Source organism: Vicia villosa, unplaced genomic scaffold (genome assembly GCF_029867415.1).
Source record: "Vicia villosa cultivar HV-30 ecotype Madison, WI unplaced genomic scaffold, Vvil1.0 ctg.000927F_1_1, whole genome shotgun sequence".
NCBI classification, from domain to species: Eukaryota; Viridiplantae; Streptophyta; class Magnoliopsida; order Fabales; family Fabaceae; genus Vicia; species Vicia villosa.
Window position 1 is genome coordinate 124,697 of NW_026705417.1, and position 72,089 is coordinate 196,785.

At 37.3% G+C, this 72,089-nt stretch overlaps 1 pseudogene; it reads right to left on the bottom strand.

Moving 5' to 3' along the window:
- Positions 1 to 29,216: 29,216 nt before the first annotated feature.
- Positions 29,217 to 53,384, bottom strand: LOC131632318 (uncharacterized; annotated as a pseudogene).
- Positions 53,385 to 72,089: the final 18,705 nt, after the last annotated feature.

A 72,089-nucleotide genomic window follows, 5' to 3' on the forward strand; every position in this document is an offset into this window, starting at 1 on the left:
ATGCTTTAGAAGGTCGAGGATCCTCCGGTTTAAGTGCTATGGATTTGTGCCTAGTGCCTGATATCAAGATTCCCGCTAAATTCAAAGTCCCCAGTTTTGAGAAATACAAGGGTACCACTTGTTTGATGAGTCACATCAAGGCATTTTGCAACAAGATGGCTCTGTATGCAAAAAATGATAAGCTTCTAATGCACTTCTTTCAGGATAGCCTAAGTGGGGCATCCCTTGAGTGGTATACACAACTTGAACGAACCTATGTCCGCACATGGGATGAACTAGCAGAGGCTTTTCTCAAGCATTACAAGTACAACAGTGACATGGCTCCTACTAGACTACAACTCCAAAGTTTAACTTAGAAGGTTGATGAGTCTTTTAAAGAGTATGCACAAAGATGGAGAGAATTAGCTGCTAGGGTCCAACCTCCCCTTTTGGAACGAGAGCTTGTAGACATGTTCATGAATACTTTGAAAGATCCTTATTTGAATGTGATGGTTGGATGTGCTTCCTCCGAATTCTCAAATCTGGTTGTCGTATGAGAAAGAATTGAAAACTCCTTAAGGGTTGGTAAGATTCAGGATATTGCTAATGTGTCCGAATTCACAGAAGAAGAGAAAAGTTAAACAAATGCAGTTTCTGAGATTGTAGAAGAGGAAGTCCCTGTTTATCCTCAAGTTCAAGTTTCTAACTATCAGATGGTCCTAGTTTCTCCTAGCCATTATATTCCTCAAAACTTTGCCACCACTATCAATCAACAACCCCAGATGGTCCAACAACAACCGATTTAGTATTTGCCACAAAAGCAATGTGTTCCACATCAACAAGGCCATCTGAATCAGTGCTCGCCTATAAGTAATTTGGGATGAAGAAATGCTCCTTTGGACCAGATTCCTATGACATACAGTAAACTTCTTCCATATCTACTTCAAAGCTTGTTGGTGACTCCCAAATCTCTGAAGTCTCCAACACAGCCGTTTCCACTTGGGTATGACCCTAATGTGCAATGTGGGTATCAGGCTGGATCAGCAGGGCACTCAACTAAGGACTGCAACGCTTTCAAAGCCAAAGTACAACAGTTGATTGACGAGAGGCATATAACCCTTCAAGGAGGAAACATGTGGGTGAATGGAATTCTTTTGCCCGAGTGAAAGCTCAGATTTCAGAATGTCTCCAAAATCAACAAATTCCCTATTTAAACTCGTTGGTAGGTTAATAATAAAAGCACCACAAACTCTTGTGCAACTTCGTTGGAATCTTTTTCCAGGTGGTAATCAAGAGTGATCTGTGGAAGCATCTCTCATTCTCAAGGTTCTCGTGCTCAGTTGTATCCAAGAGGGCGGCGTTTCAGTTGGTGTTTTGGTCTTTCCTCACAACAGATAGCTTTTTTAAGTTTGATGGCCATGCAAGGATCCTCCATGTTTGATGGTGAATACTTCTCCAACATCTATGCTTGGGGCTCCCGATTGAGGGATAAGCAAGACGTACTCTTATCTTGAGCATTGCATCGCTCGCATTGCTCGAATCCCTAAAAGTAAGACAAAAATTTACAACTCTTGGGTGACTTCGTTGGAGTTTTCTTTTGAAGTGATCTAAAGTGTTTGGAAGGAACTGCAGAAAGTATTCAATATTAACAAGTCCAGACGGTGTCAAGCCTCCTCAATTGTGGCAACCATCAATTCATTTTTTCATTTTCATTCGTAATTTTCCATGTTTTGTTAAATGTTTCTTCCATGTAAAATTTGTTTGTTTTTAATAAAAATAAAAATGCACTGCATATGCTAGTTTCGAATCAATCCATTCATGTTCACTCATATCTTTCTGTCTATCAATATCAAACTCTTGACTAAAGCAAAAAAAAACATCAAAAGGAGAATGATGAAAAAAAATAATAAAAACGCAAAATCTCTAACTGTGTGCTTTTGAATAAAAACCCGCTGAGGATATACATGCATTGTTTCAAATCCCCAAACACCGGAGATATAAGGGATATAGACCCTCGTTAACCCCTTTGAGCCTTGAAGTATGAGTTTCTTTTCTATTCAAAAAAAACCCTCACATCTAACCCAGGGGTAGGTGTGGTGTCGTTTTTTTACCTCCCCGTCTCACTTGGGAGGACGGCACGCTAGACCCTTCACGAGAAATTTGGAAGGAGAATGCGCCCGGGGCGGGATGAATTTTGTTTTAGTTCTTCCTACGATATCACACGAACTTTTTAATTATCCTACGAGTAGGAAAGGGGAAAAAGATCTTAAATAAACCCTAAGAGTTTGCTAAGTGTGGGGATTCACCTAGACTAGAAATTCTAGAGTCCGGGAGGTCATTTTTAGATATGGAAGAGTTTAAGCACCCTACATATCCGTAGTACTCTACGGGAACCTTCTCTGTGTCTATGTGTTTGTGTTTGTTGCTTATGATTGGGAAAGTTTCTCCTTTGTGTTAGGAGAAGGAATTGAATTGATTTTAAAGAAAGATAGACAGACAGACTATTTTGGGTATTTTATTAGCTCGCTGAGATTCCTTGTGAACCTCATGCCTACATATCCCTAATGGAAGTTAGAGCTTTTTGTAGTTCGGAGAACTAATTAGGGATTTTATTGATTTTTAGTGCCTTGCTTGAAGCTCAAGGTTGAAGCTTGAATTAAATCTCTGTTTACAGTAAAGAGATATGAAATCATCTTTACAAAGAGGTATTTCTACTATTCCACCACAAACATTTTTTTAAATGACAGAAAAGCTAAATTTGTTTCATTAAGAGAGGGAGCCTACTTGGTTGATCAAGTATGACAGCCAACATGCCTCTTGAATGACAGATTCTCAACCAAATTAGGGAAAGTTGTACAAGTCTGGGATGTAGCCAGAGCATGCCTTTCACGAGTCCTAAATTGGAGAATGTTTGAAATGATTGTTTGTTTGAAATGATTATTTGTTTGTGGTGAGATAGGAGAGATACCTACCTATAAAGATGAGCTATGTCTATCTATTGTTCGAAAGATTTGATTTTTAGCTGGCTTGTATGAGGCCCAAGCTTGAGGCTTTTGATTGATTTATTGTTTTATTGACCCTGAGAGATAACTCTACTGGGGATGGACTTAAACTAAGGAGTTTCTGTGTTATGTACAAAGCCCAGAATTGAGGCTGACTCTAGCTGGAGAGCATTTATTTGATGGATTTTATTTGGTGTTCTGTACAAAGCCCAGAATTGTGGCTGACTCTTAACTGGGGAAGTCATTATTTCATGCCTTGTATGAGGCCCAAGGTTGAGGCTGACACTGACCAAGGATAAACAAATATGGATCCTAGATTATGCTAAAGGGAAATTATGGAAGATAAGGGTGACAGAGACTGTCCATGCCTCTCATTCCAAAAGGTGTACTCAATGTGAGATTGAGACATTCTTAGCTTGTCTAAAGTCTTGTTTGAAGAAATGAAGAAACTCACCAGGATAGGCTAAAAGGTGACTAAAGACCTGTTTCTATGTTTATAAGAAACCTGATGGGTCCTTGTATACAAGCTCAAGAGTAAGCTGGGAATGCTTTTAAGAAGCCTGTGGGTCCTTGTACAAAGCCCAAGAGGAGGCTAATCGAGGGTCCTTGTTATAGCACAAAAGAAAGCTATGTAGTTTTGAACTTATTTTGGCTCTAAGCAAAAGGGTAAGAGGTTTCACCGAGAATAATTCCTCTTGGGTGGATGTGTCCTAGTTTGGGTTCTAAGGCTTTTTCAAGATGTTTCACCGGGAATAATTCATCTTGAGGATTTAAACTACAGATCTCTAATTAGGAAGGAGCCTTCACCGGGAAGATATTCTCAATCCTAGGCCATATTCCTATAATATATATAGTTTAACTGTCCTAAGGTTGTACACTCAGACGTAGTTCTAAACAATATATAAATAGTTTATATTTGACAGTAATTTAAATAAAGACTGTAAAATGAAAGCTGTAAAGCCTAACATGGATGGAGTGGAGGCCTTTGAAGATGTATGTACAAAGCCTTACCAACAATTTTGTTGTTTAATGATAACAGTTAAATATTTATAATAAACAGTTAAAGGTTTTTTGAAAAACAGAAGAAGTGAAAATGGACAAAGGTCACATAGGTATCTGAAGAGTTTCACCGGGAATAATGCCCTTCAAATACCAGAAGAAGATTTTGAAAACAGACAGAAGATTTTGTAAATACAGTTTTTGAAAACAAACTATGAAAAGAACAAGATGATGGGACTTACACTCTATTAGAGGCCTAATACTTTATAGTATTGGTTGAATGTGATGAAAACAGTTGTTTGAAAAGAATTAATTGAATATTAAAAGAAAGAAAAAAGGGATGGGACTTACACTCTATTAGAGGCCCAGAGAAATTATTTTCTGTTTATAAGAAATAGATGAAAGTGATTTGCAATTGAAATGATTACTGTTATGAAAACTATTGATTATCTGTAAAAATAAAAGGGGGTTGGGACTTACACTCTATTAGAGGCCCAAAAGAAATTATTTTCTGTTTATGAAAAACAGTTGAAGGATGATTGAAATGATACAAGGTTTTGTTGTCGGAAAACCTGGATCGTCCGTTTGATCGGAGATTGAAAACAGTTTTTGAAAATTGACAAATGTCAACTTAATTAGGGTAAAGACAAGGTCTATACCTAATTAAGACCTAAATGATTAGGGTTTTATCACAAAAATATTTACAAGAGATTAGGATTTGAAAATCAAGTGAATTTTTTTTTTAAGGTATTAAAATATACTTAAAATATGTGATTTTAAACCTAATTAAAACATACTAAAATAATATATTTTTTATGATTTTTTTGGTATATCCTCAAAATAGATATATTAAATGAGAAGTTTGTGAAAAATGAAGTAAAAATGATTTACTTTGATAGGTGAATTAATTATATGAAGTTGTGAAGAAAATAAAGGAAATTAGTGGTAAAAAAAATAGGTTTGTCTCCATCATGGCTTGAACCCACGCCCTTATGGTCACACGTTCAAAATAATACCACTAGGCCAAGCCCCAGTTGGTGACTATAACACGCGCGTAGTTGGTTTTGTTTCAAAATGAGTTAGAAATGTTTGAAAAAATAAAAGAATCAAAAATTCTGGGGCGAGGGGGATTCGAACCCCATACTTGAGGCATGAGGAAACTAAGAGCGCATGCGAGGCCTCTAGGGAAAATGATGAATTCGTTTATAAAACGCATACCATTCAAAATAAAATAAACCTAGCCCATAGATTTGAATTTTGCGCGCCACAACCATGGTCGTCTTCTTCCTCAAGCTCTCAAATTTTGAATTTGTGAAGTTGCTCGTTTCTTAACCAAACAAGGTGATGTAAACATGGATTTCACTCTAAATTTCTTCACGAACTCAAATATGTAATGTAACTAACATAAGCTATACTTAACTATAACTAACGAATTATATAAAAGACACGAAGAACCCTAAAAATTGAAAAATGAAATTAAATGGCTATACTGTAAGATAAATAAATGGTGATAGAGGGTTTTCAATCCTCTGATGATGCTGAATGAAATGGTGTTGAGATATATCAAGAAGAGTACTAAAATATGAGTGTCAGAGTATGAAAAAATACCTTTGAAAATGGAGGTCGATGGCTATGTTGGAGAACTTCTGGATATGGCTGAATGATCCTAAAAGCTTCTTGGGGACTCAGTGATGCTAACTCAATGCTTATTGTAACTTGACTGCTTCAGAATTGCTCTTCTCGACAAGTTCTCCTACTTAAATGAAATCTTGGACTTTTGTGATGAATCAAGTTCTTCTCCTTAAATGAGTGATGTAAATGGATTACATTGAGGTGATAGAAGTTCTTGAGCCATGTTTTGAGTTTTGGATCCATGTCCTAATTAAAAGTCAACTATCTTGGTGAATTAGGTCAAAAACCCTAATTGTCGACCAGATGAGATTGATGAATGTGGATCTTGAATTGAAGTGTAATGCCTTATGGATATTGTTATATGGATCATTTGAAGCCTTTGAATGATGCCTTGGGGATTTCTAGGGTTTCCTAAATGTGGTCCCTGATTTTAGTCCTTGATGGGCTCAAATCCCTAGATTGGTGAACTAAGCAAACCTGGGTCCAGATGATTGGTGTCTAATCAATCATAGGTGAATCAAATGAAGCTTTTGAGTCCTATGATTGTATTAGAGACTAATCCTTCCATTGATTGATCCTTTGCTTGAGCTCTTTTGTCCTTGAACATCCCCGATTAAGTACCAGATGAATAAGTGACTGCTTTGAGCATTTGTTTTAATCTGATGAAAAGTCTGGAGGTGTGACATCTCAGGGGGGGGGGTCAAAATTAGGGTATGACAGATGCCCTTATTTAAGTTTCTTTCATTTGGAGGGAGAAAGATTGACATCTTGATTTCTCCTGAGTGAAAGAGACTTAAATATCAAAGAATGCTCAAATTTTGGGCGTCCTTGAGATGTTGCATTGATGATGAAATCCTTGTGCATGACTTGATCCCGTTGTCGCACTCTGTGGGGAATGAGGAGACAAAACTCCTATAGAAATTTTATGTGAATTATGGTGAATGGATGGCAACGTAGAATGCGAGATCCATCTTCTTTGACTAAGTGTTGATACTTAGAAAAAGGTAAGCAACCTTCCCTCGTTTCGGATGTCCGTATCTCGAAACTGGTCTTAGTTGTGATAACCTCCCCACGATCCGGATGTCTACTCGCGGAACTGGTCTCAGTTATAATGATGTAAACAACCTCCCCTCATTTTGGATGTCTGTATCTCGAAACTGGTCTCAGTTGTGATAACCTCCCCTCGATCCGGATGTCTAATCGCGGAACTGGTCTCAGTTATAATGATGTAAACAACCTCCCATCGTTTCGGATGTCTGTATCTCGAAACTGGTCTCATTTGTGATAACCTCCCCTCGACCTGGATGTCTAATAACAGAATTGGTCTCAGTTATAATGATGTAAACAACCTCCCCTTGTTTCGGATGTCTGTATCTCGAAACTGGTCTCAGTTGTAATTTGGACAATATCTCGGATAAAGAAAAAATTTCCAAAGGTTTGTTCCCTCATCAAATCTCTCATTAGTACTTGTTGGAGAGATGTCCTTTGATGATAACTAAGAAACTTCATCATGCTTTCTCTCAACCCGGCACCTCTGAAGGAATATCATACGATCTTGCGTCCTTTTGAGGGGCTAATAACTTCGCTTAAAAGTGGATGAACTGTCTTCCGAAGGAGGACCATCATTGGTGAATCCGCTGGGGGGATAACAAATTGTTTTCTGGGATGAAAACTGTCGTTCATCAACTTGTACTGAGGAATCTGAACTATCTTCTTGACGAAGACTGTCATTCACTGACTCCGCTGGGGATTTGTTAAAACAATTTCCAGGAAGAAAACCGTCATTTGTCGATTCTACCAGGGAATCGGAACTATTTGGAGAAGAACCCCGCTCGCCGATTTTGTGAGGAATTCCTACGCGAAATAAACTATCTTATTTGAAGAAGATTGCCGAGTGTCGCTCTGCAGGAGAACCTCAGTTGGAGAATTCCAAAAGTGAAAAAACTAAATTATTTGAAGAAGATATCTATCGTCGACTTTGCTTGTGAGTGAACAAACTATCTCTTTGAGGGAGATTACCAGTTGTTCACTTGCTGGGGATTATCGTAGACTATGTTAACTATGCAATTATGATGCGCGAAGTATGCATGAATATGATGATTGTAAAGTGAATGTGAATAGAATCGTCGCGGATGTGAAATCCTGGGATGCGACTTGAATCTTTGTTGATCAGAAGATGTCTTCTTCTTGCAGTTTGTACTCCGTTGAGGATAACTGGCTACCAGTTGCCCGCTGTTTGACATGAATTGGAGTGACGATCCATCATCGGGAGATGTTCACAAAGCAATCTCATGGGGAAAATTGTTCCCGGAGTCTCAACCGTTCTTGGAGCAACTGTTTGCATTCTTCCTATTGTATGTAAACCGTAGAAAGAAATTTCACCTTTATTTTGCAAGTAAATTCATTTTATTTTATGAAAACATTTGTTTCAAGAAAAAATGACTATTTAAACTCAAAACGCATTTTAAGAAACGGAATAAGACTTGATTGCAAAGAAAAGGTACAAGGCTCGAATTATTATTTATGGAATGGTAATCAGCCAAATGCTTGATCCCATGGAGTGTTTACAAAGTTGGAAATTGGTAATTTTCGGGAAAAGGGCTACGATGAAACGTGACGACCGTTATCTTTCCCTTCCACTCTGAACTGCGTTGTATTCGTGCTTCGTAGAAGATGACCTACTGAGGATGAATACTTTGCCTGAATCGCCCTTTCGGGTTTTCGATTCACCGAGACGCTCTTTTTTTCCTAAGTTGCTCTTTGCGAGTTTTCAACTTAGCAAGCCGTTCTTTTGTTTATTTAGGCGAAGTATTTCTTGACTGCGTCGACGTTCACAGGACGGGTGAATTCTTCTCCATCCATAGTCGTGAGTATTAAGGCTCCTCCTGAGAAAGATCTCTTGACCACGTATGGGCCGTCATAATTGGGAGTCCATTCCCCCTAGAATCTGTGAGAAAAGATTGAATCTTTTTGAGTACAAGGTTGCCTTCTTTGATTGTGCGAGGTCCAACCTTTTTGTCGAAAGCTTTCTTCATTCTTTGTTTATATAGCTGTCCGTGGCATAAAGCTGTCATGCGCTTTTCATCGATTAAGTTCAACTCATCGAATCTGCTTTGACACCACTCGGTTTCTGTTAATTTTGCCTCCATCAAGACTCTTATTGATGGGATCTCAACCTCTATGGGTAGGACTGCCTCCATGCCATATACAAGGGAGAAAGGAGTTGCTCCAGTCGAAGTACATACCGATGTACGGTAACCATGAAGAGCAAATGGGAGCATTTCATGCCAATCTTTGTAAGTGATGACCATCTTTTGAATGATTTTCTTGATGTTTTTGTTAGCCGCTTCTACAGCTCCATTCATCTTTGATCTGTAAGGAGATGAGTTGTGATGCTCAATCTTGAATTCTTCACAAAGCTCCTTCATCATTTTGTTATTCAAATTTGACCCATTGTCAGTGATTATCCTGCTAGGAACGTCGTAGTGACAGATGATGTGCTTCTTGATAAACCTGACGACAACTTGTCTTGTGACATTTGCATATGAAGCTGCTTCAACCCACTTGGTGAAATAGTCTATGGCTACCAAGATGAAGCGATGTCCGTTGGACGCTTTTGGCTCGATCATTCCAATCATGTCGATTCCCCACATGGAGAAAGGCCAAGGGGAAGAGAGTATGTTGAGAAGAGATGGTGGCACATGAATTCTATCGGCGTAGATCTGACATTTGTGACACCTCTTTGCATACTGGTAGCAATCTGACTCCATCGCCATCCAATAATATCCTGCTCTCAATATTTTTCTTGTCATGGTGTGTCCGTTGGTGTGAGTACCAAAGGAACCTTAATGTATTTCTCTCATGAGTGTTTCTGCTTCTTTTCTGTCAACACATCTGAGTAGAACCATGTCGAAGTTTCTCTTGTACAGAACATCTTCATTCAGGAAGAATCTGCCAGCTAACTTTCTCAAAGTCTTTCTATCTTTCTTTGATGTCCCAAGAGGGTACTCTTGCCTTTGAAGAAAGTTTTTGATGTCATGATACCACGGTTTGTCGTCGATGATTGCTTCTACAGTGAAAACATGAGCGGGCCTATCCAGGCGCATAACATCAATCCAAGGAATGTCATTCCAATGATTTATCCTAATCATGGAAGAGAGTGTGGCTAATGCATCAGCCAAGTTGTTTTCTTCGCGAGGAGTGTGATGAAAATATACTTTGTCGAAGAATGGTAACAACCTTCTCGCGTAATCTTTGTAAGGGATTAGCCCAGGTTGGCGTGTTTTCCATTCTCCTTTGATTTGATTAATGACCAAAGCAGAATCTCTGTATACATCCAAGTGTTTGATTCTTAGATCCACGGCTTCTTCGAGACCCATGATGCAAGCTTCATATTCGGCCTCATTGTTTGTGCATTTGAAAGCTAATTTGGCGGTAAATGGAATATGGGTACCTTGAGGTGTAACAATGATTTCCCCAATTCCTCGTCCATAAGCATTGACAGCTGCGTCGAAGATTAAGCCCCGTTGGGATCCTATCTCAGGTCCTTTGTCTGGTAGTGGCTCGTCGTAATCTTTCATCGTGACGTACATTACGTCCTTGTCCGGAAAGTCAAAACTGGTTGATTCATGACCATTGAGTGGATGGTGAGCCAGGTGCTCAGCTAGGATGCTTCCTTTCACGGCTTTTTGTGCGTGATACTCAATGTCATATTCTGATAACAGCATCTGCCAACGGGCAATTCTCCCGGTTAAGGCATGCTTCTCAAAGATGTACTTGATTGGATCCATATGGGAGATCAACCAAGTAGTATATCGAATCATGTACTGGCGAAGACGCTTGGCAGCCCAGGCCAAAGCACAACAGGTTTTCTCGAGCACGAAGTAGCGGGATTCACAGTCAGTGAATTTCTTGCTCAGGTAGTAGATGGCTTGCTGCTTTCTTCTCGTCTCGTCTTGCTGTCCAAGGACACAACCCATGGAAAATCTTCTAAGACGGTTAAGTACATTATCAAAGGTCTTCCTTCCACTGGAGGAGACATGATGGGTGGTTCGAGCAGATATTCTTTAATGCTGTCGAACGCTTTCTGACAATCGTCTGTCCAGACGCAACTTTGATTTTTCCGTTGAAGTTTGAAAATTGGAGCAGAAGTTGCAGTCATGAGATATATGAATCTCGAGATGTAATTCAGATGTCCAAGAAATCCTCTAACTTGTTTCTCGGTTCTGGGTGAAGGCATTTCTTGAATTGCCTTGACTTTGTCTGGATCCACATCAATTCCTCGTTTGCTGACGATGAAGCCAAGGAGTTTTCCTGAGTAGACGCCAAAGGTACACTTGTTGGGATTCAGGCGAAGCTGAAACTTCCGTAAGCGTTGAAATAACTTTATCAGATTCTGTATATGATCTTCCTCATTTTCTGACTTGGCAATCATGTCATCCACATAGACTTCCACTTCCTTATGCATCATGTCGTGGAAAAGTGTAGTCATGGCTCTTTGATATGTTGCCCCTACATTCTTTAGTCCAAAATGCATAACGCGGTAGCTGAACGTGCCCCAGGGGGTGATGAAAGTTGTTTTCTCCATGTTTTCAGGTGCCATCTTGATTTGGTTGTATACTGAAAATCCGTCCATGAATGAGAAGACTTTAGACTTTGCTGTACCGTCAACCAACATGTCAATATGTGGTGAAGGAAAGTCATCATTAGGGCTAGCTTTGTTCAAATCTCTGTAGTCGACGCGGACTTTTCCGTCTTTCTTAGGAACGGGAAAATTGTTAGCTAACCACTGAGGGTATTCTGAAGTGACGAGGAAACTAGCGTTGATTTGCTTTTGAACCTCCTCTTTAATTTTCATGGCCATTTCTGTATGAGTTCTCCTCAATTTCTGCTTTACCGGAGGGCATTCTGGTTTTAATGGCAGATGATGCTCCACTATACTGGTATCCGATCCTGGCATATCTTGATAAGACCAAGCAAAGACATCTGAGAATTCTCTGAGCAATTGTATCAAACTCTCTCAAATCTCTGAACTGAGCGAAGCTCCAATCTTAACCTCTTTTCTGTTTCCATCGGAACCAAGGTTAATGATCTCTAGAGGCTCATTGTATGGCTGAATGGCCTCTTCCCTTTGTTGAAGTAATCGTGAAATTTCCTTAGATATTTCTTTGTCTTCTTCTGCCTCTGCCTCGAATACAAGAAACCCAAAGATTAGAGAAGTCATACGATAGCACGTTTCAACAGGGTGTTTTATGATTAATCTGCATATGTGTGATACGTTTTTATTTAGACAACGAGGGAAGACTCGGTGTATGCAGTTAATAATTTTTTGATGTTTTTTAGGATTACCAATTTCCGACAAAAAAGAAAAGGAAAAACTAACGAAGGAACAAAATGACATTTTTATTTATTGACAGTCATTTCTTGAAACAAAGATCCTATAAAACAAAACTCTATTGCTTTGGGCGAAGCAAAGAGGGACATTTTCCTAAGAAATTGTAAAATGCAAAGCCCTATGAAACATCTCTTCACCATGGGCTATGGTGAGAAGATAGAATAACGGTGAAAGTTCCTACTTAGGAGTGCGAACAACAGTTGAAACTTCAACAGCCGTCCAATAGTGGCGAACCCCATTGTGCACTAGGTAATCTGGCACCTTAGGCTTGAGTTGGCCTGTGGTAGGTCTTTATTTACCAACCACTGTCTTTGCAACACTCAGACAATCTTCTTCTACTTCAGCAGACTGAGCGGTATGAGCATACCCATTTCCAAGTGGAGTATGTCGGAATTTCTTTTGAGGAAACTTCCAATCTTCTGAATGGAGAGACTCGTTGTCGGAGACCATTTCGAGATCATCCTCTTCTATATTGAGAGACTTGGGGATATAATCATCAATGATGACTTCACCAGTTGATGATGACGAATAGCAAGGGTTATATATCTCTTTTGGCTGAGTAAGGTACTCGTAATCAATGTTCCATCCAGTTGGAACAATGTCTTCAAGAGAGATTTTTGAACTTTTAGGAGCGGAGTATTTCACCATGTAGTCGAATTTTCCGCTTGGTTCTCCTAGTGTATTCCAAGTCTCTTCGGGGATAGGAGGAACTTCCTCTGATGAACCATGACTTCTGGTGGTGAAGTTGTTAGTAACTTAATCACTTCTTGGTTGAGTCTTAACTTCAGATTCTTTAGTCGGATAACAGCAAGGTGAATCTGACTCTGATAGGGATATGTATCCTGCATCGAGAAGGTAGGACATACATTCCACTTCAAATTTCTCATTGGTGTTTTCCGTACCGATGGTATTGACTGTTTGTTGAATTGGTTGAAGAAAACCTCTGCTACGGAAAGTTTCTTGAATTGGAAGAACTACCTCAATTCCTGGAATAACTTTTGATGATGTTGGAAAGAAACCAACCCCTGTTCTGTTCTTATTGTTGGTAGGAATCTCAATATTCCCCCAACCACTGGTAGTGCCATCCTTTACAACTTGGATTGCATCCTTGTAGGAAGAGATAGACGCTGCTTTCTTCTTTCCTTTATCCTTATCCAAGGAAAGTGCTTGGAATTTAGTTCCAGCAACTTCTATTGGTTTTATGTCGGAGAATGATGACAGCTTACTGACGATCAAAGCTCGTTCTCCTTATAGGGTTACCAATTTGTCATTTCTTATGAACTTTAGTTTCTGATGAAGTGTGGAAGTAATTGCCCCAGCTTCATGAATCCATGGGCGACCTAGCAAACAACTGTATTGTGCCGGGATATCCATAACTTAGAAAGTGATTTTAAACGTCTGAGGTCCAATAATTATGGGAAGATCTACTTCTCCAAAAACTGACTTCCTTGATCCATCAAATGCTTTGATGATGACGTGACTGTCCCTTAGCGGGTAATCTTTGAAGGATAATCTTGACAATGTTGATTTCGGCATGACGTTGAGAGAGGATCCATTGTCTATTAGGACTCCTGTGAGTACATCATTCATGCAGCCAACTGAGATGTGAAGTGGAGGGTTATGGTCCACTCTTTCTTCAGGAAGATCTTCGTCACAGAAACTCAAGTTAGTTCCTGCGGAGATGTTGGCAATGATGTTGTTGAATTGTCCTACAGTAACACTTGGTTCTATAAAAGCTTGTTCCGAAACTTTTTGTAGAGCTTCCCTATGAGCTTCAGAACTCAATAGTAGGGAAAGAACAGATATCCTAGACGGAGTATGTAGCAGCTAATCTACAATGTTGTATTCACTTCTCTAGATTAATTTCAAGATATCATCATTTTCTTTTGCTTGAGTAGCATTGGTCGGATGTTTGTCTTGCCTATGTGGTGCTTCTTCCGAAAGCTTTTCCACATTTTCTGTTGTTCTGTTGAACACTCGTCCACTTCTAGTGACTCGACTAACATCGGCGATGTTGACAACAGATGGTAATGGTATTTCCTTACCATTTTCAATGAATGTAGCATTGTACTTGTATGGTATAGCCTTGCTGGACTCATACGGTATAGGACCTGGTAAGTAGATGACTAATGGAGAAATTGATGTCTTCCCGCTGTCATACATGACTTGCACAGGTTCAACTTGATTAATTTGAGGAGATACGGTAAAGACTTCATCATCTTCTCTGTTGGCAAGAACTGTAATGGTATATTCATCCATTAGTTTCTGAATGTCGTTACGAACACGCAGACATCCTCGTGAATTTCTTCGTCAAATTCTGCATCTACTGTAAGGATGGAAATCCGTTCCAAAGTAGGCAAGTCCATTCAAAGTTTTATGGAACCTGACTACCGATCCTTCGAGATCTTCAATTTTGTAGATTTTGTATTCTCCTGGACATCCTTAGACCATGTTAACTTCGTACTCAGTTTTGACTTGGATATGTTGAGTCCATCCTAAGTCCATTTGTTCTTGTAATGCAGCTTGAACTACAGCACATCCTTGTTTTTCTTTGGACAAATTTCACATATGAAGTAGTTGTGAGGTGGTACATGGTCGTATCCAGCTTGTCTAGCATGCATCTTAACAAGATTTTCCCCTATCTAAAGGATGTCATAAAGTTGAATGACGTTGGGGTGCTGATCTATCAAATTCACTGAAGCTTCTTTATGCTGCGGCAAAGGATTTTCCTGGACATTGGGATTAGTATCTTTGAAGGATAGCATTCCTCTCTTCACTAATCTTTAGACGTCGATCTTGAAATTGAGACATCTCTCAATGTTGCGACCTGGTGTGTAACACCCCTTTTATACCCCAAAATAAATAAGCATATAATCAGAGAATAAGCATTCATATAATTCAAAAGGGTGTCACATCGACGTTTTCAAAAACTAAAAGCTTTTAAAAATCGACAGCATTTATCTACAATATACGATACACCTGGTCATTTCAAATAACACCTAAACATTTAATTACAATTCACACAGAATATGCATTCATAGCGGAAAATACTAAAATACTCATGTATTCATAAAATGATTCATGTTCTATACCATGATCATATCTCAAAATATCTTAACATAAAACAAACCATAATCATAATATTCATAGTATTTGACTTAAAGCCTCTCAAGCAACAAGTAGCCAAATAACAAGTTCTCAAGTTATAAACATAATACATAACCAATTAGGAACATGAGTTCAACACGACTAGTCTACCCAGTGTTACATGACCACAGCATCGACTCACTACCTAATCTCCAACAAACACGGAAGAATCTCCGGCTAGATCACGCATAAGCTACTAAACTCAATAACCTGCATGTCGCCAAACGAGGGCAACATTAAAACATAAGGGTGAGAATACGAATCATTATGAAGAAAGTATAATAAGGTACAATGGTTAAATCAGCTATTCAAGTAATTAATCACATATTCACAAGTATACAACAAGTATCAACAAGTAATTAATCACATATTCACAAGTATATCAACAATTCAAGTATATAACAAGTATAAAGAGTATAATACTTCAATTCCAATATTATATTCTCAATTGCGCACACAACCATATTTATCACATATTCACACATTTAATCAAATATGTATTCAAACATCATCAACTTTCCGCATAATTCAATTATCAAGCTCATACACATATCACAACTACATCAACTTCACATATTCAATTATTGCATAATTCAAATGTGACTCAATGCAAGGTATGTGACGCTATGCATGTGGTACCGTAATGTGAACTCAACATTTCACCGCTTTCCGATTCAATATCTAGAATCCAAGCCACGCTTCCGATCCGGACAAGATCAAAGCCACCATATATGTTTCCAATCAAGGATCAACGTATTCTATGTCTATTACCATTCAAGGATCACCGTCTATTACCATGTGAACCCACAGTTTCGCCGCTTCCACAATAAAGCCGACTATGCCATGAATGAATGTACAATTACCAACCAACTACGCAATTAAGATTATCTCATCAATCTTAACTTACTGCATACCAACAATAATATATCTCTATGAATTATATATCACATTGAACACAACATTCACAACACATTAATACCAAACCACATAATAGAAACAATATTCAATTACGGTTCACAAAATACAATTAACACTAGTAAATCATACCATCTCCTGTTAATTCATATTGTCAACAAAATATAAGAATACACTTCCAAACCAAGTATCAATTCATTAGTATTTGACCAAGAATACAATTACAGTTAAATTCTCAAGATACCGTATTTTACCGACCAAACCGAATAATTGATCTAATTCCAAATTTATTCCAATCAATTAAACTCATTGAAATTAATTCAACTATTAACTAAATCAACTAATTAATAATAATATTACATTAGTTCCAAGTTTCTAATATATTTTCTATTCTAAAACTAATATTTAATATAAAAGATATTTAAATCTATACTATTTCAGTCGGCTCGTAAATATCACATTTTCAAAAAAATAACACCACTATGTTAATTTACTAATTAAACTTAGCTACCACGTAAATTTTCATCAAATTCCGGATAACTAATTATACCACTTAATTCCGCTATTCGGTCAAACGGAACTGTTTGAATTACATACAGTACCTACTTTCTATGTTTTTTTTTTTCATTTGTGCTACAGTATTCTGCAAACTTCTCTTACATTTCAATTATTTGAATAATTCTCCTAGTATTTATTGCTTGAAAATTGTTAATAACTCATCCATGATCAAGGTGCTTTAAAATTCATTTTCTATAGAACTATAAGCAAGACTATTTAATATATTGTGACATAGCAGATTGCATAATTTCAATTGAAATTAATTTCTCTCAGTAAACATAACAGCAACGCGGATGCTTAATACACAGCCACCATTGGGTATAGTTTACATCATAAAAGATTACACCAAACTACTAACAAATGAGGCGTTAAATACACTGTTAGAACAAGATTTGTTCTGATCAATATTCTTAGTTTTGATGATAACAATGTATATGAATTTTGTATGAGATAATGTGGTACTCTAATACTATGCAATTTTCATTACAGAAATTATATAAAGAGTATGCACAAAATCAGCACAAGAAGCACTGACTCAGAAGGTTCAACATGCGACATCAGAACATGGTCTAGCAAGACATCAGAAGATGGTCAAGCAGAATCAGAACATGGTCTATGGAAGCATCAGAAGAACTTGAGATCAGAAGCAGAAGCACTGAAGTTCTCATGGTATCACGCTTACAAGCACTTCAAGGTCAGAAGACAAGAAGATGCTCTGCACCAAGCTGTTTGACTTTGATGATATTCAAACGTTGTTTACACAAACATCAGATCAGAAGCAAGTACTAGAAGGCAGGCTACGCTGACTGACAAAAGGAACGTTAGAAGTTATTAAAGGCAATGCCAGTAGACACAGCGAAAGCAAGGCTCGAGGTAGTTGACAAAAGAGTGAAACATTAAATGCAATGCTGTACGGATTACGCAAAGCATTAAATGCTCCCAACGGTCATCTTCTCAAAAGCCTATATATTGAAGTTTTGATGAGAAGCTGAATATAACACTTGCGCAAATATACAGAAACGCTGTCAAATTCAAAAAGCTCTCAAACTTCATCATCAACCTCACTACATTGCTGTTGTAATACTTTAGTGAGATTAAGCTTAAACTTAAGAGAAAATCACAGTTGTGATAATAGCTTTATAAGAAGCATTGTAACTCTTAAAAGAATTGTTTTACATTAAGTTGTAAGAACTAGAGTGATCAGGTTGTTGATCAGTATACTCTAGAAAGTCTTAGAGGGTATCTAAGCAGTTTGTTCCTAGAGTGATCAGGTTGTGATCAGTATAATCTAGAAGACTTTGAAGTTGTCTAAGTGGAAAACCATTGTAATCTTGTGCGATTAGTGGATTAAATCCTCAGGTAAGGTAAATCACTCCAAGGGGATGGACTGGAGTAGTTTAGTTAACAACGAACCAGGATAAAAATCATTGTGCAAATTGTTTTTATCTTACAAGTTTTAAAGCTACACTTATTTAAACCCCCCCTTTCTAAGTGTTTTTCTATCCTTCATACGCAACCAATAATTTGTATTCCATGAATCCCAGTCATTCTAGCTCAATAACAGATACTTGTACTATATCACAGAAAAATAAACATCCAAACAGGATCATATATTTTTTCCAAATAAAATTCCAATTTCAACATAATAAAAACCTAATCATGTTAATCTACCCATTGACCCATTCATACTAACCCATAATAATAAGGATTCTCCCCCTTACCTCTTGATTTCTCCTCCAAAACCCTAGTTCCTCTTCTTGTTCCTCTCCTCCACTTCAATTCTTCAAAACAAGCAAAATGAAATAATGATTCTCCTACTCCTCATTTCCCTTCTTACTATTCTTATTTATTATATTAGGCTTAAAATGAATAACACCTCCTAATTGCTTATAACTCCAACAAATAGGCCCAATTAATACTAACTCTCTAATAACTTAATTAACTCAATTAAACACAATTGCACACAAGTTTAATTATTATATATACATATACATATATATATATATATATATATATATATATATATATATATATATATATATATATATATATATATCAATTAACACACCAATTAATTAAATAAATAATAAAATAAATACTGCTAACATCCTCTAATAACTCAATGTCTCATATTTCCGGTCAAATCTTAGTTACTCGGAAAATTCCCAAAATGCTAAATATTAACTCATTAATATTTCTAATACTAAAAAATATTAAAACATTCAATTAAATATCGATCCGCTATCCCGAACTAATACCGACTAAATCGTCCCATAAAGCGAAAATTTCAATAAACATCACAAATGACTCAATTAAGAAAATAATTATTTTTTTCCGGGCGTTACAACTCTCCCCCACTTAAAAGATTTTCGGCCTCGAAAATTACCTTAAACAAATAACTCCAGATACGATTCCTTCATCTTATCCTCGAGTTCCCATGTGATATTGCACTCGGTGACTCCACCCCATATCACTTTCACCAAAGTAATCTCTTTACCACGAAGTTTCTTAACTTTCCAATCCTCGATCCTCATAGGTGATGTTTCAACCGTTAAATTGTCTCTTACTTGAACATCGTCTAACTGAACAACATGAGACGGATCTGCAATGTACCTCCTCAACTGAGACACATGGAACACGTCATAACGATTAGAAAGAGACGGTGGCAATGCAATCCGATATGCCACTTCACCAATCCTTTCCGAAATCTGATAAGGACCAATGAAACGTGGCGTAAACTTACGCGACTTCAAGGCTCTATCAACACCCGTCATAGGCGTAACTCGAAGAAACACGTGATCATCCTTCTCAAACTCAAGAGTCTTCATCTTCTCTTGAATCATCTTAATCTTATCCGTAGTCTCTTGAATCAATTCAGGTCCAACCACAGCACTCTCTCCCGATTCGTACCAACACAAGGGAGTTCTACACCTCCTACCATAAAGAGCCTCAAAAGGTGCCATTCTAATACTCGAATGGAAACTGTTGTTATAAGTAAACTCGATCAAAGGCAAGAAACTATCCCAATTTCCTCCTTGTTCCAAAACACAAGACCTTAAAAGATCTTCAAGCGACTGAATAGTCCTCTCTGTTTGACCATCGGTTTGAGGATGATACGCCGAACTTAAACGCAACTTCGTACCCAAAGAACTTTGTAAACCTCAGATCTCTATCCGAAACAATGCTCGACGGAATACCATGCAAACACACAATCTTCTCGATGTACAACTTAGCAAGCCTCTCCATCGTATAATCCATCCTCATCGGAATAAAATGAGCACATTTCGTCAACCTATCCACAACGACCCAAATTGCCTCACAATTACTCGATGTTCTCGGCAAACCCGAAATAAAATCCATAGAGATACTATCCCACTTCCACTCGGGAATAGATAACGGTTGCATCAAACCAGACGGTTTTCGATGTTCAATCTTTGACTTTTGACAGGTCAAACATGAATACACAAATTCCGCTATGTCCTTCTTCATACCTTGCCACCAAAACATTTTCCTCAAATCTTGATACATTTTAGTAGCACCAGGATGAATACTCAAACTACTTCTATGTCCTTCATCAAGAATCCTTCTTTTCAAGTCCACAACATCAGGAACACAAACTCTATCACGATACCTCATGATACCATTCTCATCAATTCGAAAGTCACCACCTTTTCCTTGATTAATCAATGTAAATCGATCAACCAAACCCAAATCAAATTTCTGTCCTTCTCGAATCTCATCCAAAATACCACTAGTAAGCTTCAAGATACCAAGCTTCACACCACTAGAAGTCTCTTCACATAAGAAACTAAAGTCTCTAAATTGTTCCAACAATTCAAACTCTCGAACCATCAACATAGACATGTGCAATGACTTCCTACTCAATGCATCGGCTACAACATTCGTTTTACCAGGATGATAGTTTAAACCAAAATCATAGTCCTTCAAGAACTCCAACCATCTCCTTTGCCTCATATTCAACTCTTTCTGATCGAACAAGTACTTCAAGCTCTTGTGATCACTAAACACATCAAATCTCAATCCAAACAAATAATGCCTCCAAAGCTTCAAAACAAACACAACGGCGGCCAACTCTAAATCATGCGTCGGATAATTCCTCTCATGAACTTTAAGTTGCCTATAAGCATAAGCTACCACTTGTCCTTTTTGCATTAGAACACCTCCCAAACCCAACAATGAAGCATCACAATACACAACAAAAGGTTTTAAAGGATCTGGCAATATCAAAATAGGAGCAGAAGTCAATCTTCTCTTAAGCTCTTGAAAATTCTCTTCACACTGTGAAGTCCAAATGAAAGCTTGACCCTTCCTAGTCAACTGCGTCAGTGGTAACGACAACTTAGAAAAACCCTCAATGAACTTGTAATAACCAGCCAAACCAAGAAAACTTCTAATCTCTGAAACAGATTCGGAGCCTCCCATTGAGATACAGCTTCAACCTTAACGGGATCAACCAAAATACCACCACTAGAAATCACATGTCCAAGAAAGCTCACTTCCTTCAACCAAAACTCACACTTAGAAAGCTTAGCAAACAACTGCGTCTCTTTCAACACAGACAACACGATCCTCAAATGCTCAGCATGCTCTTATTCATTCTTAGACTACACCAGAATATCATCAATGAACACAACAACAAACTTGTCTAAGTACTCATGAAAAATTCTATTCATATATTCCATAAACACACCAGGCGCATTAGTCACACCAAATGGCATAACTGAATACTCATAATGACCATACCTCGTCCGAAAAACAGTCTTCTGAATATCCTCCGCCTTCATACGAATCTGATGATACCCAGACCTCAAATCAATCTTGCTAAACACACAAGCTCCAACTAATTGATCCATCAAATCATCATTTCTCAGAAGTGGATATCGATACTTAATCGTCACTTTGTTCAATTGTCTATAATCAACACATAATCTTATAGAACCTTCTTTCTTCTTGACCAATAGAACAGGTGCACCCCACGGAGATACACTAGGACGAATAAATCTCTTCTCAAGCAAATCTTCAAGTTGACTCTTCAACTCTTTCAACTCAGAAGCAGACATTCTATAGGGAGCCATCGATATACGACTAGTTCCAGGAACTAAATCAATCGAAAACTCAACCTCTCGTTCCGGTGGTAAATCACTTATATCTTTAGGAAATACCTCCACAAATTCACAGACTATTGGAAATTCCTCAATGGTTCTCTTCTCGTGCACATCTAAGGTTGCCAACAACATAAACAACTCAGCCCCATCTTGCACTGATTCATCGACTTGCTTAGCAGACAAAAACAAATCTTCTTTAACACAATTCTCATGAAAGATGACCGTCTTATCAAAACAGTTGATATTCACATGATTAAATTCCAACCAATTCATACCCAAGATCACATCAAGTTGTTCTAAAGGAAGACAAACTAAATCAATCCCAAAATCTCTACCAAAGATACTCAATGGACAATTCAGACATAGATAAGAAGTAGAAACAAAACCCATAGCAGGTTTATCAATAACCATACTTCTACGCATATCAGATAATACAAGATTCAATCTCTTAGCACAATCCAAAGAAATGAAAGAATGTGTTGCACCGGTATCAATAATGGCAATCAAAGGTGTACCATTAATAAAGCACGTACCTTGGATTAGCCTATCATCCGTAGTGGCCTCCGCACCAGACAATGCAAACACTTTTCCCTTCGGCTGTTCCTTCTTTGGTTTGTCACATTTGGTACTAATGTGACCTTTCTCTCCACAGTTGAAACAAGTCACATTCGAACCAGTCCTACAATTGATTGCTTTGTGACCACTCTTGCCACACTTGACACATGTCACAGGATCCTTACCACAATCAATAGCCCGATGACCTTCAACACCACATCTGAAGCACTTAAGTGGAGTAGAAGATCCTCCCCCACTTGGCTTCTATCCAAAACCAGCTTGTTTCCTCTTGTCATCATACGGTTTCCCACGATCTTGATTTTTCCCTTTCAAACTCTTGCAGAAAGAAGCACTCTCCCTACTATCCTCATCATAAATCCGACTCTTGTTAACCAATTCAGTAAAACGGGTAATCTGTTGGTAACCAATAGCCTTCTTGATGTCATGTCTCAAGCCATTCACAAACTTCAAGCATTTAGATCTCTCAGCATTAGCAGTATTGTAGTGGGGACAATACTTTATAAGCTCCTGAAATTTAGCAGCATAAACAGCAACAGTACCATTTCCTTGCTTCAACTCAAGGAATTCCACCTCTTTCTTCCCACGACAATCTTCCGGAAAATAGTTCTCCAAGAAGACATCAGGAAAAATATCCCAAGTAACCTCAATGCCATCTTCTTCAAACCTCTGCAGAGTGTTGTTCCACCAATCTTCAGCTTCCTTCTCCAACATATGAGTACCAAACTGCACTTTCTGAGCATCAGTACAGTTCATGACTCTGAAGATCTTCTCAATCGCCTTCAGCCAAGCTTGAGCTTTATCAGGTTCGTGCTCACCCTCAAAGACAGGAGGATTGTTCCTCTGGAATCTCCCCAAAGCACGGTACTCATCATCATCTCCATTCTGGTTACCAGCATTCGCTTGAGGAATATGACCAATGGAGCCAACCAACATCCTCAACACCTTAGCAATGGCATCATCATTCCTGCCTGTAACCATCGTCCTACGACAAACAAACAACCAGACAAATAGTATCGATCGTGTCAGATACACAAATCGAATACAACAGGATTAGAAAACATTAACGACTATTGACCAACTAGTCGACCATGCTTTGATACCACTAATGTAACACCTCTTATATACCCCAAAATAAATAAGCATATACTTAGAGAATAAGCATGCATATAATTCAAAAGGGCGTCACATCGACGTTTTCAGAAACTAAAAGCTTTTAAAAATCGACAACATTTATCTACAATATATGATACACCTGGTCATTTCAAATAACACCTAAACATTTAATTACAATTCACAAAGAATATGCATTCATAGAGGAAAATACTAAAATACTCATGTATTCATAAAATGATTCATGTCGCATACCATGATCATATCTCAAAATATCTTAACATAAAACAAACCATAATCATAATATTCATAGTATTTGACTTAAAGCCTCTCAAGCAACAAGTAGCCAAATAACAAGTTCTTAAGTTATAAACATAATACAAAACCAATTAGGAACATGAGTTCAACACGACTAGTCTACCCAGTGTTACATGACCAGAGCATCGACTCACTACCTAATATCTAACAAACACGGAAGAATCTCCGGCTAGATCATGCACAAGCTACTAAACTTCAGAACCTGCATGTCGCCAAACGAGGGCAACATTAAAACATAAGGGTGAGAATACGAATCATTATGAAGAAATTATAATAAGGTACAATGGTTAAATCAACAATTCAAGTAATTAATCACACTATGTGTAACCATGTAGATAATAATAATCGATCTATATTTCACATGTTATCAAGTATACAACAAGTATAAAGAGTATAATATTTCAATTCCAGTATTATATTCTCAATTGCGCACACAACCATAATTATCACATATTCACACATTTAATCAAATATGTATTCAAACATCACTCATTTAGATTATCAAGCTCATACACATATCACAACTACATCAACTTCACATATTCAATTATCGCATAATTCTAATGTGACTCAATGCAAGATATGTGACGCTATGCATGTGGTGCCGCAATGTGAACCCAACGTTTCACCGCTTTCTGATTCAATATCTAGAATCAAAGCCACTCTTCCGATCCGGACAAGATCAAAGCCACCGCGTATGTTTCCAATTAAGGATCAACGTATTCTACGTCTATTTCAATTCAATGATCACCGTCTATTACCATGTGAATCCACAGTTTCACCGCTTCCACCATAAAGGCGACTATGCCATGAATGAATGTACAATTACCAACCAACTACGCAATTAAGATTATCTCATCAATCTTAACTTACCGCACACCAACAATAATTCATCTCTATGAATTATATATCACACTGTACACAACATTCACAACACATTAATACCAAACCACATAATAGAAACAATATTCAATTACGGTTCACAAAATACAATTAACACTAGTAAATCATACCATCTCCTGTTAATTGATATTGTCAACAAAATATAAGAATACACTTCCAAACCAAGTATCAATTCATTATTATTTGACCAAGAATACAATTACAGTTAAATTCTCAAGATACAGTATTTTACCGACAAAACCGAATAATTGATCTAATTCCAAATTTATTCCAATCAATTAAACTCATTGAAATTAATTCAACTATTAATTAAATCAACTAATTAATAATTATATTACATTAGTTCCAAGTTTCAAATATATTTTCTAGGCTTAAATGCACTTTTGGTCCCTGTAAGTTAGCGAGTTTTTGATTTTCGTCCTTGTAAGTTATTTTTTTTGGTTTGAATCCCTATATCTTACTTTTTGCTTGAGGTTTAGTCCCTAAAGCCAAAATCCGCAGGAAAATCTGCAAGTTACCTGCGGATTTTCCTATGAAATTTCCTGCGGATTTTGATTTTAGAGACTAAAACGAAAGTGAAAGTGAAATATAGGGACTGAAACCAAAAAAAATAATTTACAGGGACAAAAATCAAAAAATCGCTAACTTACAGGGACGAAAAGTGCATTTAAGCCTATTTTCTATTCTAAAACCAATATTTAATATAAAAGATATTTAAATCTATACTATTTCGGTCGGTTCGTAAATATCACATTTTCAAAAAAATAACACCACTATGTTAATCTACTAATTAAACTTAGCTACTACGTAAATTTTCATCAAATTCCGGATAACTAATTATACCGCTTAATTCCGCTATTCGGTCAAACGGGACTGTTTGAATTACATACGGTACCTATTTTCTATGTTTTTTTTTTCATTTGTGCTACAGTATTCTGCAAACTACTCTCACATTTCCATTATTTGAATAGTTCTCCTTGTATTTATTGCTTGAAAATTGTTAATAACTCATCCATGATCAACGTGCTTTAAAATTCATTTTCTATAGAACTGTAAGCAAGACTTATTTAATATATTGTGACATAGCAGATTGCATAATTTCAATTGAAATTAATTTCTCTCAGTAAACATAACAGCAACGCGGATGGTTAATACACAGCCGCCATTGGGTATAGTTTACATCATAAAAGATTACACCAAACTACCAACAAAGGAGGCGTTAAATACACAACCAATAATTTGTATTCCATGAATCCCAATCATTCTAGCTCAATAACAGATACTAGTACTATATCACAGAAATATAAACATCCAAACAGGATCATATATTTTTTCCAAATTAAATTCCAATTTCAACATAATAAAAACCTAATCATGTTAATCTACCCATTGACCCAATCATACTAACCCATAATAATAAGGATTCTCCCCCTTACCTCTTGATTTCTCCTCCAAAACCCTAGTTCCTCTTCTTGTTCCTCTCCTCCACTTCAATTCTTCAAAACCAGCAGAACGAAATAATGATTCCCTACTCCTCATTTCCCTTCTTACTATTCTTATTTGTTATATTGGGCTTAAAATGAATAACACCCCCTAATTGCTTATAACTCCAACAAATAGGCCCAATTAATACTAACTCTCTAATAACTTAATTAACTCAATTAAACACAATTGCACACAAGTTTAATTATTATTATTATTATTATATATATATATATATATATATATATATATATATATATATCAATTAACACATCAATTAATTAAATAAATAATAAAATAAATACTTCTAACATCCTCTAATAACTCAATGTCTCATATTTCCGGTCAAATCTTAGTTACTCGAAAAATTTCCAAAATGCTAAATATTAACTCATTAATATTTCTAATACTAAAAATATTAAAACTTTCAATTAAATATCGATCCACTATCCCGAACTAATACCGACTAAATCGTCCCAAAAAGCGAAAATTTCAATAAACATCACAAATGACTCATTTAAGAAAATAATTATTTTTTTTCGGGCGTTACATGGTGCCCCCTGATGGTAGGGACAAGATTGGTCAGCCTTGAACCATTGTGATGATTCATTCGCAGGATTTGGAGGGCTCTTTGTCTGAATGAGTCCTTTTGCCAATAGTGTTGGAAATAATTCAGCACAAGGCATTGGCACGGGGTCAAAGGAAGGATACCTTTGTGCCCGATTGATGTTGAAATTTGGAGGTCGAACCTGCTGCTGAGGTTGTTGCGACCTTTGTTGAAATGGTTGTTGCGAAACCTGAGGTTGATAAGCTAGCGCTGAGTTAACAACCAGAGTTATTGCTGTAACCTGTGGTTAGAACCTCTTTCTGGTTTTGTGCAAGACATTGCTGACATCTTGATCCTTTTTCTTCTAGAAAGAACTTCCATACTTTCTTGGACCAACAGAAGATTCTGGTTCTTTGTTCCAACGTCCTTCTCGAACTGCTTCTTCTAAACGTACGCCCATGTTTACCATCTCGGTAAAGTCAGTAGGTGCACTTGCAACCATTCGTCCGTAGTAAAATGGACTCAAAGTCTTGAGATAGATTTTTGTCATTTCTTTCTCTTCAAGTGGTGGAGAAATTTGAGCAGAAACTTCACGCCATCTCTGAGCGTATTCCTTGAAGCTTTCTCTATCCTTTTGAGTCATGGCCTGGAGTTGATCTCTGTCGGGAGCCATATCCAGATTGTACTTATACTGTTTGACGAAGGCCTCTCTGAGGTCTCGAAAAGTACGAATCTCTAAACTGTCCAAGTTCATGTACCATTTGAGTGCAGCACCAGTCAGGCTGTCTAGAAAGTAATGAATGAGCAATTGTTGATTATCAGTCTGAGTTGACATTCTTCAAGCGTACATCACAAGGTGACTTTGTGGGCATGAATTCCCTTTGTACTTCTCGAACTCTGGTACTTTGAATTTGTGAGAAATCTTAACATTTGGAACCAGACAGAGGTCTGCAGCGTTCTTTCCAAATAGATCTTGTCCCCGGAGAGTCTTGAGTTCCTTCTGCATTTGAAGAAACTGTTCTTGGAACTCGTCCAATCTTTCATACACGCCAGCATCCTCACTTGGAGCGTGATGATATACTTGTCCACCTAGTGGAGGAAAAGTATGTACAAATGGTCGTGGAGAAGCCATGACAGCAGATCTTGGAATCTCAGCATTCTGTTGTGTGAAACCCATTGCTGTTGCTCTTGGAACTTCAATTTCCAAAGGTCTGTAACCCTCCGGGGGACGCATATCCATGGTGACTCTTGGAACTTCAGAAACTGGGGGTATGTACCCTTCTGGAGTAAAGTTATACGGCATGCCCCAAGGTCGGTCGGGCGGCATGGTATACTGAGGAATAGGAGTAGAAACAATCTCGGAAACCACAGTCCTTTGTGGTTCTTCTGGCGTTGGTTGATTCTGCACAACCACCAGGGCTTCTACCATACTATTGAGCCTTTCAACATCATCTTTGAGAGTATTAACCTCTTCTCTGAGTTCTCCATTCTCTTGTTCTAAGTCTTCCATTCTTTTCTTGCGACTTGAACGAGTGTTGCATGAATGAGACAGCTTGAGTGTCTTTGTTCACCTCCTTCTCCGCCTCTCTTTCTGGAGAAAGGAAAGTGACTACTAGATCCACGACAATTCTCGTGTCAGTACGTACAACTAAAGCGATGCATGATGTGCAATTAAGTTAATATTTTTCAAGGAAACACCATAATTACGTTATGAAACATCAAACTTTTTATTGATTAAGCAAAAACGCCATTTTTTACACACTTTGAAAATGGAAATACAGAGAAACAGAGAGAAAGGACTCTTAAAACTTTGACTAAGAGCCGACTTCACGTTCTAACATTTTCTAATGTTTCTTGAGCTGAGCATTCTCTGACGTGAGCTGATTGATGATCCAGGAAGCAGGAGGGATATGATGAGAAAGTGACGATTGTGTCACTTGTCGATCGAGCACTTCAAGTAACTCATCCTTCCTTCTTAGGATGTTCTGAATCTCAACATTTTCTATTTTGACGATTCGATATTCGTTTTTCCAAGCATTCCTTTTTGGCATACCTTGTTTAATGCCGCTTGTAATTTCTCAACATCGGTGGAGAAAAGGAATATTGGTTCCCTTAGGGTCCGTTTGGTTCAACGGAGGGGAGGGGAGGGTAGGGGAGGGAATTTAATAGAGGGGAGGGGAATGGAGGGGAGGGGAGGGGAGGGAATTCAACTAAATATATGTTTGGTTCAAAGAAGGGAGGGGAGGGGTTTTTAACAACATATATGTTTGGTTCACAAGGGGAGGGAGGGATTTTAAAATTAAATTACCTTTTTAACCTTACAAATATTTTCATTTGTACTTGGTAAAATTAATTCTAAATAAAAATAATTATAGAGTCAGAGGCACCAAATAAAAACTTGTTCATATTATAAACCACACAAATTTAAACAAAATATCCAAAAACATATTAAGTTGTAAACAAAATATTCAGAAACATTAAATTGTAAAGAAAATATTCATAAAAGTCATAAAACTATTATAAAGTGATCAATCAGATGATCCAAAGACCATTTGCATTATCACTGCTTTGCGGGCTTCAGGTGGACACTGGAGAATCATCCTAAGTTTGTCAGCATCTTTCATGATAGTGCAATATATTTGCGGCAATGACTTTGCATCACATCCACACTCCTTTATTAAATTCCATGTTTCTTCCCCTGAAATTGGAGGCAATTCATATTTCTGACGCTCTCTCATTATTTCATTTCCTTCTCGTATTGCAGCATTTCCTTCGGTTAGTGCATTTGCAACCAAGACAATTGATTCTTGGAGTTCAGTAATATCGTTGTTTGTATCTTTGTTTTTTACCACTTTCATTTTCTTCCTTTTACTCCCACTTAAAGGATCTGGTGATTGTGTTTCAGGTACAGAAAAATCGTAACCAACATCAAAGCTTTCCAAATTCACCTCATTTCGGGCAACATGGTCATCAATATCTTGAATAGTTTCGACAAAGTCTTCATTGGTGACCGATGACTTTTGTTTTCTTGTCTCTTTTAAAGTTCCAGATTCCTCTCCATCCGCTCGGTTAGGTCCATAAAGTATCACCATCTTCTCATAATTTGGAAGTGGTACATTTCTCAAATTTGATGCTTTTGATTTTGACTGAAAAAGTATGATAAATAAAAGATATAAGATTAATGAAAGTTATACAATTATTGATTAATAAAAGTTATACAATTATTGATTAAAAAAAGTTCATACAAAAGTTACCTCAATTAGAGCATCCCAAACTTCTGACTCGGCATCCCATAATTGTGTAGTTGAATTCCAAGAAAATCCGCTCATACTGCCTTTAAAAATGTCATAATATTCAGTAAAGTTTTTTTTCAAAGTTTTCCAACGGTTTTTTATCTTCAGCTTGTCAATTTTGTTCCCAAATAATGCACGGAGTTCAGCTGCAATGTTTTCATATGCTGATGTAGTGAATGTACCGTTGACTTTATTCCCCTTTTCATATTCATGCATAAAAGCATCAACAAGAGCATCATCCATGGCTCTATTCCAAGTTAAAGTTCCAGGATTACCATTATTAATTGGTAATTGCTTATTCGATGCCATAAACTATGAAAATGAACAATTATAACACAACAAAGTTAATAAATGTAATTAAAAAAAGTTCCAATAACATAATAAACATCATAATAAATTTGGTACCAGTTCATCAAGGAACAACAAACATAAAAATAATATTATAAAATATAAGTCAGACTCTCTAAGCTAAATTATTATTTTGATAATTTAACCACATCTGATGTGCTACACTATCTTTTATAACCCCACCCATAGCAAGCTCATCTCTGTCACTTCTTGAACCTTGATGATTGTCATGCGATACATTTTGATTTGCAAGTTCAGCATCTACTTCTGCTATAAGGTCTTCATCCGGGTCTATACTCATCAGATAACTGTGAAGAATGCAACATGCAAAAATGATTAATTTTTGAGCTTTGACTCCATAATTTGGCTCTGTTGAATTAGATAAAATCTCAAATCTTTTTTTCAATACACCAAAGGCTCTTTCAATTGCATTGCGTAAAGACGAATGTCGAAGATTAAATAACTCTTTAGAATTTTGGGGTGGATTTCTAGCAGAATATTCTTTCAGGTGATACCAAACTCCTCTATAAGGCTTAATTAAGCCACTTGTCAACATGAATCCAGCATCGACAAGATAATATTTTCCTATAGTAAAGGTAAATAATAAATGTGACAGTTTAAAATATAATATAAACAACTATAAGTCTAGGTTATTCTTGTATTACCTTGAGGAATTTTAAGTTTATCTTCACGTGTTAATGCATTCTTTATTATTCTAGAGTCAGAGGCAGACCCTTCCCATCCCGCGAGCACATAAGTAAACTTTAAATCAAAAGTACATGCTGCTAAAACATTTTGTGCCGGATAGTCTTTCCTACCGCGATATCTAGGGGCATCTTTTGCAGATACTTTGACACGTATATGTGTTCCATCAATTGCACCAACACAATCCTAATACAATATAATTTTTTTATCAATAAAATCTATGAATACTATAAAGTTTAGTATTTTTATGTAGGGAGTATAATTTATTAATAATAAATATTACCTTAAAATACGGGTAGAATCTATAACTACTAGAAATTTCATGAGGGGCCGTTGAGCCATCGGGTTGGACAAGAAATTTGTCTTCTAATTCAAGAATAGCTCTCAAAACTTGATGAAGATAACGACTAATAGTCTCGCCAGAACGACGAAACCAAAAGTTGACTTCACGATTTTTTGCATTATGTGTTAGTATGTAAATTGATTTTGCAACTTGCTCTTCCACACTTGACCATCGAGTAGCTTTTAATCCCCCTTCTCTTTGTAAGATATCACATAAGGTCATAAAAGTTTGGGGACCCATTCTTAATATATTTCTACTAGTTTCACTGTTACTAATTCGGTACATAATTTCTTCACGTACCCTTTCTCTCTCAGAGCTCATACTATAACACAATTTTCTTTTACGAGATAATCGAACATAATAGTAAACAACAGCACACATTAGTTGAACTATAACTCTTCGACGCAAATCAAACCATTTGTTAATACGAATTCTCTGATCTTGATGATCCATCTAACTCAATAAAATAATTTCTATAATAAAAAATAGATAAAATAATATTAGAATGTTAAAAAAAAATTATATTGAAAAAAAAAACTATTTATTATATTAATATTAGAAAGTTAAAAAAAATTCATATATATAATTTGTTACTATTTATTTTATTAATATATAAATTTCTTTTCATTATACAAAACGTGTATATAAATTTCTTTGCTACTGTTTTTCTTTGCTACTGTTTTTTATATATAGCAAACTTGTATATCAATTTCTTTGCTACTGTTTTTTATATATAGCAAACGTGTATACCTTTCTATGCTTTGGATTTCGCTACTTTCGATGCCTTTTACCATAGTCTATGCTTTCGGTACTTTTGATACACCTTACGCAGGTGTCTTCGTTACTTTGCTACTATTTTTTATACCATACAGTTCTTATAATTAAAATAGGTTGAATCCTATTTTATTCGCCGTAAAATTATAGATTTGATATACAAATTTGAATAGCATATAGGTACAAATATAACATCCTAACAAACAATATCGATTACACACGTAATAAAAATATAAAATCAAAAAGAACAATTCAATGAAAGAAAAAAATCACCTGAGAAAAACAAGGTACAGATACCAGCCACAAAATAGAAGACAAATGCAACGTGAAACAAAAACCTAATCTTTAATAATTTAGTAAGGACAATCTTGGAAATAAAAAAATATTTGAGGATAAATTAGGGAACATAATAAAATTTTAATAAATAAATCTTCCCTCCCCTCCAAATCCCTCCAATTTGGAGGGGAGCAAAAAGTGAGTTTAGGAGGGATTTTGCTCCCCTCCCCTCCCCTCCCCTCCCCTCCCCTCATAAAAAGTGAACCAAACAAATATAGTTACAAATATTACCTCCCCTCCCCTCCCCTCCCCTCCCCTCCATCTACCTCCAACCAAACAGACCATTAGGGGAATAGGTTCTTGATGTTTATATGGCATCCTGAGCTTGAATGCTCTGACGCGTACCCATTGAAGGTAAGGATCCACGGAGATGCAAAGATGTTTTCCTAACGATCTTCTCCCTTTTGTGTGAACAAGACGCCAGGCTTGGACAATTTCCTTCTTCATCATGTTGCCACGATCGTCGATGTTCTTGAAGAATAGACCCTCCAATTGAATACTACTTGGTATATTTTTCATGGGATAGTCGTATTAACGACGAGCAAAAGCTGGATTATAACTGATTCCTCCCTTAGTTCCAATAAGGGGTACGTTGGGATAACTTCCACAACTGAAGATTATCTTGGTTTCGTCGTTGTCAGGACTACGCCACTAAATGTCCATATGAGTGAGGGACATGATTTTATGTGACCAGTAAAGGCCATCCCTCATGTTCCAGAAAGTGCTAGACTTCGGCAGGTGCGAGACGAACCATTAATATAACAACGGTACGCATCATGTGATTAATCCTCCTCGCTGCAGGTTTCTTGAATGCGGAGAGTGATAAGCATCCGCAAGTAAGGTTGGAACTGGATTTCCAATTAAGAAGATCTTAATTACGTTGATGTCGACGAAGTCGTTAATGTTAGGGAACAAGAACAATCCGTAGAGCCAGGGCGGGATGAATTTTGTTTCAGTTCTTCCTACGATATCACACGAACTTTTTATTTATCCTACGAGTAGGAAAGGGGAAAAAGATCTCAAATAAACCCTAAGAGTTTGCTAAGTGTGGGGATTCACCCTAAGAGTTTCTTGAATGCAGAGAGTGATAAGCATCCGCAAGTAAGGTTGGAACTGGATTTCCAATTAAGAAGATCTTAATTACGTTGATGTCGACGAAGTCGTTAATGTTAGGGAACAAGAACAATTCGTAGAGCCGGGGCGGGATGAATTTTGTTTCAGTTCTTCCTACGATATCACACGAACTTTTTAATTATCCTACGACTAGAAATTCTGGAGTCCGGGAGGTCGGATATACATAGGGAAGAGTTTAAGCACCCTACATATCTGTAGTACTCTATGGAAACCTTCTTTGTGTCTATGTGTTTGTGTTTGTTGCTTATGATTGGGAAAGTTTCTCCTTTGTGTTAGGAGAAGGAATTGAATTGATTTTAAAGAAAGACAGACAGACAGACTATTTTGGGTATTTTATTAGCTCGCTGAGATTCCTTGTGAACCTCATGCCTACATATCCCTAATGAAAGTCAGAGCTTTTTGTAGTTCGGAAAACTAATTAGGGATTTTAATGATTTTTGGTGCCTTGCTTGATCTCAAGGTTGAAGCTTGAATTAAATCTCTGTTTACAGTAAAGAGACATGAAATCATCTTTACAAAGAGGTATTTCTACTATTCCACCACAAACATTTTTTTAAGTGACAGAAAAGCTAAATTTGTTTCATAAAGAGAGGGAGCCTACTTGGTTGATCAAGTATGACATCCAACATGCCTCTTGAATGAAAGATTCTCAACCAAATTAGGGAAAGTTGTACAAGTCTGGGATGTAGCCAGAGCATGCCTTTCACGAGTCCTAAATGGGAGAATGTTTGAAATGATTGTTTGTTTGAAATGATTATTTGTTTGTGGTGAGATAAGAGAAATACCTTCCCATGAAGATGAGCTATGTCTATCTATTGTTTGAAAGATTTGATTTTTAGCTGGCTTGTATGAGGCCCATGGTTGAGGCTTTTGATTGATTTATTGTTTTATTGACCTTGAGAGATAACTCTACTGGGGATGGACTTAAACTAAGGAGTTTTTATGTTCTGTACAAAGCCCAGAATTGAGGCTGACTCTAGCTGGAGAGCATTTATTTGATGGATTTTATTTGGTGTTCTGTACAAAGCCCAGAATTGAGGATGACTCTACCTGGAGAGCATTTATTTGATGGATTTTATTTGGTGTTCTGTACAAAGCCCATAATTGTGGTTGACTCTTAACTGGGGAAGTCATTATTTTATGCCTTGCATGAGGCACAAGGTTGAGGCTGACACTGACCAAGGATAAACAAATATGGATCCTAGATTCTGCTAATGGGAAATTATGGAAGATAAGGGTGACAGAGATTGTCCATGTATCTCATTCCAAAAGGTGTATTCAATGTTAGATTGAGACATTCTTAGCTTGTCTAAAGTCTGGTTTGAAGAAATGAAGAAACTCACCAGGATAGGCTAAAAGGTGACTAAAGACCTATTCCTATGTTTATAAGAAACCTGATGGGTCCCTGTATACAAGCTCAAGAGTAAGCTAGGAATGTTTTTAAGAAGCCTGTGGGTCCTGGTACAAAGCCCAAGAGGAGGCTAATCGAGGGTCCTTGTTATAGCACAAGAGAGAGCTATGTAGTTTTGAACTTATTTTGGCTCTAAGCAAAAGGGTAAGAGGTTTCACCGGGAATAATTCCTCTTGGGTGGATGTGTCCAAGTTTGGGTTCTAAGGCTTTTTCAAGATGTTTCACCGGGAATAATTCATCTTGAGGGTTTGAACTACAGATCTCTAATTAGGAATGAGCCTTCACCGGGAAGACATTCTCAATCCTAGGCCATAGTCCTATAATATATATAGTTTAGCTGTCCTAAGGTTGTACACTCAGACGTAGTTCTAAACAATATATAAACAGTTTATATTTGACAGTAATTTAAATAAAGACTATAAAATGAAAGCTATAACGCCTAACCTGGATGGAGTGGAGGCCTTTGAAGATGTATGTACAAAGCCTTACCAGCAATTTTGTTGTTTAATGATAACAGTTGAATATTTATGATAAACATTTAAAGGTTTTTTGAAAAAGAGAAGAAGTGAAGATGGACAAAGGTCACATAGGTATCTGAAGAGTTTCACCGGGAATAATGCCCTTCAAATACCAGAAGAATATTTTGAAAACAAAAAGAAGATTTTGTAAATACAGTTTTTGAAAACAAACTATGAAAAGAACAAGATGCTGGGACTTACACTCTATTAGAGGCCCAATACTTTATAGTACTGGTTGACTGTGATGAAAACAGTTGTTTGAAAAGAATTAATTGAATATTAAAAGAAAGAAAAAAGGGATGGGACTTACACTCTATTAGAGGCCTAGAGAAATGATTTTCTGTTTATAAGAAATAGATGAAAATGATTTGCAATTGAAATGATTGCTGTTGTGAAAACAATTGATTATCTGTAAAAATAAAAGGGGGTTGGGACTTACACTCTATTAGAGGCCCAAAAGAAATGATTTTCTGTTTATGAAAAACAGTTGAAGGATGATTGAAATGATACAAGGTTTTGTTGTCGGAAAACCTGGATCGTCCGTTTGATCGGAGATTGAAAACAGTTTTTGAAAATTGACAAATGTCAACTTAATTAGGGTAAAGACAAAGTCTATACCTAATTAAGACCTAAATGATTAGGGTTTTATCAGAAAAATATTTACAAGAGGTTAGGATTTGAAAATCAAGTGAAATTTATATTTTTTAAGGTATTAAAATATACTTAAAATATGTGATTTTAAACCTAATTAAAACATACTAAAATAATATATTTTTTATGATTTTTTTTGTATATCCTTAAAGTAGATATATTAAATGAGAAGTGTGTGAAAAATGAAGTAAAAATGATTTAATTTGATAGGTGAATTAATTATATGAAGTTGTGAAGAAAATAAAGGAAATTAGTGGAAAAAAAAATAGGTTTGTCTCCACCATGGCTTGAACCCACGCCCTTATGGTCACACGTTCAAAATAATACCACTGGGCCAAGCCCCAGTTAGTGACTATAACACGCGCGTAGCTGGTTTTGTTTCAAAATGAGTTAGAAATGTTTGAAAAAATAAAAGAATCAAAAAGTCTGGGGCGAGGGGGATTCAAACCCTAGACTTGAGGCATGAGGAGACTAAGAGCGCATGTGAGGCCACTAGGGCAAACAATGAATTCGTTTATAAAACACTTACCATTCAAAATAAAATAAACCTGGCCCATATATTTGAATTTTGCGCGCCACAACCATGGTCGTCTTCTTCCTCAAGCTCTCAAATTTTGAATTTGTGAACTTGCTCGTTTCTCAACCAAACAGGGTGATGTAAACATGGATTTCACTCTAAATTTCCTCACGTACTCAAATATGTAACTAACATAAGCTATAATTAACTATAACTAACGAATTATATAAAAGACATGAAGAACCCTAAAAATTGAAAAATAAAATTAAATGGCTATACTGTAAGATAAATAAATGGTGATAGAGGGTTTTCAATCCTCTGATGATGCTGAATGAAATGGTGTTGAGATATATCAAGAAGAGTACTTAAATATGAGTGTTAGAGTCTGAAAAAATACCTCTAAAAATGGAGGTCGATGGCTATGTTGGAGAACTTCTGGCTATGGCTGAATGATCTTAAAAGCTTATTGGGGACTCAGTGATGCTAACTGAATGCTTATTGTAACTTGAATGCTTTAGAATTGCCCTTCTTGATACCTTCTATTTGAGCTTCAAATGAACATGGAGGTTGGTGATTCTGTGGTTACAGATGTGTTGCAGGCATCTGAATAGCTTCACTACACCTCTAGGAACATGTTGATGTGCTTAGACTTGTTTGACACCTTCTGAATTCTCCTACAGACCTCCAATTGCTTAAGCTTCAAAGTGAGAGTGACTATGGTGTTTCTCCACTTACAGAATTGATCCAGGTGCTTGGATCACCTCTAACGAACCTCCTTGAGATGTTAGAATCCTTACTTTCAAAAGAAGAGCTCTAGTTTGAAGAATTCGATTCTTCTTGCCAAAGAACTTTTGAAAACCATAAGCATGAGGGAGAGAAGGAGAAAGAAAGAATTGGAGTTGCTTTGGTGTCATTAATATGAAGGATGGCACTTGTATTTATAGGCAAAGAGTTCTGTACAGATTGAGGGAGTGAGCTTGCTTAATAAGAGAGTTTTAGTTTCTTGGCCATGAAGAAATTCAAAGAATCTCCAAAATGCAATGATGGCCAAACCGAGTTAGCTCCTTATCCATTGATTCTATCTGATCTTGGGGAACAGTTCTGATATGTCAAGGCTTTCTATTGGCTTAGGAGAAGATTCCAATTGATGAATCATTACTTACCATAAATTCTCAAAAGTAATGATTACATAATCACATGTTCTTGCTTTTGGGAATCTTCTTCAATTCTTATGCCATGGTGAAAATGAATGCATGGTAGGTTTTAAGATGTGTTATGGGTCGTGTAGCATCCATTAGTGAGGCCATATGCACAAAATTGCAAAGTTTCAAATTGTACATGACCTATAATTTTACCTTATGAGGCCTACTTTGACCAAGCATAACTCCCAGCTCAAAATGAATTTGGAGAAGGTTGAGCATAATTTGGAAAGCCCTTAATATGTACTTCAATTCATTAGTTAGGAGTTTTTTCTAAAATCATTTGGGAAAATTGTGTAAAACAGGCCCAAAGTTTGAAGAAAACTATGTCAAAATACTTAGAAATTTTTCTATGTTTTTATGACCTAAAACTTCAAAATTCCCAAATCTCTTAAATGATTGATTTCTTGAAAAAAGTTGCTTTGTAAGATGTTGTTTTATTTTGCAAGATCTACAACTTTCATGTTGGGAGTTTTTTGAGTGTGTAAGCAAAATTTTGAGTTCCCAAAATACCCTTAAAAACCTTAATTCTTGACTTTTTGATCCATGGTGAATTTTCTTGAATTTCTTTTGCCAAATGACTTTAATAATGATATATTGATGATATTGATCTTTAAAAGTCATGGTTTGACTAAAAATCCCAAAAGTCAAAGGTAATCTTGTACAGTTGACTTTTTCCAAATGAAGTGAAGTCTTGGACTTTTGTGATGAATCAAGTTCTCCTCCTTAAACGAGTGATGTAAATGGATTACATTGAGGTGATAGAAGTTCTTGAGCCATGTTTTGAGTTTTGGATCCATGTCCTGATTAAAAGTCAACTATCTTGGTGAATTAGGTCAAAAACCCTAATTGTCGACCAGATGAGATTGATGAATGTGGATCTTGAATTGAAGTGTAATGCCTTATGGATATTGTTATATGGATCACTTGAAGATGATTGAAGCCTTTGAATGATGCCCTGGGGCTTTCTAGGGTTTCCCAAATATGGTCCCTGATTTTGTCCTTGATGGGCTCAAATCCCTAGATTGGTGAACTAAGCAAACCTGGGTCCAGATGATTGGTGTCTAATCAATCATAGGTGAATAAAATAAAGCTTTTGAGTCCTATGATTGTATTAGAGACTAATCCTTCTATTGATTGATCCTTTTCCTGAGCTCTTTTGTCCTTAAACATCCCCGATTAAGTACCAGATGAATAAGTGACTGCTCTGAGCATTTGTTTTAATCTTATGAAAAGTCTGGAGGTGTGACATCTCAGGGGGGGGGGGTAAAAATTAGGGTATGACAGCAGGGTAGCATTCAATTAATCTGATCGAGCATTCAAAATGCATCAGGAACGCGCATCTGAGGATACAACAATGGTTATCCTTCAAAAGGTTGAGAAAAATCAATACCACAATGGTAATCCCTCATCAATGAAAGAATGTGGCAGTCACAATGACCTCCAACAAATAAGAGATTCGGGATCACACGACTTGTCAAGAAAAAGTGATTAAAAAAAAGAGCCCGCTAAGTCAATAATAAGTGACTTAGGCTAAAATTAGGGCATCCCGCTGGACTTCAAAATAGAATTCAAAAAGAATTTGTCCAGGCAAAAGTTAGGGAAACAAAAAAGGAAAAGCAAAGCAGAAGCGAAAAACAAGGATTACAAAAAATAAAAATCCTCATCGAAAGAACAAAGTCGTGTGATAGCAAACCAAAAATGAAAGGTAAAGTGACTGCCATGACCAGAAGACCTCATTGATTCCTCAATCATCTCAAACTCCTCTTGAAGGATGGACGCTCATATCAGGTTAAGTTGAACTTAGGACTGGAGAACATCACGAAGAATGGGAGGTTTAGGTTAGACTTTGAGCCTTAAATTCTTTCTTTTTAAAACCGTGAACCAGACCACGTTACAACCCTTAAAATACCTAATTGAATCAGGGTTTATTTCGAAAGCATGCTATAACAAGTTGCGTAATACTGACTCCCAGATGTTTGCATACCATTTGTGTTGAAATTGATATGACAAATAATTCAAACAGTGAATGTCACAACTTTGTTTCAACAACTTTGATCTTGAAGCTAGCATATGCATTTCATTAGGATTATCATCTTCAAAAAAAATATCTTTTACTTGTGAACAAACACTTAACATCCAGGAAGATCAAACAACGAACAATTGCAGAAAAAGTTGATCGATTCCATGAGCCATTCACTTCAAAGGCTGATCACTCCAAGGGGCAAGTTGTGTGAAGACTCTGTCAACTGAGGCATCCATTCACCGTTAATCAATCTGGGGCAATCAAGTCGAGGAATCTCTCTTGGGTTCAACCAATCTGGGGCAGTTACGTCGAGATTCGACAAATCTCTCCAAGGATCCCCTGGGACAAATTCCTTCGTAGTTCACGAAGCTTGGGGCACAATCTTCTGTGTTTTATTGTCCTCTCCCCAATCATAGGAGTTTATTTCTCTTGGAAATTTGGTCTCTCCCCAAGCACATGAGTTTATTTCTCCTAGGAGATGTTCCACTTCCCCAACCTGGGCTCCTTATCTGAATTTCTCATCCTCAACATGGTGAATTGAGGAAATCTCCTCAAGCTCACAATCCCCAAGCATTTCAAGGTGTAGGGAAAGTCAGACAAAGTCACTTCCTCCCCAACGAAGCTACATTTCAACCCTCGGTGCAGTTGCCAATGATCTTTGGTACTATAGGGTTTCCAACACCGATCCGTATTGGCATCTTAAGACAACAAGCAACGGACCCCAATGATCCTGCTTCTCTATCACCAACGCCTTTATTTGGCACTTTCCATATAGTATTCACTGCATATAGCATTATATCCTCAAAAGCGTAGCATTTCCATCAAGGTGGAGCATTACGCCATTGAAAAATTCAAGCATGCATCAATGCATAAGCCAACATGCATGTGCACAGAAGGCACAAAGTAATATATATCCCCCAGAAGAAGTCTCATCTTCTCTCTCTAATGTGGATCAGATACAATGTTTTTCTTCGTCAAAATCGTTGTCTCCGAGGTTATTTCCCATGTGCTGCTTGCAAATTAGAGTGTGAATGAGGGTGGGCATTTAACCCATCTCATTTTTCAATCGTTTGAATAACCATACTAGGTGTGTGGCAATTCAAACGATTGCCACTCTTGACGAGTTACACCCCGCCTTTTGGCCTGAGGGATTAATGTAATTCTTATGCTTCGCAAGCATCGATATCTCTGTGATTCTTCAATGTTTACTGATGTCTTTTGGTCGATTCTAGTCGTCACTAGTCTCCGTGGTCATTTTCCCTCATGTGGATGACCTTTTCGGATCCAACCCCCGTGTTGTGAATCCTTTTCCTTCTGACCTTCAAATCATTTCAAAACCCAGTTCCCGTCCTGGTAATCACTTCAAAACCCAGTTCCCGTCCTGGTAATCATTTTCCAAATCCAGTTCCCATCCTGGTAATCATTCTTCAAAAGCCCAATTCCCACCTTGGCAAACCTTTTTCCAAAGCCCAATTCCCGCCTAGGCAAACCTTTTTTCAAAGCTCAATTCTCGCCTTGGCAAACCTTTTTTCAAAGCCTAATTCCCGCCTTGGCAAACCTTTTTTCAATGTCTAGTCCCCGCCCAGGCAAATCCTTTCCATCATTTTCAATCCTCGCCTGATGGTGAAGTCAGTTCCCGCCTGAAAACTACCATTCATCCATAATTTCTTACTGTAAAACCAATTTCCAATCCCCAGCAAGTCATTATCCTCTGTTTATGGGTCGTAGGTCTGTTAATCTTACCCTTAGTTTCGAGTCATTCACCCTAGATTTGAGTCATGAGTCTGTTATACTCATCCTGGATTTGAGTCGTGAGTCTGTTATACTCGCCCCATATTTGAATCATGAGTTCGTTATTCTCACCCTAGTTTCGAGTCATTTATCCTTGTTTTCAATATTTTGGGTCGGTAGATCCTATCTTTCCATCAAACTCGTACTTTCCAATCACGGTTTCATACAACAATCATTTCCATTGAGAACCTTGTATTGGCACCGCCGCTACGTTACGAGCCATCCCCATTCAACCATTACATACCATAAATCTTCCACTAGAAGAAAAAAAAAACAACAAAATTTTCTTTCCCAAGTAGATATCGATACAAAAATGAAAAATAAGAATAACACTCATACCATCTTTTTAGGACAAATTTCAGGTCTTGATATTTAATCTTCTTCTACCTCGAATGTTCGAAAGGCTATCGCCAATCTCACTTTCAGGTTTAAGACGATTAAATAGGGGCAGCTGTCATACCCCAAATTTGTCCTACCCTTTTATTTTAATTGGCTTATACTTCCCATTTCACCTACATACTGTTAGAACAAGATTTGTTCTGATCAATATTCTTAGTTTTGATGATAACAAGGATATGAATTTTGTGTGAGATAATGTGGTACTCTAATACATTGCAATTTCCTTTTCAGGAAAAATATAAAGAGTATGCACAAATCAGCGCTCAGAAGCTTTGACTCAGAAGGTTCAGCATGCAACATCAGAACATGGTCTGGCAAGACATCAGAAGATGGTCAAGGCAGAATCAGAACATGGGATTATGGAAGCATCAGAAGAACTTGAGTTCAGAAGCAGAAGCACTGAAGTTCTCATGGTATCACGCTCAGAAGCACTTCAAGGTCAGAAGACAAGAAGATGCTATGAACCAAGCTGTTTGACTCTGATGATATTCAAACGTTGTATACACAAACATCAGATCAGAAGAAAGTACAGGTGGCAGGCTACGCTGACTGACAAAAGGAACGTTGGAAGCTATTAAAGGCAACGTCAGTAGACACAGCGTGAACAAGGCTCGAGGTAGTTGACAAAAGTGTGAAACATTAAATGCAATGCTGTACGGAACAAGCAAAGCATTAAATGCTCCCAACGGTCATCTTCTCAAGTGCCTATAAATATGAAGTTCTGATGAGAAGCAAGGTTACGAACTCTATACGAATTCTGAACGAACGTATTCTGAATAACTTGCTGAAACGCTGTTTAACTCAAAGCTCAGAAACTTCATCTTCACAAAAGCTCACTACATTGCTGTTGTAATATATTAGTGAGATTAAGCTTAAACGTTAAGAGAAATATCACTGTTGTGATTATAGCTTTTCAGAAGCATTTGTAATACTCTTAGAATTGATTACATTAATTTGTAAGTAACTAGAGTGATCAAGTGTCGATCAGGATACTCTAGGAAGTCTTAGCTTGTGTCTAAGCAGTTGTAATTAGAGTGATCACGTGGTGGTCAGGATACTCTAAGAAAGTCTTAGCTTGTGTCTAAGCATTTGTTCCTAGAGTGATCAGGTTGTGATCAGGATACTCTAGAAGACTTAGTCGTGGGCTAAGTGGATAACCACGGTAATCTGTTGCGATTAGTGGATTAAATCCTCAGGTGAGGTAAATCACTCCGTTGGGGTGGACTGGAGTAGTCTAGTTAACAACGAACCAGGATAAAAATAACTGTGCAATTTGTTTTTATCGTTCAAGTTTTTAGACTACACTTATTCAAACCCCCTCTTTCTAAGTGTTTTTCTATCCTTCAATTGGCATCAGAGCGCCGGTACTAAGGTGCAAGCACTTAACCGTGTTTAGAAAAGATTTAGGAAGAGAAAAACGCTTCAGTATAAGATGGCTGGTGAAATTCCAACAAATCCACCTGCATCTACATCTGGCTCTGCTGAGCAATATAATGGTAACAATGGTTATACTAGACCACCAGTATTTGATGGTGAAAACTTTGAATACTGGAAAGATAAACTGGAAAGTTACTTTCTTGGTCTAGATGGTGAACTATGGGATCTTCTGATGGATGGTTACAAACATCTAGTGAAAGCTAGTGGCGTAAGGCTTACCAGGCAAGAAATGGATGATGATCATAAGAAGCTTTTGAAGAATCATCATAAATGTAGGATTGTTTTGTTGAATGCTATATCTCATCCTGAGTATGAGAAGATATCTAACAGGGAAACTGCCTATGATATATATGAGTCATTGAAAATGACCCATGAGGGAAATTCTCAAGTCAAGGAGACTAAAGCTCTTGCTCTAATCCAGAAATATGAAGCCTTCAAGATGGAGGATGATGAAAACATTGAGAAGATGTTCTCAAGATTTCAAACGCTAACTGCTGGATTAAGAGTTCTGGATAAAGGCTACACCAAGGCTGATCATGTAAAGAAGAATATCAGAAGCTTACCCAGAAGATGGGGTCCAATGGTGACTGCATTCAAGACTGCCAAGAATCTGAATGAAGTTTCTTTGGAAGAGCTTATCAGTGCCTTGAGAAGCCATGAAATAGAGCTGGATGCAAACGAGCCTCAGAAGAAAGGTAAGTTTATTGCATTAAAATCTAATGTTAAAAAATGCACTAACGCTTTTCAAGCTAGAGAAGAAGATCCTGAAGAATCAGAATCTGAAGAAGATGATGAACTGTCCATGATCTCCAGAAGGGTAAACCAACTCTGGAAGAGCAAGCAAAGGAAGTTCAGAGGCTTCAGAAGTTCAAAGAGATTTGAACGTGGAGAATCTTCTGGTGACAGAAGATCTGACAAGAAGAAGGTTGTCTGCTATGAGTTCAATGAGCCTGTACGTTACAAGAACGAGTGTCCAAAAATTCAGAAGGAGAATCCCAAAAAGAAGTTTCATAAGAAGAAATGTCTTATGGCAACATGGGATGACTCTGAATCAGAATCAGAATCAGACTCTGAAGGAGAACAAGCCAACTTCGCGCTGATGGCTACAAAAGATGATGGATCAGAATCTACATCAGAATCAGATTCTGAAGAGGTATTTTCTGAACTATCTAGAGAAGAGTTAGTTTCCAGTTTAACAGAACTTCTGGAACTCAAGGCTTATCTTAGTATCAAATACAAAAAGCTGAAGAAGCAGTTTGAATTTGAAACTAAGAAGCTGGAAGTGGAAAACTCTGAACTGAAGGAAAAAGTTTTAAATCTATCCAAAGATAGTGGATCTCCTTCTGAAACAGAAAAATCCATTCCTAGCATGAATCATATTCTGAAAGAATATGACTCGAGCTTCAGAAAGTTCTTATCTAAAATTATTGGCAGAAGTCATCTTGCTTCTATGATATATGGTGTTTCTGGAAACAGAAGGTTTGGTTTTGGCTATGAGGGTGATACCTCACATAAATTTGAACTTGTTGATGATCTGAAGATCACATACAAGCCATTGTATGATCAGTTCAAATATAGCCATGCTCATGATATTAGGCTCACTTCACATGCACAGAAGTTTAACATTGTTCACACCAAGAAGCATGTGACACATCCAAAGAAATATCATGCTGACAAACCTAAAGAATATCATGCTGTTCCTCCTGTTAAATATTTTGCTAAACCTAAGTTCAATCAGAACTTGAGGAGAACTAACAAGAAAGGACCCAAGATATTGTGGGTACCTAAGGAGAAGATAATTTCTGTTGCAGATATCCTTGGCGGCAAAGAGGACAAAAAGCAAAATGTCATGGTACCTGGACTCTGGGTGCTCGCGACACATGACGGGAAGAAGGTCTACATTCCAAGACCTGGTGCTTAAACCAGATGGAGAAGTCAAGTTTGGAGGAGATCAGAAGGGCAAAATCATTGGCTCTAGAACCATAAGTCTTGGTAACTCTCCTTCCATAACAAATGTACTTCTTGTAGAAGGATTAACGCATAACTTATTATCCATAAGTCAATTAAGTGACAATGGTTATGATATGATCTTCAATCAAAAGTCTTGCAAGGCTGTAAGTCAGAAGGATGGCTAAATCCTATTTAAAGGAAAGAGAAAGAACGACATCAATAAGACAGATCTTCAGGATCTTAAGAATGAGAAGGTGACTTGTCTTATGTCTGTTTCTGAAGAGCAATGGGTCTGGCACAGAAGATTAGGACATGCTAGTTTGAGAAAGATTTCTCAGATTAACAAACTAAATCTTGTCAGAGGACTCCCTAATCTGAAATACAAATCAGATGCTCTTTGTGAAGCATGTCAGAAGGGCAAGTTCTCCAGACCTGCATTCAAGACTAAGAATGTTGTTTCTTCCTCAAGGCCGTTAGAACTTTTGCACATTGATCTGTTTGGCCCAGTCAAAACAGCATCTGTTAAAGGGAACAAATATGGATTAGTCATTGTTGATGATTATAGCCGCTGGACATGGGTAAAGTTCTTAAAACACAAGGATGAGTCTCATTCAGTGTTCTTTGAATTCTGCACTCAGATCCAATCTGAGAAAGAGTGTAAAATCATAAAGGTTAGAAGTGATCATAGTGGCGAATTTGAGAACAGATTCTTTGAGGAGTTCTTCAAAGAAAATGGTATTGCCCATGATTTCTCTTGTCCTAGAACTCCACAACAAAATGGAGTTGTAGAGCGAAAGAATAGGACTCTACAAGAAATGGCCAGAACCATGATCAATGAAACCAATATGGCTAAGCACTTCTGGGCAGAAGCAATAAACACTACGTGTTATATTCAGAATAGAATCTCTATCAGACCTATTCTAAATAAGTCTCCTTATGAATTGTGGAAGAACAGAAAGCCCAACATTTCATATTTCCATCCTTTTGGATGTGTATGTTTTATTCTGAATACTAAAGATCATCTTGGTAAGTTTGATTCTAAAGAACAAAAGTGTTTCATTCTTGGATATTCTGAACGCTCTAAAGGCTACAGAGTATATAATACTGAAACATTGATTGCAAAAGAATCAATCAATATCAGGTTTGATGATAAGCTTGGTCTTGAAAAACCAAAGCAGTGTGAGAATTTTGCAGATTTTGATATTGATATATCAGAAGTAGTAGAACCAAGAAGCAAAGCTGCAGAAGCTGGCAGTCTCAAAAGCAATGGATTAGAAGATCAAGTTGCTGCATCTTTAGAGAATCTCAGGATTTCTGAAGAGCCAACAGTCAGAAGATCACCTAGACTTGCTTCAGCTCATTCAGAAGATGTGATCCTTGAGAAGAAAGATGATCCTATCAGAACAAGATCATTCCTTAAGAATGACAATCAGAAGCAGTAATCAGATTCTGAAGGCGTAAAGTCTTTCAGAAAAATACAGCTGTCATCTACTTTCTGATGATGAACACGTGTCTATACGGTTGGTACAAAGCGTGTAGTTGAAAAGACGCCGACCTAGGTAACTGTGTTAAATCATTTCATTTACCACGTTCTCTCACCTAACGTCACTTATCATTTAATGTAAATTGGTTTCTTTTGATTCTGTAACTGTTCTTTTTCTAATCTTATTGCATTTTTTTAAAATTCGTCTCTATATATTCTTTTCAAATCATCTCATATTTTTTCCCGCTCTCTATCTCTTTCTCTTCTTGCATACTCTCTTTTGAATACTTCTTAGTCTCTTCTAAACCCTAACCAAAACCCAGAATTTGTTCTTCTCATTTGTTCATTCTGTTTCAATGGTTGCCTCTTCATCTCAAAATGTTGGTTCATCTGTTCCTCTCCATATTCAAGATGAAGTAAATCAGGAACTTACTCCAGTTGTTGCATGCTCCATTCCGAAGGATGAATTGGAAGTTCTTTGTGAACTCATGGTTGATTTTGATAACATTGAAGAACACCAATTTCATCTCAAAGAAGATATAATTTTTCAAGGATGGACTTCGTTGTTCGCAGAGTTCTATGGACCAGTCTACCCAGATCTTGTTAAGGAATTCTGGATACATGCAGTTGTCGCCCCTAAATCCATCGTGTCTTTCGTCCATGGAAAGTTTATGGTCGTGACTGAGAACATCCTAAGGATGATGTTTCTACAAGAAATCTTTGGAAAAGATTTCGCAAGGATTTTCAAGTAGAAGCAATGGGAGTACAGAAAAGACTAGTGGCTGCTGCCCCTGGTTACCCTGGTTACCTTCTGGAGGGTGATAATGGTATATACTATCATCCTCTCATAAATTGTGTTGCTGCTGAGGAGAAGCGGTTTGTGGATGAATTGGAAGAAGCAAGACTGGCTACTGCATTGGAAGCTAATCCTTGCAGGGAAATTATGGTCTGGAGACCTCAATATCCAGTTCTGCTCGGGGATTTCAAGACCCTCTTGGACATTCTAAGGGAAAACCCTTCTAAGGAAGACCCAAGCTTGGTCATTCCAGAAGTTGTTGACCCACCAGAAGTTGAAGGTCCTTCTGCCCCTAGCAATCTAGCTGCCAATCTTCAGGCACTTGAGAATGGAGATTCTGAGATTTCGGCTGCAGATTATGGAGATGCTTCTATGCAAGAAGCAGATGCAGAAGATCATGTTGCTGAAACAGTTCCTGTTAAGGAAAATCCTGGAAATGATTTATCAATGGAAGCTGCAGATCACAATGCCATCCCTGTGGATAGAAGCTGTGAAGCTTCTTCTGATGAACCTTCCCGTCTTGCAAGGACTCTGGAAGTTATTCAGAAGAACCAGGATGAGCAAAGCTCAGTCAATGCTGAGTTTAGAGCTTTCATGGAGAGGAAAAATGAATACAACAATGGGATTCAAGAGATGCTGGCCAAGATCTTGTCGAAGCTAGGGTCATCTTAGTTGTTTTGTTTCTCGTTTTTTTCTTTGCTGCATCTGTTTTGTGCATCTTTTTCTTGCTTATCTCCTTGTACTTCTGTACTTCTGTATTTTTGAGCTTCAATGAAAATTATCTTTTTCTTCCATGTGTTTCTTTTTATTTTTCATCTGAATCTTTTATGTTTTTGATGTTATGACAAAAGGGGGAGAAATATGTGATAAATGATTTGATTTAATCAGTTGCTTTACTAACAGAACTTGCAAAGTTCTATGCTTTAAGTTGTGTTGTTGCAGGAATTGAAGATTCTCCTTACAAGATCAACCTAAGAAGCAACAAGATGAATCAAGTTCTTGGATTCATGAAGCAAGACTGTGTGCTATGAAGCTTCAGAATCAGAAGCAAGAAGGAAGAATGTTCAGATATTCCGATGATAGAATATGATCTGAAACATTATGTTTATGTGTTCTGACACATACCATATGGCTCTGATACACAATATGTATTATGAAACATACTCTATGTCCTGACTCATTCATGCTGGCTTTTGTCGTTTAGTTTTGTTCTGTAACATTTCAGGATGTATAGATGCTCTGATGATGCTCTGGTACATTCAACAATGTTCTGATACAATCTAGCATGAAGTGATGTAAGAAGAAATTCAAGCTCTGAAGCTGTCCCAATGGAAGGAAGAATCAGAAGCTGTGAATGTTCTGAAGATCAAAGAAATTCAAGTTCTGAAGCTGTCCGATGGAAGCAGAAGTCAGAAGCTGTGAATGTTCTGAGGATCTAAAGAAATTAAATGTTCTGAAGCTGTCCGATGGAAGCAGAAATCAGAAGTCATGAATGTTCTGTAGATCAAGCACTGTGAACGTCTCTACTGAAATACTCAGGCAAGTCTTTTATTATTAAAATTCTTCTATATTAATTTCAGGGGGAGATTATTCATCTCAGGGGGAGATTGTTAATCTAAGGGGGAGACATATTCACATGCTTATGTTATAGCTGTGTAATTGTCTTTAGCTGTCTGCTCTTTCTGATCGCAAATTCATATCATTCATATATGTTTTTGTCATCATCAAAAAGGGGGAGATTGTTAGAACAAGATTTGTTCTGATCAATATTCTTAGTTTTGATGATAACAAGGATATGAATTTTGTGTGAGATAATGTGGTACTCTAATACATTGCAATTTCCTTTTCAGGAAATATATAAAGAGTATGCACAAATCAGCGCTCAGAAGCTTTGACTCAGAAGGTTCATCATGCAACATCAGAACATGGTCTAGCAAGACATCAGAAGATGGTCAAGGAAGAATCAGAACATGGGTCTATGGAAGCATCAGAAGAACTTGAGTTCAAAAGCATAAGCACTGAAGTTCTCATGGTATCACGCTCAGAAGCACTTCAAGGTCAGAAGACAAGAAGATGCTATGCACCAAGCTGTTTGACTCTGATGATATTCAAACGTTGTATACACAAACATCAGATCATAAGAAAGAACAGGTGGCAGGCTACGCTGACTGACAAAAGGAACGTTGGAAGCTATTAAAGGCAACGTCAGTAGACACAGCGTGAACAAGGCTCGAGGTAGTTGACAAAAGCGTGAAACATTAAATGCAATGCTGTACGGAACACGCAAAGCATTAAATGCTCCCAACGGTCATCTTCTCAAGTGCCTATAAATATGAAGTTCTGATGAGAAGCAAGGTTACGAACTCTATACGAATTCTGAACGAACCTATTCTGAATAACTTGCTGAAACGCTGTTTAACTCAAAGCTCAGAAACTTCATCTTCACAAAAGCTCACTACATTGCTGTTGTAATATATTAGTGAGATTAAGCTTAAACGTTAAGAGAAATATCATTGTTGTGATTATAGCTTTTCAGAAGTATTTGTAATACTCTTAGAATTGATTACATTAATTTTTAAGTAACTAGAGTGATCAAGTGTCGATCAGGATACTCTAGGAAGTCTTAGCTTGTGTCTAAGCAGTTGTAATTAGAGTGATCACGTGGTGGTCAGGATACTCTAAGAAAGTCTTAGCTTGTGTCTAAGCATTTGTTCCTAGAGTGATCAGGTTGTGATCAGGATACTCTAGAAGACTTAGTCGTGGGCTAAGTGGAAAACCATTGTAATCTGTTGCGATTAGTGGATTAAATCCTCAAGTGAGGTAAATCACTCCGTGGGGGTGAACTGGAGTAGTTTAGTTAACAACGAACCAGGATAAAAATAACTGTGCAATTTGTTTTTATCGTTCAAGTTTTTAGACTACACTTATTCAAACCCCCCCTTTCTAAGTGTTTTTCTATCCTTCACATACCTCCCAATAGGTCATATAACGCATCATGTGTTCATTCATCAAATAAACATATACAAAGCATGGGATCATTTGTCATGGATTAGGGTTTATTTCCCTAGTCATTTGAATCAAGACTCTTTAACTAAGAGTTTTGATCTCGTGCGCATCTCATCAAGTCTTTTGTTACAATGGTCATCCAGTAGTTCAAGACTTTGACTCGCTCGGGTAGATTTTTTCTATGACAAGCGTTTGAGTTGATTTTAAAGGTCAGAGAATAAACGAATTGAGGTTCTTAATGTGCTTGCTTGGAATGGAGATATTGTCATAAAATTGAGTCCCTTGACTTAGGCCTTGAAGATTTCTATCTCAAGCATTAATGTGGTTATTGATACTTTGATGAAAAGAGACATATGGAGATTATATGCAAAATTGTGGACTTTTAGTCAAAGTCAACCACACGTGGTTGACATTTTGGCCAAAGACCATAATAAACTACCTTGAGTTGTCATCTCTTTGATGTTGTATGATTCATGTATTGCAAGATTGGAAAAGGATTGGGAATTCAAATAGATGTCATTAATTGGAGAGGATGGTCAAATTACATTCAAAGGGGCACATTACAAAATACCATTCACATACATTCAAATCCCATACAAAATGCACTTTCCATTATACATTCAAGTCTGTCCATCACTATGTCAAGAAAAACACACAAAGATAAGTTACAAAGAATACAAGAAAATCCATCCTAATGGTCAATTGTTCTTTAGGCATCAACCGTTGTTCAATCATCATGTTCCTATCTTCTTCATGACTTCCCAATCATAAGCCTTAAGCCCATTTTCTAGACCTAATAAAACTCCCTGCCAAATGCACAAACAGTTGGTTAGAATTTAAGGCACACATCCAACCTGCCATGATGTAAACCCACACATCCAGTCATCATATTTCACTTTCATAATAGAAAAACCATCCGTACAAGCAACACGAAACGGTTCAGAAAAAAAAAAGAAAAAAAACAAGTTATGTGACAGTCACGATAAGCCATAGCAGAAGGATTCTCATGAAAATAAAAAACCACACCAGCAGAAATTGTTTGCATCTAACATTCAATCAAAATCATAAACTCAGTACACAAACTTCCCATACCTTCATGCTAACAGTCGTTAACTAATCTCTTCCCATCACACTCAAATGCATAACAATACATACATCCACATCCCGTTAAAAAGCTGGTTTATATTCTACCAAATTGGAACCATAGCCTGCTGCTACCTGCATCTGCCACATATAATGCCCTGCCGAAGCTTATCGACAATCCTGAACCTGCATTTCACAAATCAGCCTTGCATCAATATGAAACCTCGAAAATAGTCCAACAGAAAAATCAGAAATTCAGAAGAAACCATATATAACCAATTCTCAAAAAAACATAACATAAACCCAACTTAGTGTATTCATACTAACCTACTAACTGTCTTCAATAGCCACAAATATCCACTAATAACCTAGACCAATTCTCACAAGTTAGTTGACTGTTATAACCTGAAAAACCAACTTAACTAACCAGCATCACAAAACCATGCTATCAAGTAACAGTCCAACATTCCTAACTGTTTCTAACTATGCTATCAAGTAACTTCAAATTTACAACTAACAGAATCAGTAACTGATAAAAGAAGTGTCCGTTCAACAACTAATCCTAACACTCAAGCTTGCAACTGACTCACAATAGAAAACTAACCCTTCAAACTGACAGTCAGCACAAACTAGCTTTCTGACTCTACTACCAAACCTAGTAACTAACTTTCAAACTTGTAACCAATGGAAGTTCAATCTAACTACTTCATAATTGCTCTAACAGAAAAAACCATCACGTAACAAACTTCTAGCTCATCCTAACAGTCTCAACCGATCCATAACATAATCTCTCAGCTCTCATAATCAAAAAACAGAAAAAGAAAAGGGAGATGAAGAAAAGAACAAATTTTAACTCACCTATATAACAGAACTCAATCACCATAACTTCTCTAACCATTTTCTCTAATAGAATGTAACTGAATTCCAACCAAATACTAACAACTTTAACAAATTCCATAACATAAAAACATTCATAACAGAATTCCCTAACAGATTCTAACTAGCACTAAACTGAAATCAGAGAAGCTAACTAACCTCATATAACTTTGCATCCTCTATATAAGTTAGCACCTCCCTCAAAGTTCAGATTCTTCAACCATCATTCAGAAATCCTCTCCACCAGTTTCACTTCTTCACCCCTCCAATCCTCCTCCACCTTTCTTCCATCTCCATCACCTTCACGATTTCCCTTCTGCAATCTCTCTGAAACTCTCGGTTCTTCACCACTCTTCTTCCATTCTCCTCCTCCATTTCATCACACACTTCAACACCAATTCACCTTCAATTCTCCTTCGATCTCAGAACAATCTCTCCCCCTCTCTCTTCAATCTTCACGCTCTCGAATCAACCTCTTCACTGAGACTTCAACAGAAATCTTAACCTCCTTCTCTCAATCGACTTCTCGAAAACTTTGCAAGATTCTCCTCCAATCTCCATACTCCACCATGTTCAGCATCATCAATCACCAATCTTGCTTCAATCCGCAACGCCGTCATCAATCTCAAAGTTCTGTAGAGAACTCCCTCACGCAATCTTCATCGCTTCAATCAATTTCTGTATCTTCATCACCTTCAACTGCAACAACGATCTAATCTACAACAACAACGCAACAAGAAGAGATCGAGAGAGAACAGGGAACGAGGTCGTGAGTGAGTGAGCAAGTCAGAGAGAACGGCAAAGAAAGATTTGATCGGAGAAGACGAAGAACATCGCCGCCGTCACTTGAGTTCGAATCGTAGATGGAGAAGTCGCACGCCGCAGTTTCTCACGAGAAGAAGAAGAACGTGGAAGTTCAATAGCCACACACAGGGTAACCCTAGTTCCCAAATCCTCTTTTTCTTTTAATGTTATCAATTTGTTTTATTCTATTAAAATCGTAATAAAAAATCTAAAAACAATATTAATTGGATCACACAAATTGTATCGGGCCAACAAATTATTGATTCATCCCAGAGCCCATTTCCTTTTTGGGCTGAGCACTCTGAAAACAATACTTGGGCATGGTCAACCGCATCACTCCCTCTGGACCCACAACACCATTTTTTCTGAACAAAACTGTGATACGAAAAATACTTCCTGGGCCTAAACATGTGGGCATCCGTCAGTTACTTAGACTAGAATAACAATCATTAGGCTAGTATTATAGGATAGTCTCCCTTTCATTTCTTTTTCTTTTTCAACCTTAAAAAACTTAATAAATACCGATGAAGATCATACCGCTACTATCTTTTTTTTAGTAGGAAAGAAATGATTGGGGCGTAGGCTCCGGTGTATTTCTTTTCTACTTAGAGGGAGATAAATGATTGAGGTGTAGGCCTTGATGTGCATTCTCTAAATATTCAAAAAAACTCTTTTTTGTATGATATAAATAACAAATAAATTCCCTTAAAAAATACCAACCAAAAACACTTAAAGCACTTAATAAATGTTCAGATTTAAAACAAAGTAAGGAAGTGATGCGAAGCCTTGAAGTAGGTTTTGTCATCATGGAATTACCCTAAAAGACACAACCCAATCTCTCTCTTTCTTCTTTCTAAGGGCATTGTTATTTCCGCTCGATCGCATCGTAGGTTGTCCCCTTATGCAAGAGCGCGAACGTTAACTCCGCGCAACTAAAAAACACAAAACAAATAGAAACATGTGAGCCGAACTACAGCGCTCTAATTCCTGAAAGGGATATGTAGGCATCAAGTAGCGGGGCTTGAACGAGTACAATTGAAAATATTCCTTCTTTTCGCCGTGTTTCTTTTCCATTCATTCGCATGTAGACATAGACATAGTACACACCCTTTAGATAGAAACAAACATAGGTGGATACCATCGAGTACGATGGGTGTGAGGGGTGCTAATACCTTCCCCTTGCGTAACCGACTCCCGTACCTAGATTCTCTGGTCGCAAGACCCTGTTCTTATTCTTTGCTAGGTTTCCTGATATTCCTTTCCCTTATGGGATAAATAAATTAGTGGCGACTCTGTTCTTTTTCCGCGAGCGTGCGACAATAGTCAAGAGTTTGTTTGAGTTCAGATGAACTAGTGTCTTAGGTATTAACGTCACAAAGTTCATATTCCCTAGTAGAAGGACTAGGAATATATAGAAGTTTGAAAAAGCAACATTATAGTCTAAGAGTGGCAGTTTGGAAGTAATGTGGATTAGAATGGGCAGGCTCTGATCTGAATGTAAGTAATGTATTCTGGCCATACACAATTACTTTCATGATGAAGACTTCACTTAGTGAAGATGACTATGAAGACAAAATTTCTATGATCGGATCAACACAGCTAAGGATAAAGGAGAATCTTTTCTGTTCAAGGAGTATGTTAATCAATGTGTGAGATTGAAAAACACCTTATCAAGAAGGATTTCAAAGTATCTTAAGCATACCATGATCTGTTTCAAACATGGTAGAGTTATGCTCAACAAAATTCCAGGAAGTGGCAGTTCTGCTTGTTGAGATCGTGACAACCTCTCTGTGTATGATTTTAGTATCAAGGCGTCACATGTTGATCATTTCTGAAGGAGATAATTTCTTAGACAAGGGTCTATTGAAAAGAAAAGGGGATGAAACTTGTGGAGAATACTGGTAGTACAAATGTCAGACACAATGTTATGACATTCTACTTCTGGTGTAAGTATTTATTGTGAGGAACAAAATTGCTATAATGAGTGTGCTCAGCAGGATTGTTGAACAGAGGGTGCGGCTCTTGAAGATATGAAGATGTGTCTTATATTTTCCATTCATCGTTTCAAGCTTATTTCGTCTGTGGGAGCTCAAACTATCTCGGATAGGTGGAGTAACTTCTTTTGTCAAGAGAAATTTCTTAGTTAAAAATACTTTTATATCATGAAGAAAATGTGATATCTTTGTCAGTTATTTGAATGGTTCAAGTCAACCATGTGCAACTAGTAATCACTATTCCATTTCTACACTAATGAGGTAGCTGTGTGCTAACAGTCTCAAGGTGTACAAAAACAACAGAAGTTTATGTCTACGACTAGTGAGTAAGTGTTAGCTGGGGATTTCTTTGAAAGAACATTTTCTTTGAAGGGTTATGTCGCCCTCGGTTTTTTATACCTCTCGTATGAGAGATACGAACTGACTCTTCTTTTGCTTTTGAGTTTTGAAAATCAGAGAGTCGCCACCGAATTTTATTTTATCCAATTAAGGAAAGGTTTATAAAAGAAACAGAAAAAGACCATTAAGAGATTTTGGGTTCGAGGGTAGATTATACAAAGGGAAGGTATTAGCACCCCTTTGTATCCATGGGTATCCATGGGCTCTTAATTGCTTAGCTCACTTGTTTGAATCATTTGTCTTGCCTTGAAATGCTTGTATGTGGTCTTAAAATACCTTTGTAAATTGGTTTTGTAATTATCCTTGTGTGGATGTATACAAAGTGTTTTATCTTTCGAAAGATGTTTTGAAAAAAGAGCTTTAACTTCGTAATGATCCTTGTTTGGATATATACCAAGTATTGTCTTTTTTGAAAGTTTTATTTTGAAAAACAATGAATATGTGAGACATTTGTTGTTTTGATTTGAGCAAGCAATTAGGAGATCTACCCTAAATTTATTAGGTCCTTTCCCATTTCTTTTAGAAAATTCTCCTTTGACCGGATGTAAACAAAAGTTTTGGATTTGTCTTTGAAACAGTAGAATTGATTTTGAAAAGAGTAACAGGGATTACCCTAAGAGGTGCAAGTGTGATTGTGTTTTGATTCAGATATTTTTATCTTTTGAAGTTAGTGACCTAAAGCTCCAGTTTTTATCTTTGACATACACGCAGTTTTATATGTACAGAAATTAAAGTGCGGGAATGTAAAATGCGGAAAATAAATCTACGCTATTACATCGATTGTGCGAGAAATGTAAACTACGCTATTTACATGATTTTAACAACCTATACACTTATCTATGAATTTAAATTGCAATAAGATAAAAGGAAGTATTTTTTTGGATTTTTTGGATGGTTTGAAATAATTAAAATTAATGCATAATTAATTTAATAAAAATTAGAAAAGGGTAGAAATAAAATTTAAACCTAAAAATTAAGTTTAAAATATGTTCATATTGTTTGTTAATTAATTTTAAAATAAAACTAATTTTTTTGGATTTTTTGAAGTTGTTTTGGAAATTTATTAAGCTAATTAACATATAATTATATAAACAATTATACAAATAATTAAAACTTAAAAAAAAATACTCTAAATGTGTACAAAATTAGTCTATAATATATAAACTAAATTTAAATAAAAAGAAAACATTTTTTTTGATTTTTTTGATGGGTTGAAATAATTAAAAAAGAAAATATATAAATATATACTAATTAATTAAACAAAATATTTTAATTATTAAGAAAAATAAAATATTTTTGTGTCAAATATTAATAGATTATTTTATAAACCTAAAAATATTTTTATGATATTTTTTTGATTTTTTAAACTATTTTAAATTAATTTTGCAAGTTAAATCAGATAAAAATAGAAAATAAAATAAAGTTGTGATCCTGTGTGGTTAATTTGAGGGTCTATGGTATGGTTGTGTAAAAGAAAAACGGCACTCGAAGCCGAATTATTAAACATGACTGTCGATGCAATTCAAAAAGAAGCAGAAGCGACAGGCCTTAGGATACATTTTATCCCTCAACCTCCTGACGACACAGTTCTAGTTGAAATGATCTCAGGTGAAGAGGCAAATCAAAGGCTAGATGCGATCTACGATGAAGAACCCTTGGGATTCGAGAAAGACCCAATGGCATCAAATATAAAGATGTTAGCCCAAGATCCACTCGAAGAAGTAAATCTTGGAGACGAAAATCAGAAGAGGGTAACATACGTTAGTGCGAAGTTAAAGCCAGCCTTGAAATCAAGAGTCATTGCGTTATTAAAGGAAAACAAAGATTGCTTCGCATGGGACTATGATGAGATGCCTGGTTTAGGGAGAGATCTAGTCGAATTAAAGCTGCCTATAAAGAAAGGGAAGAAACCCATCAAGCAAACACCTAGGAGGTTCGCACCAGAGATTCTCTCGAAGATCAAAGCAGAGGTCGAAAGACTTCTCCGTTGCAAGTTCATCAGAACTACAAGGTACGTTGAATGGATTGCTAATATTATGCCTGTTATCAAAAAGAACTATTCGTTAAGAGTATGCATAGATTTCCGTAATCTAAATGCAGCAACTCCTAAGGATGAATATCCCATGCCTATGGCTGAAATGCTAGTAGATTCAGCCGCAGGCTTTGAATATTTAAGTATGTGGGATGGATATTCTGGTTATAACCAGATCTTCATTATAGAAGAAGATGTGTCCAAAACAGCTTTTCGCTTCCCAAGGGCAATAGGCACCTACGAATGGGTTGTGATGCCTTTTGGTCTGAAAAACGCTGTGGCAACTTATCAAAGAGCAATGAATTCTATATTCCATGATTTTATAGAAACTTTCATGCAAGTATACATAGATGACATTGTTGTAAAATGTGTTTCAGATCACAGTCATCTGGACCATCTGAGCCAATCATTCGAATGAATGAGAAAACATGGCTTAAAGATGAATCCCCTTAAATGTGCTTTCTTTGTGCAGGCTGGAGATTTCCTGGGCTTCGTAGTCCACAAAAAGGGAATATAAATTAATCAGAATAAGACGAAGGCTATTATGGAGACAAAGCCTCCATCCACAAAGAAAGAACTACAATCTTTACTGGGAAAGATAAACTTCTTAAGAAGACTTATCTCTAACTTGAGTGGACGCACGCAAGCTTTTTCCCCCTTACTTCGACTGAAGCAAGGAAGGTTCAAATGGCATGCCGAACATCAAGAAGCTTTTGAAAAAATCAAGCAATATTTGATGCATCCACCAATATTGTCTCCCCCAAATGGGAAGAAGTGCATGCCCCTGTATATCTCAGCTTCAGATAATACAATAGGTAGCATGTTAGCTCAAGAAGACGACAATGGCATTGAAAGAGCCATTTATTACCTAAGTAGAGTACTGAATGATGTAAAGACTTGGTATAGTGCAATAGAGAAACTCAGCCTTTGTTTATATTTCTCTTATATGAAACTCAAGTATTATATAAAGCAAGTTGATGTTTATGTTTCATCTCATTTTGATGTTATCAAACATATGCTATCTAAACCAATATTGCATAGTCGAATTGGCAAATGGGCTTTGGCCCTTACTGAGTACTCTTTAATCTTTCAACCCCTTAAGGCAATGAAATGACAAATCGTGTCAGATTTCATTGTTTACCATGCAGTGGTTAAGAACCCTCAACAATATGTAGAATTGAAGCCTTGGAATTTATACTTCGAGGGTTCAACGCATAAAGAAGGAAGCGGCGTTGGGATACTAATAATTTCTCCTGATGGAATTCCAACAAAGCTCAAGTATAAGATCGAAGGTCCCTTATGCTCCAACAACGAAGCTGAGCACGAAGCACTAGAGCTATCAAAATGGGCTCGGCCCATTGGGCCGGTCCATAAGCCCTACAATTTAGTCCGGGTCGGGCCTCAAAATACCTTAAAAAAAGACGACCCTGTCTTTTTGGGCCAGCCCACCGGACCTATGTTTTTTATGGGCTGGGCCAGGCCGGGCCAAGCGGGCTTCGGGCTGGCCCATTAAAAAAAGATTTTGGTGAATATTGGAGAAAAAATATTGAGATAAGATATGATTTTATAAATGTGTTTTCAAGTCATAAAGAAAAGTTAAAGAGGATCAAGATATATTTTCAAAATGATGTGATCAAGGAAATGGTTGTGAGATGTAGAAAAAATTCGATAAGTATTGGTGATAATATTAAGTTACTTTATACTTTTACATGGATGGTTTTGTGGTATTCATATATATATATATATATATATATATATATATATATATATATATATATATATATATATATATATATATATATATATATATATATATATATATATTTGTGGATAAATATTTTAAACATCACTTATATACGTTTATGATGACTTTTTACTTATGTTGTATTGCATTTATCCATTACATCCTTTTTATAAAATTAAAATTATAATATTGAAATACGGGTCGGGCAAGCCCATCGGGCCGCACGGGCCGTTGAAAAATGGGCCGGGCTCATTTTATGTGGCCCATTTAGCAATTGGGCTGGGACGGGCCAGCCCATTAAAACACGTTGGCCCATCGGGCCGAAGCGGGTTGGGTCGGGCCGGCTCATTTGACAGCACTACGAAGCACTGATCGCTGGACTTGAAGCTTTGTTAGAATTGGGGGCAACAAGAGTCGAAATTAAAGGAGACACAGAACTAGTGATTAAGCAACTGACGAAGGAATACAAATGTATCAAAGAGAATTTGATTATGTATTTTGTCATAGCAAATAGGCTGCTTAAAAAATTCGAGTATGTGGAGTTAAAACACGTCTCAAGGATGAATAATCAAGAAGCGAATGATTTGGCACAATTAGCTTTAGGATACAAGGTATCAAAGGAAAAACTAGAAGAACTGATCGAAGTAAGAGGCAAAGCAATGGCCACGAAGCTTTCTCCAAGTGATCTGGAGAACTCACAATTAGGTTTTGCTAACAAAGAGGAGTTCGAGGTTTTAAATATAGACTTCTTAGCAGATACAGATTGGAGGAGTCCAATTGTGAACTACCTAAAAGACCCTTCGACAGATACAGATAGAAAGGTAAAGTATCGAGCCTTATCATACTTCTTGATGGGAAACGAATTATTTAAGAAAACTCCTGAAGGTGTTTTACTAAAGTGTTTGGGCGAAGCTGAAGCATACTTGGCTCTCTCGAATGTACATAGTGAGGCATGTGGTGCTCACCAAGCGGGGCACAAAATGAATTGGCTTTTGTTTCGATATGGAATGTATTGGTGTAGCAACCTGACTAAAATTTATAGCTCAGAGAGTCGCCACCTATTCTGAAGGGCGAATAGGAAACCCTACGCAGTTTAGAGATCAGGGTAAGATACTATATTCAGGTCGAGGGAAGGTGTTAGGCACCCTCAACCCTTTCCTAAAGGCTAGCATTTAAAGATAAAGGTTTATGGCAAGATTATGGGGTTTAATAGCTAAGGAATTGAACAGGGGGAAAATTAAGATTTTGAGGAAGGGGACTCGCCTTGTTGCCAAGTGCCTACGTATCTCCTTATGGAGAATCAGAGTCAACGTAGTTCGGGCACAGGATTGTACGCCTTAGAATTGATTATAGAGATTGTGTGAAGTTGTTTTGAAATTGTTTTGAGGCTCTTCGAATTGCCTATCGCAGTTTGAATTTGATTTGAAAGGGCATTTTGAGTTGCCCAGGATAAAAATCCTGTAGTATCGTGGTTTAGTGTATTTTAGATGTTTCGGGCGTACAACCCTGATTTGGCACAATTAACCGCAATGATCAATAGGTTTGATTACCATAGTTAAAAGATTGGGGTTTTGCACCATTACCAATTCAAATCGATTGATTCGATTATCACTAATAATGAATTAACGTATTTTATTATTTTATGAATTTGTATTTTTATACTGTTACCTCTCATAACCGATTAATACGATTACAAATAATAACAAATTGATAAGGTATGCTAATCATCATAACCAATAAGATGGTTAAAACCATTTAGCAAAATAAAGTGTATTTCAATTTATAGGATTTGATTAATTAAATTAATCGATTATTAACCATCGCGACCAATAGATTTAGTCGGAACGAATAATAAATTAAATCCTAAAACCTTAGCTCAGTGTTCAATGGGATTGGGCAAACCCTAATAGTCATAACCTATCTAGGTTTTTTTGTGATTATAAATAATTAAAATTAATTAAATAAATTAAATGAATAATCGAAATAATCAAATAATCGGAGAAAATATCCTAATCCTAAAGCCTAATCCTAATTTTATTATCTTAATCCTAATTAAATTAATTAATTAAACTAAATAATATTAGTTAATATTAACCTAAATATTCAAATAATAAAATAAAAATAAAAAATTAAATGAAACCTGGGTAGTAATCTTGCACAGCGCGCTCTTGAGGATCTATGGTGGTCCTGCATTTTGATGTACATTAGATCTGGCAATCTATTCATCCACTGGTTGTAATTGAAGATGTATGGTGGGTGTGAATACATTGGCGGCACCAGATCTTGCAGCAAGTCAGTCCTAAACAAATAAATAAAAATAGTTGTTGGAGCCGAGTATCGAACCGGCGCTCCACTGGTTGCAAGGGAAACGCCTTAGCCACATGAGCTGCACTATTTTGCTGTCAAAACTATGATCCCATACGTTAATACATGATAAAATAAGCGAGCAAAATAAATAAAAAAAGGAGGCGCGACGCTGTAGTCCTTCTTCCTCGCTGAACCTTTTTTCTTCTGCAAACAGAACCACCTTTTACCTACAGTTTTTTCCCGCCGTGGCTAAATATGTTCACCCCAAAACCTGCGTATTAATACCAATAAAGGCAATAAAATGCTGGAGAACGATTATACGTAGCCTCGCGAATCTAATAAGCTCCTTAATTGGCCATGAAATCGCTGTTATTTGATTCCCCTAAAATCATGGACATGAACCCTAACAATGGCACCACTCCAAACCTGCACTTAATATACAATTAAATTGCCCAGAAAGTATCAACACATCATTGTAAACATGAATATACAATTAAAATCGATTTACAACGCATGAAAGGGGATCATCGATGTTGAAAAAAAAATTGAGAAAAACGGTGGCCTCTAATACGTGATTCCTAACGTGGTATGGCTTTGTGATGATCCAAACTGCCTCAGTGAATACTGATCAGTGGTTTTCACACGTATTTTTACCGTTATTTTTAGTTATCTTTGAAGTATTTTATTTTATGTTTTAATTCATTATTCGTCATTTTATGCTTTGGTTTTGTGTTTAAGTGTTTGCAGACTCAGATGAATGAAGTAGAGAAAATCAGTGGAAAAAGTGAAGAAACTGAAGAAAAGCACATATGCTGGTCACACGCGTCCCCAGACGCGTTTCTCAAAGCCAAAACTGCATTTCTCTGGTCACACGCGTTCCAGGACGCGTCTCTCAAGCCTAAACGCGTTTCCACACGCGTCCCATGCCTTGAGGAGAAACCAGATGCACCTCCTGCCCACACGCGTCCCTGGACGCGTTTCCTGAGCCCACACGCGTGTCCAGACGCGTCCCAGACTCCCAGACGCGTGCCCACATGCGTCCCAGCTGCCAGAGTTGCAAAGGAAGTTGTCCCTCTGCCCAAACGCGTTCCAGGACGCGTGTCACAGTTCCAGGACGCGTGCCCACACGCGTGTGCACGTGATTTTTGGGCCTGTTTTGCTGAAAAGCCCAAACTGACAGTAATAAAAGAACCAGAATCCGTTTGGACAAGGGTTCGACGAATTTGGGAGCGAAAATACATTAGAGAGGCTGGAGAATTCAAGATTGATGCAAGGAGTGAAGGATTCTATGAGCATTAGCCATTGAAGATCTGATTCCTTCATTTATCTGTAATGTCTACAATCAAAACTATGTTTTTTGTTATTTTCATGAGTAGCTAAACCCCCCCATTGCTAGGGGGGTGACCCTGATTCTGATTGTGATGAATTTATTCGATTGATGCAATAACTATTTTACTTTTCGTATTTGTTAATTTGTTCTTCATCCGTTAATAATGCTTTATCCGTCAGGAAAAACGGATTCTGAATATGAATGAATAGTGTAGCTGGACGGCATATTATTTGTGGACATGATTAAGAACATATAATATTTATATCACCTAGGACTAGGGATATCATATTGTAACCGGAATTTCTTGTTATTGGAATGCTTGATCATAACCGTAATTATCTATGGACATAGTAATTAGGTTGTGAGGTCAAAGATCTTTTCACTAAGGCCTTAGGATTAGATACTCTAAAGAACCGGTAATTAACTATGAAAAGCATGTTATTGTATTGAGACAGAAAATTCGTTGCATGAAGAATCATTCACCATCACTAGCAATCTACTCATCTCTGTTCATCGTTCTATTATTCTGTTTATTTACTTTAATTGCAAAACCAATCAAAACAACCTTATTGAACTTTTGTTTAATTGAAACACTGATAAAACTCTACATCGCCAAGCAGTCCTTGAGATTCGATACTTGGGATTTTCCCATTACTACTACATAGGCAAAAATAGTACACTTGCTATTTTCCTATCAAGTTTTTGGCGCCGTTGCCGGGGACTGCCAAAGATAATTGAGTTTTAGACTTATTTCAATTAAAATTTTGTTGCTCTGCGACTAAAATTTTATTTTCCGCACTATTTATTTCTCCTAATTCTAATATTTGTCTAATCTGTGTATGCGAGGTAAGGCCTCAGCTGAATTTCTTTTTGACGCAGAAATCGAAAGAACTTTGCACGCAAGGCGAAGACAAGCTCGGTTGGCTAAACTGGAACCTGAAGAGGAAATTGTGTCAGTTCATTCCGATTCAGAGTCTGAACGTGAAGAAGAAACCATGGGTGAAAATCCTCCTCCTCCTGAGAGGCTCCTTGGTGACTATGGTGCTGCAAACACACCGGGGGGAAGACAAACAATTGTCAACCAACCGGTAAATGCTGAAAATTTTCAACTACACCCAAGCACAATCAATCAGCTTGAAAGGAAACCTTTCACCGGAAAGGTTAACGAAGACGCAAACAAGCATCTGCAGAGATTTCTGACCATGAGCACAACTCTAAAAATTGATGGTCATGCTGAAGAAGCAAAGAGACTGAGGATGTTCCCTTTTACTCTAGCAGAAGAGGCAGAAGAGTGGTTCTATTCGCTACCAGCGGGCAGTATCACATCGTGGGGAGAGATGGAAAAAGCTTTCCTAAATGAATATTTTCCAGCTTCAGTTTTTCTACGAAAAAGGTATGAAATTCTGAACTTTAAGCAAAAAGAGGGTGAGTCGTTGGGGGATGCCTATAAAAGGTTCAAGAGGACTTTGGTGGCATGTCCGACACACAATATGGACAAAACTGAACAAATGCAAATGTTTGTGAACGGGCTGAGAATCAAGACAAAGCAGTTAATTGACACAGCAGCTGGAGGCTCAACAAATTTCACAACAGCCTCTGGTATCATCAAGATCATTGAAGCAATAGCTGCAAATGAGCATTTGGAGCTGTATGATAGGTGTGCTAGCAAACCAGAAGGAATCATTGATCTCAAGCTTGAAACCTCAAAAATCCGAGTCGAAGATGCGATAGCTGCAGAGGTAGAAAAGAGACTAAAGGCTATCAATATAGGTACTCAACAGGTTGCTCAAGTGCAACAAGCTCAACATGTAATCTGTGAAATTTGCAATGGTCCTCATCAAACTGTTTGTTGTGTCGCAACTCCCAAGCAAGTTGAAGAAATCAAATTCTTGCGACAAAATAATCCTTATTCTAACACCTATAATCCTGGGTGGAAGAATCATCCCAACTTCGCTTGGAAAGATCAACAACAACAACAACAAGGCCCTCAGAAAGCGGAGTGGGAAGTGGCTATCGAGAGATTGGCTGGACAATGGTCTCAATTTCAAGAAGAGACAAGAAACAACCATAGGAACACCACAGCTTCAATAAAAAATCTGGAAGTTCAAGTGGGTCAAATAGCACAGCACCTCACTCTACAGGCTCAAGGTAATTTTCCTAGTTCAACTGTGAAAAATCCGAAAGACCAAGAGAAGATTAATGCAGTTACAACAAGGAGCAAAAGAGTGGTTGAATCTGAAAAGGAAAAAGAGGAAATAGATGACCCTATGTTAATAGAGGTGGATTTAGAAATAAGAGAGAATCCGAAAGAGCCAGAAGTTGTGATACCACCGGTTAAACTAGTTGAAGAAAAAAAGAAAGATGCTGAACCGGCGATCAAACTACCTTTCCCTCCCAGAGTGACAAAGAAGAAGTCAAAAGAGAAAGACTTCGAGAAGTTCACTAAATTGTTCAAAAAGCTAGAGGTAAATCTACCATTCTTTGAAGCACTTGAGCACATGCCCTTGTATAAGAAATTTATGAAGGAGGTGTTGGTGAAAAAGAGATCAGTGGAAGGAGAATCAAAAATTGCAACCGAGAAGTGTGGAATAATCTCGTCAGAAAGAAAGATCCCAATAAAAAGGAAAGATCCTGGAGCGGTGGCGATACCATGCACTATCAATAATATAACATTTAAAAAGGTACTCCTCGATTCTGGTTCTAGTGTGAGTTTAATGCCTTTGTCCATTTTCAAAAAGCTTGAATTGGAAAAGATTAGTGAGAGTAAGACACAGTTAAGGTTCGCTGATCACACCATTAAGAAGTCATATGGGGTAGCTGAAGATGTACTAGTGGAAGTTGATAAGTTTGTATTCCCTGTTGACTTCCACATCATGGACATTCCGGAAGACGAAGAAACTCCTATCCTTCTGGGGAGACCATTTTTGTCGACAGGCCGCTGCAACCTCGACATTGAAAAAGGAACACTATTACTGAGATCTTTTGATGAAGAAGTAACATTGAAGATGTTAGGAGTTAAGAACCATAGGGCGGTTGTAAAAGATCAAACTTCTGGTGGTATGATAGAAACTGAGAAGAAAGACAAAAGGCCTGAGCAGCTCCAAGAAAAAGTTTCAAGCATAGCTTCTCGGGTGGTGATAACTCATGAAGCTATCAAAAGTCCAAAGAAGGCTAAGAAAGTCAAAAAGAATGTGGTAAGTGAATTGAAGAGAAAAGTTGTCCATGCCTTTCATCTTCACGAGTTTTTGGTTGCGGAGGTGAAAAGCAACCAGGTGTGGAATAGAAAATACCCTCCATAATAATGGGTAATGGACCGTCGAGCCATGCGACGTTAAACGAAGCGCTTCGTGGGAGGCAACCCACGGTTTTAATAATTAATTTCCCTGTTTGTTTGTTTTATTTTCAGGAAATAAAAGGGGCATTTCAAGTGGAAGCTATGGAGTGCATTACCCTCTGTGAGTCACCTCTCTCAGGCTTGTTCTAAAACATTGAGGTCAATGTTTTGTTCAAGTTTGGGGGAGGTTTTACTCTTTGCATTTTAATTTATATTGCTGCTATAATATGTGTAAGACTTACAAAATCATTCTCCCAAATTTTTAACCGAAATTTTTAAATTTTGAAGAGTTTTGATCTTAAAGAGCGACCGGGAATAGTATATAGAGATTAAGGGAGGATTGTTTGAGGACAGGAAGTTCGGAATAATGTGACAAGAAGAGGTTTGGTTAAACACCCTTGGTTCCTTAAATGAAATACGAGTCCAACGTGTAGATTTGCACCATAGTACTTGTATCCTGAGAAGTACTCCTCGAGTAGTTTATTGATACAGTCTGGCATAATTCAGAGTCGCATGCATGATGATTGGTTGAAAAAAAAAAAAATAAATAAAGGATATAAGGTTGGCACCAAATGATGAAAAGGCGGTAAAAGGCAGCCGGCTCGCTAAGTTGGGTAACCCTTACCCGGTTATTCAGCCCAAAGGAGGTTGATCCCCAAACGTCGTCCAAAAGGACAATATACAACTGTAAAGTTTGAAAATTTCATCGGTAATAAGAAAGTAGCAAATGCTGCTCGTTTGGTGCCAGAAAAAGAAAATATAAAGTCTTGATCTGTCTCATGCATGTGATGATTATTATGAGAAATACAGTGCCGTAATGTGATTGTCCGAATGAAAGAGGAGGAAATCGGAAAGAGACTTAAGTGCAAAGCATAGTTGGAGAGGTATCGAAAAGGGGAGCTTAAGGTTTAAAGTGGGAGCAGAAACTTGTCGCGTCATGTGAATGCCGAACCAACTGTTTCTTGATCAATAAAACTGGATATCTCACGTATGAATACCAATGTGCCTTGAAGGTCATTAACTCTTGTAATTGTTGCTTGAGGTCAAGCAACGGTTTAAGTTTGGGGGAGTTTGATCAGTGGTTTTCACACGTATTTTTACCGTTATTTTTAGTTATCTTTGAAGTATTTTATTTTATGTTTTAATTCATTATTCGTCATTTTATGCTTTGGTTTTGTGTTTAAGTGTTTGCAGACTCAGATGAATGAAGTGGAGAAAATCAGTGGAAAAAGTGAAGAAATTGAAGAAAAGCACATATGCTGGTCACACGCGTCCCCAGACGCGTTTCTCAAAGCCAAAACTGCATTTCTCTGGTCACACGCGTTCCAGGACGCGTCTCTCAAGCCTAAACGCGTTTCCACACGCGTCCCATGCCTTGAGGAGAAACCAGATGCACCTCCTACCCACACGCGTCCCTGGACGCGTTTCCTGAGCCCACACGCGTGTCCAGACGCGTCCCAGACTCCCAGACGCGTGCCCACACGCGTCCCAGCTGCCAGAGTTGCAAAGGAAGTTGTCCCTCTGCCCAAACGCGTTCCAGGACGCGTGTCACAGTTCCAGGACGCGTGCCCACACGCGTGTGCACGTGATTTTTGGGCCTGTTTTGTTGAAAAGCCCAAACTGACAGTAATAAAAGAACCAGAATGCGTTTGGACAAGGGTTCGACGAATTTGGGAGCGAAAATACATTAGAGAGGCTGGAGAATTCAAGATTGATGCAAAGAGTGAAGGATTCTATGAGCATTAGCCATTGAAGATCTGATTCCTTCATTTATCTGTAATGTCTACAATCAAAACTATGTTTTTTGTTATTTTCATGAGTAGCTAAACCCCCCATTGCTAGGGGGTGACCCTGATTCTGATTGTGATGAATTTAATCGATTGATGCAATAACTATTTTACTTTTCGTATTTGTTAATTTGTTCTTCATCCGTTAATAATGCTTTATCCGTCAGGAAAAACGGATTCTGAATATGAATGAATAGTGTAGCTGGACGGCATATTATTTGTGGACATGATTAAGAACATATAATATTTATATCACCTAGGACTAGGGATATCATATTGTAACCGGAATTTCTTGTTATTGGAATGCTTGATCATAACCGTAATTATCTATGGACATAGTAATTAGGTTGTGAGGTCAAAGATCTTTTCACTAAGGCCTTAGGATTAGATACTCTAAAGAACCGGTAATTAACTATGAAAAGCATGTTATTGTATTGAGACAGAAAATTCGTTGCATGAAGAATCATTCACCATCCCTAGCAATCTACTCATCTCTGTTCATCGTTCTATTATTCTGTTTATTTACTTTAATTGCAAAACCAATCAAAACAACCTTATTGAACTTTTGTTTAATTGAAACACTGATAAAACTCTACATCGCCAAGCAGTCCTTGAGATTCGATACTTGGGATTTTCCCATTACTACTACATAGGCAAAAATAGTACACTTGCTATTTTCCTATCAAATACCTATGAAGCAAATTCAAACCTTTGAACGTCTTGAATTCCTATGCAAATTGAAAAAATCGAATCTCCCTTTTCTGAGTTTTGGTGAGTCCGGTTTTTAGTTCTTGGAGGCCGAAAGAAAACGCCCTACCGCCTGCAGTTGTTCTTAGTATATATGTGGGCTTGAATTAGGTCAACAACTTGAAGGAAATCCAATATAATCTTGTTCTTTGATGGTGGAAAATTTGATTGAGAATTTTTATCAAATCTTTCCAAAATTGCTCTTTTCTTGCCCTTGAAACTGTGCACGAATTTGGATTCAATTATAGTGATATCATCATAATATTTTCATCCCATAATAGACCTTAAACCAAATCTTTGATTTTCTATTATTTATCTTAATTAAATTCAAATTTAAATGAATTAAAATCAAATTTAATTAAATAAAATAATAACATGGCATGGGATTGGGCCAAGGGCTTATAACAATATTAGAATCAAGTTTGGATCAAAGAAATAAGGGCCCATTTAGAGAATTTTCAAAATTAGTCAATATCTCCTTCATACATTCTTTCAAACTTTGCCAACTTTAACAAGACGTAACTCCTTCAATATTTGTCATAAAAATATGTTCCAGGACTTTTTGGAAAGCTCAAAGAGTTCCTAAATAACCTTTTTGGTTTCATATCGATTGAAGCTTCAATGCTCAAGTTATGAGCTTTGACCTAAAAGGTATTTCTTGTTGACTTTTGGAGGACCTATAATCTCTTGTACCCCTCAGATGAAATGAGATGGGCAAATTTCGGGGTATGACAGCTGCCCCTGTTCAATCTTCTTAAACCTGAAGAATCAGATAGACACGTCTGCCTATCGTGATCTAAAGGTAGAAGATGATTGGACACTGAAATGCCCTGAAATTTGCGTTTGTTGGAAAGAATTCCGTGGGAGGTGGGCCTAAAGATGCCACCCAAGGTAAATACCCCTTTTCAGAGTGTGAAGCAAACGCCTTTTGGAGGGTCCCAGATGATTTTGATTGTAGCACGGCCTAAAAAGGAAACCTGAGTTTTATGCGATGTTATGATGCATGCGATGTATGATGCAGTAAGCTTCTCAAAATAAATGAGAGCGGTGTATGTATATGCAATATGTATGAATGAAGTATGTAACTTGAAATGATGCATGATTGTTAGTTTATGTAAATCGAAGTGTGTTAGTAATTCTGAAAAGAAAGAAGACACCTTTGATTGTTATTGAAGTTTTGGAGAATATCACTGCCGAGGGACTAACGCGATAAACCCAATTGAGGAATCGTTTGAAAAATCTTGTATGCCTGGAAAAGCTCCTAGAAAGGATGGAATACGTCTTGGAGAAGACTTCCTGGAAAGGTTCCTGAAAAGGAATAGCGAGGACCTTCTGTTGGTTGTGTAATTGGCTTGCTATGGTCAGCAAGCTTCCGCAGTTTGTGAACCCCCACTTACTATAGTTCTAGTAAGTTTCCGTAGTTTGTGAACCCCCACTTACTATAGTTCTAGTAAGTTTCCGTAGTTTGTGAACCCCCACTTACTGTAGTTCTAGTAAGTTTTCGTAGTTTGTGAACCCCCACTTACTGTAGTTCTAGTAAGTTTTCGTAGTTTGTGAACCCCCACTTACTATAGTTCTAGTAAGTTTCGCAGTTTGTGGACCCCTACTTACTATAGTTCTAGTAAGTTTCGCAGTTTGTGGACCCCTATAGGATTGCTTGCTATAGTTCTAGCAAGTTCACCTGCACCAACAGGGTTATCTGCGAGCGTTATCGCAGAATTTACCTGTACCATTTTAGGCTAATTTGCTATGCTCATAGCAACTTCGCCTGCACCAAAGGAATTACTTGCCATGGTTCTGACAAGTGTACCTGCATAAGAGTGATCGCCTGTTTGGAGACTCACGACTCGAGGGTCGGAGAAAATACACCTTTCACAACACGAGGGTTGGAGACTAGGCTTTTGTAGTGTGATTTGGATTTTGATGTAATAGTCAGATGGGAACTGACTTCCAGAAGGGAACTGGAATTAATGATTTTCCAGGACGAGAACTGGACTTTGAACTGGTTTGGTTTGCCAATAAAAATTGGGCTTTTGCGATATGTATATGCTAATGCTAATGCGTATGCATGTATGCTAATGCTGATGCAATCCCATGGTTTTATCTCCTCAAACCCATTGAACTTGTTTATTCCATGCTTGCACTTATACCCTGACTATGCTTATGCTGGCTTTGTAATGTTTATGTATGCTTATACTTATGCGTATGTTTGGTTGACGTAATGAGTGGAACGAAGTAATGTCTTCTGTAAGATTACCTGAAAAGGTCTTTTTGGAATGGAAGTGAATGTTTGTCTTAAAGAAGACTATCTCAAATGATTTATCGAAATGGTAGCAATTTGTCTTAGAGAAAACCACCTGTAAAGGCTCTTAGAGTAGATAGAAATTTGTCTTAAAGAAGATCGCCTGAAAAGGTTCTTAGCAAGGAATGAAGAATGTCTTTAAAGACGACTACCTGAAAAGGTTGAAAGATGTCTTGAAGAAGACTACCTGAAGAGGTTCCTAAGAGGGATGATGGATTGTTTTTGAAAAAGAGACTACCTGAAAAGGTACTTAGGACAAGAATGTCTCGAAGAAAACTACCTAAACAGGTGCTTAGAAGAAAAATGTCTTGAAGAAGACTACCTAAAAAGGTACTTGGAAAAAGAAATGTCTAAAAAAGACTACCTGAAAAGGTGCTTAGAAAAAGAATGTCTTGAAGAAGACTACCTCAAGAGGTACTTAGAAAGGTAATGTCCTGGAGAAGACTGCCTGAAAAGGAACTTAGAAAAGAAATGTCTTGAAAAAAGACTACCTAAAGAGGTTCTTGGAAATGGTGATAATTTGTCTTGCATAAGACAGCTTGAGG